General features: G+C 38.3%; 1 protein-coding gene, 2 long non-coding RNA genes and 1 pseudogene across 4 annotated transcripts; 3 read left to right on the top strand and 1 right to left on the bottom strand.

Moving 5' to 3' along the window:
• Positions 1-19356: 19356 nt before the first annotated feature.
• Positions 19357-21717, top strand: LOC127434373 (uncharacterized). Of its 2 annotated transcripts, XR_007896027.1 has the most exons (4): positions 19357-19399; positions 19647-19726; positions 20539-20598; positions 20686-21717. It is a non-coding gene; the product is annotated as an uncharacterized LOC127434373 (long non-coding RNA). The 2 variants fall into 2 exon arrangements; XR_007896026.1 differs by having other exon boundaries at positions 19362-19726.
• Positions 21718-24285: 2568 nt separating this feature from the next.
• Positions 24286-37580, top strand: LOC127434372 (uncharacterized). Its single transcript, XR_007896025.1, has 4 exons — positions 24286-24704; positions 25012-25288; positions 25455-25583; positions 36508-37580. It is a non-coding gene; the product is annotated as an uncharacterized LOC127434372 (long non-coding RNA).
• On the bottom strand, positions 33885-41296 carry LOC127434369 (SH2 domain-containing protein 1B-like). Its single transcript, XM_051687058.1, has 4 exons — positions 40932-41296; positions 38103-38166; positions 37593-37773; positions 33885-35526 (listed from the first exon to the last, which is right to left on the bottom strand). The coding sequence occupies exons 1-4, from the start codon at positions 41072-41074 to the stop codon at positions 35483-35485; spliced, it is 432 nt and encodes a 143-aa protein (XP_051543018.1). The 5' UTR covers positions 41075-41296; the 3' UTR covers positions 33885-35482.
• A 9304-nt stretch (positions 41297-50600) lies between these two features.
• Positions 50601-60320, top strand: LOC127434523 (PI-PLC X domain-containing protein 2-like; annotated as a pseudogene).
• Positions 60321-63023: the final 2703 nt, after the last annotated feature.

Raw genomic sequence — 63023 nt, 5'->3', positions numbered from 1 at the left:
CCATGCTTAATTAATTGAGCTACAGACACATTACAACAGCTTAGGCATTAGAAAAAGTTTAGTAAATTACAGTATACCACATTAGAAATCTGAGAATAAATGTCATGCCAAGGGATTAACTCTACACTGGACATTTTTTTTTTTATCATTTTGTTATAACTACTTCCAACTTCCAGTTAAATCACAATACTATTATTTTTTTAGATCTGAACCTTTTTTCATGTCTAATCAAATGCAAAGTGGTCGAAAAAGTGTAATGAATATTTGATTTCACTTAAATTGAGGAAGCAAACTTAAGTTTTCGATTTTAGTGGACTGAATTTTTTATTGTATTTATTTATTTTTACAGTGTAGTTGGATCCTGTCGTGCAATTGAAGATTAAAAAAAAGAATAATAATAATCCTGGCTAAAAAAATTGCATCCTTGTTGGTCACAGATTGAAAGAACATTTTTAGGTGTCCTGTTGTCCTGTTCCATTTTCAGGCATATACCATCATTAGTTATTATTATAAAAAAGCTCAAAAGGCAATCAAATCACATTAACACAATCAATTACATTACAGAAGGGTCGAGTGAGTTGACTGGGAGGATGGCATCACATGATGGAAAGATATGTAGAAAAATCATATTTTTTTTTTTTTTTTTTTCAGACAAACATTTATAAGCATTCTCAACAGTTGTCTCTCTATTATTAGTGGGGGTATTTGAAGTCAAAAAGTGTGTTTTTCTAAATGGAAAAGTTCTAAAACTCCACCCATTCCAAAGGTGTGGGATGCGTGTAACAGGAACGTTGTCTGGACAATGCTAACACTATGGGAGTGTGTATTCCAAAATAAACTTGTTTCAGTAGTTCGTATATTAATGTAATCTTGTGTTGAAGCAGTAAACGTATTTGGCTTGCTGTCCGTATAATGGAGGGCTCGGAGCTCGAGACTCGACTCGAGTCCTGATTACCCCCAAAAAGGCATTAAGATGAAAGAACAGTACCATGACTATGGCAGGAAGTATTTAGGACAGCAAGCCAGCAAAAATTCTATTTGGTAAATTGGCTTGGCGGATGCTTCTGAATTGTTTTCCCCCAAAAAATTTGTACAGAGGGAGTGCTTTAAGCATTTGTTTGAAGGTGCGTTCTTGTACGATTGCTGGTCGAGAGGGCTACGCTGCGATTCGAACGAGAGACCACCACTCGTCGTAGAAGTGGGTGGGCTCACGGTATGTGAACAGGGAAGGTGAAAATGAGAGTTGGTTCATGCTGTGTTCGAAAGAGAGGGCTTACACTGCGATTAAAATGGAAGACTGCTCTAAGAGAGAGAAGTTTAGCTCACAGCGTTTGAATGGGTAAGCCCAGCAAGCAGTCGAACGGGGAAGGTGAGAATGAGAGTTGGCTCGCACTGTGTTTGAAAGGGAGGGCTCATACTGCGATTTGAATGGGAGACTGCTCTATAGAGAGAGAGCGCTCACAGCATTCGAACGGGTAAGCCCAGAAAGCAGTCGAACAGGGAAAGTGAACACTAGTTGGTCGTGCTGCATTTGAAAGGGAGGGCTCACACTGCGATTCGAACAGGAGACTGCTCCATAGAGAGAGAGCGCTCACGGCATTTGAACAGGTAAGCCCAGCAAGCAGTCGAACGGGGAGAATGAGAATGAGAGTTGGTTTGTGCTGCGTTCGAAAGGGAGGGCTCACACTGTGATTCGAACGGGAGATTGCTCCATAGAGAGAGAGCGCTCACGGCATTCGAACGGGTAAGCCCAACAAGCAATCGAACGGGGAAAATGGGAACGAGAGGAACGGGGCTTGTTTGCGGGTGTAGCCTCACTCAATAGACTACCCACAGATAGGGAAATATGGTGCTTTGAGAAGAGGAGGTGGTGACTGCTATCTCCTGTAATGCTAGCTGCAGCTGCTGAGAAGTGAAGAAAAAGGCTTCTGCGGAAGCATGGTAAAAAAGCTGCTGCGGCAGTAGAGTAAAGTGGGCCTTCTGTGGGAGCGGAGTGTAAAGCACTGCGGCGGCAGTGGATTGAGTATTTGGGGGTATAGTGAAGGAGCTCCTGTGGGAGTGCTTGCTGTGTTTCCATTGCTGTAGATACACTTCTATAAAAGTATGGAACTTAGACACTGAAAGCGCCTGTGGAGAAAATATTAACAACTGTGTACACACAATTGGTATGGGTGGGGCACTGTTGCTGTGGTATCGAGTAGGGCACAAAAGACTTCATTAGATTTATTAACACCTGTAAGGGAAGCAAAAGGTTAGTTATGGAAAATGTGTCAATTACTTTCATATGCAGCTTGGAGGAAAGCAAAAATTTAGTTAAGAATACAACTGGGGAAAATGGGCGGGACAGAATGCCGGAAAGACTCTCATGTCAGGAGAGTTGTCACAGGAAGCAGGTAAGCAGCGGCTTATATACTCCTGCTTGTGGGCTGTGATTTGTCAGATTACAATTAACATGCTCCTCCCGAACCTCTGTTAATTAACTCCATTAGTCTAGTCACCATTCACAGTCAGAGAAAAGAGGCTACCCTCCACAATCAAAACACACACACACACACACACACACACACACACACACACACATGTGAGTCTGTCTTTTGTATAATATCAACCACAACAAAAAAATGAAATGAGAGGTTTTTAAAAGACTTAGGAATGAAGTCAGCATAATGACATCACATTATTATGCTAACCTAAAATCTATGGTAGAGGGACCACTATGACTGAGCCATTTAAGTTTTATTATTGTCTGCTTTATGCTTTTGTTGAAATTGGAATTGAGAATCTTTGAATCTGAGGTGTGTGGAGTGGATCATTTTACTTTTTTTATCGTATGCACAGGTTTTTACTAATTGGTCCTCTTTTCTCCATAGCTCATGCAATTGTGTTAAATGTCTTATAAAGACAAAGTTGGCAGGAGCACATTCTTGGACGTGCTTGTTATTGATGTGGATTCTGGTTGACACAAATGGGAAAACTCCAGGTAAGACTGATCTCCATTATTCTTTTCAAATAGACCTCTGGTGCAAAGATTCTTCACTTTTGTTGGAAACAATGTTGCACAATATTGCACAGCCACTCTAACAACATGTTTTCAATGACCTCCTGGTCTAAGTGTAAAATTTAGAAAAGAGTCTAAGACAAGCTATTAGGTCATTTCACATGCAGGAAAATGAGACCACTGGACTCAAAGTAATGGGTAACAGAAATAGAGGAGTTTGCTGAATTAAAAACAACTAAAAGGAACGCAAAGGGTCAATAACTAGGCATTAGAATCATCACCTTGGATTAGAATCCAAAGATTCATTGGAAGTGAGTTTCACTATCTTTGTATTGGGTTGAAAAAGCAAACTGCTGGACTTATGGAACAGTGCTATTCATCGGTATGACTTTAATAGTCATACTTAAACTTTAAAAACAGCATTTAAGTGGGTGCATTTCCTAAAGCAAGGGCTGGAGTCCTAGTTTGGCATTGGTCTTTATTCCATTGCATTGACTGGTGCAGAGCTCAAACCAGGCAAACTTAAAGACAAGTTCTTTAAAATTGTTTTGTGAATATGTCTGATACCCAGCATTTCAGCCCTATTGTTAAAAATGTTTGACCTATGACCCAAATATTTTCATGTCAACTTTGAGATCTCTAGATGTTCTCAGAGAATGACTCAACACCAAAGAACCGGTCGTGCACTTGTATGGACATGACACTTAAGTATCTGTAAAAACAGATTTAGATATTACTTAACCCTGAAATAAGGGTGATTGAAGAATAGGCAAGATGAGTAGTATTTGACACCTTGAGTTCCTTATGAGATCAGAAAATTCATAGTTCACCTGTGCTGTAAGACAAATCACTGCCCTCAAAGATTTCAGAAAAATGCACCTCCTATTTCGAACAAAACCTTAGAGTTTCCTCCTTACCGCACTTTTAGATGTCTAAGTAACCTGCATGTTCTCAGAAGACTGTGTCCTTCCCTGCCTCTTTGAACCAGTTGGAGATGAGATCATATACTGGTTCAGGCAGAATGTTCTGATAAAAGTCTGGACACTGAATTACATTGAATTGCATCATCATTATTACATGACATCACATGAAACATCATTTACGCCATTCATGTTTCACAAACCGAACAATTACATGCAGGCAGCAGTGTTGGAGAAACTACTTTAAAACTATAGCTCTCCAAGCTACCCGGTACTCATGAAGTAGTAAACTACAGTTAAACTATGCTTTTGCTAATGTAGTTATCTTATAACTATAAACTATCAGATTATATAATTTACCATTTAATGAGAACAGCATTTCTCTGTTTTAAGATTATTTTAAAATAAGAGAATCCTGATTAGGGTGACAGCTTTAGGCCAACATTTAACAGGCAAAATCTAAATACAACTAAAACAACAGAGTGCAACTGAGCCAAAAAAAAAAATTGTGAAGAGGAGATGCGTTTAACTTAATATTTTGCTTTTAAAAAGACGCTACATGTTGTGCAGACTTAAATCGATTACTTGTTTCTTTTTGAACCTGTTCATTTTTAATAAATTAACCGAACAGACCAATTTGTATTTACTAAAATTATTTGGACTTTTCAAAGCTACGTATGAGGAAAAGGACAGATGCTACTGAAAATGTAGTTAAAGGAATAGTTCACCCAAAAATTACAATTATCTCATCATTTAGAACAATATTTAAGTCCTTTTTTACTCTAAATCTCCACTTTAACTTGATAGATAAAGTGGAGATTTAGAGTAAAAAAGGACTTAAATATTGATCTGTTTCTCACCCACACTTATTATATCACATTTGAAGATATGGATTAAAACACTGGAGTTTTATGGATTACTTTTATGTTTCCTTGATGTGATTTTTGGAGGTTCAAAGGTCTGATAACCATTCACTTGCATTGTATGGACCTACAGAGCTGAAATATTCTTCTAAAAATCTTTTGTTTGTGTTCAGCAGAAGAAATAAAGTCATACACAACTGGGATGAAATGAGAGTGAGTAAATGATAAGAGAATTTTCATTTTGGGTGAACTATCCCTTTAAAGTTATAGTGTCGCTACTTTTTGTTAGTCACTCCCCAACACTGGCAGGCAATTCAATTGTTTCAATCACCTTCTTGACTTTAAATTAGCAACCAGCTTGAACAATTCTCAACTTTAAACTTAAACAGAAATATATAATGTGGAGGGTCAGGATCTTATCATCCCTTACGTGGCCCCATGGAACTTGCAGAACTTCACAGTTCACACTGACTTGGTCCTTCATCAAAGAGCACAAGTCCTCAACCATCTTCAACTATGACAGTTTCACACAGCTGATCTTCAGTGTGTTGGGGGTAAAGCTGCAACTAGCGTACCCCAGTGGGCAAGATGGAAACGGTTCACTGCAGCTACGCAGTCCACTGAGACCGGAACACACTGGCATCACGTGCATCCTGACCAAACTTGAGGCCCGTGCAAAACTAAACATTATTCCAATGACTGGTGAGAGCACTTTATATCCTGAAAACACCATCATGAACTCCATATATATATATATATATATATATATATATATATATATATATATATATATATTTAAAAAAATATTCATATAATTGAAATGCATTACATTATTGTGGCAGAGGAGTTAAAGGAATGTTCCAGGTTCATTACAAGTTAAGCTCAATCGACAGCATTTGTGGCATGTTGATATCCACAAAAATTATTTTCGACTTGTTCCTCTCTTTATAAAAAGCAAAAATTGAGGTTACAGTGAGGCTATAATGGAAGTGAATGTGGTAAATTTTTGGAGGGTTTAAACACAGAAATGTGATGTTTATAATTTTATTAAAGCAATTACATTAATTCTTCTGTTAAAACTTGTGTATTATTTGAGCTGTAAAGTTGTTTAAATTGTAATTTTTACAGTCGTTTTAGGGTTTGTTGACATTTCATCGTCATGGTAACGAAGTTGTAAAATTGGCTTTAACTTAACACAGAAAAGGTTAGTAAGTGATTTTATCAAACTAAAATCATGTTTACATGCATATTGTTTATATCTTGTGGCTATACTTTTGAAAAAGTGAGTATTTTAACCTTCAAAAATTGGTCCCCATTCACTTCCATTTTAAGTGCCTAATTGTTACTTCGATTTTTGCTTTTTTTTAAAGGAGGAATGACTCGAAAAATTTTTTTGTAGTAATCAACATTATGCCACAAATGCTGTCGATTGAGCTGAACTTGTACTGAGCCAGGAATATTCCTTTAAGCATTGATGAGAAAATAGAAAAAGCGGCTTTAGAAACCAATGTATTGTATATTTGCATATTATTGAACACAAACCAATCATTGGAATACATTTCACAACAATCCATTTTGCAAATGAATTTGTCAATCAATCAGATATTTATTATGAGGGCTTGTCTAAGGACCCATCAATGTACACCTGCGTCAGACGAATGCTTTTGGAGCATCTCACTTTGGTTGCGTTGAATTAAACACAAATTTTAGGTCGCTGTGTCAAGTTAAACGCAGTTTAATATTTAGAAGAACACGTCTTGAGATCCCTTAGTTCAGATTTGCACTCCACCTAGCTGTATTTTGAACGCATGTTCATGTTGTTCTGTCTGCTGAAGTGTTGTTTTGTTCTGTATAAGCTGCTCGTTGCCTATACAGCCGAAGTTTCGCTTACTGCCCCCTGGAGAAAACAGGTGGTACTTCAAGCTTGAATTTCTCATGAATCTTATTATTGTCCGGGGACATGATTAATTGCGTTAATTTAATTTTTCTTAACGCGTTAAATTTTTTTTTAAAGCGTTATTTCTTATAAAAAATAATCACAAAGAATTAAGGCGTTAAATCGACAGCCCCAATTATTAATATATATTATTAATATAGAAAGGCTAAATAGATACTAGTAGGGTTGCACTATACCAGTGCTACGGTAGTATGGCGATACTAAAGATTCAAAATACTGGTAGTGCCACTATATTTTTTAAAAGTTAGTACCGTCAATATGGTAGTACCATAAGTTATTTTGTATGTGCGTTAGTAAATATTATTTTCGCTAAAACCTTCATTTGAATCAGACCTGTGTCTACAATAACATTAAAATATAGTCTTTTCGAGTTGCATCCCCTTTACGCAGTGCCCTTTAAGAGCGCAAAATTATGTTTAGAATTTACCCCTTATACGCAGGGGTTAAATTTGGCCGGTGTTGTCCGGAACGTCGTTCTGGCACCTTCCATTCCAAAAAGAAAAAAATTCTTGTTTGTCAATCCATCCCATGTATTGTATTCTCCGATGCGGTTTTTGTCTGATCCCTTGACACATTCCGTCTCTATTTAGGGAGTGTACTTGTTCAAAAATATTTCAAGCTCATTATCACTCTAGTCAGTTGCGGACACTGTTATTTGTATATTTATGTGTACTCTATTTTTGTTGATTCAGCATAAATTTTTCTTTTGTGTTTTTTTCTTTTGAATTTTTTTTCTAGCAAATATACAGCGGGATTCACTATAGTGAAAATGCTTTTTCACCAGGCAGTGAATAATTTTAAACTCTTATAATTTAATGTAAATGTTTTCATTACCAATTATATTATCAGAATAACAATTTAAGTAAAAGATGGTCGTGCAGAAGGTGTTTGTTTCCCCGTTAAGAACAATGTGCATTTACTTTTAAATTGTAACATTCTATATAAATTTAGCCGGTTTTATAAGATGACTCCCAATGGGCAAAAAGGTCCCAGCTGTCATCTGATTTTTATGAAATGTATAAAATACATGTCATGTCATTCTTAATTTATTTATTTTTATAAATTAATAAATTAAATGTTCCATTTAATTACGTAGGGATGTGCCCGAAGCCGAATACCTTATTCGGAAGGGCACGAATAATGACTTCAAAAGGAATAACGGATTCATCCGAATAATATAAAAAATATTTTTATTACTGATTATCCGAAAAGAACAAGGATAAAGCGACATTGTAAATAAACATATCCAAAATTACAAAGAATTTATGAATCTGTGCAGTCAATATTTCTAAATCGTAAACCTTATGAATGAAAATGCGCACATTGCAGATCGGACGTGCGCGGACTCGATTCCATTTGCGGTCTTTGTTAATTGTGCAGGTCTGGAGCTTATCAAGTGTAACATTAAGATACGACCTCATATACACTTTCCACTTCTTGAAATGTCTATGTTAATTGATCACACCATTCACACGTGATTCTCATGTATTTATTTATAGCCTAAATCTGAATGCGATGTTAAATTCCTGAACTGAAGTGATGATTTCACGTTGGAGCTTGTCTTTCCATCTCTTAAAGTTGACCACATTTATAGTCTCATCAGTGATTAAGGTAATTAACTGGATAAGACTTTATTCCGAAAAAAACGTAAAATGCTCCATAAAGTTTTAAATGCTTCATAGAGTATTCATCAAATATTCCTGCTTATGTAACACGAAGAAACTGAAAATCCGTCTTTTTTTCTTCTTCTTTAAGCTAAATTTGAAAATGTTGTGTTCTTGAACTCTAGTAAAGCGCTATATAAATGTATTATTATTATTATTATTATTATTATTATTGATATGATTATTAGGCTATTTACCTAAATAATGGAGTCCTTTATCATAAAAATCCCTGATAGATTTATGGGACTTTCACCTGTTGTATTGATTTTATTTTAATTTATTTTAATGTTTGAATATGTATTTATTATTCACTGCAAAATGTGTGCTTGACATTTCACATTTTGCTTGAGACCTCCTGCCTCCAGAATAATGTTGTTATACATGCACAGACAAACGAAATTCTGTTTCATGCAGATATTAATATCTGAAATACCAGGAGAAACCACAACATATTCCACAGCTAATGTAGCCTACAAATTCAGCTTCATCTGGTAAGAAAAAAAAATAAAGAATAAAATAATATTAAAAAAATGATAATAATTGTATAATAATATTTATTATTATTAGGCTATTATTATGAAAAGGCATATACAAGGCATATTTTATCAATAGAAACTATAAATGTAAGAGTAACACTTAAAATGGGCATTTCATTTAGTTTTGATGCACTTCCGGTTTAAGGCCCGCCCACACCTGAATACAGAGACATTGTCACAGTCCGTCTCCCTCATGTTTGTCAAGGACTCTTATTTTGAAGTTTTCCCCCTGACTACATTTCCCAGAATTCACAGCCCTCATCACTTCCATCTGTTCCCTATCATCCTCACCTGTCCTCTATTCCATCATCTGCCCTTGTTTGTATAAATACCCTCCTGTTTTGTTCATCCGTTGTCAGTCCTTGAAGTGTTACGTTTTATGTTAGCATGTTTAGCTTTATTGTTTGTTCCACTCTAGCATTTGTTCCACTCCAGTGATTTTTAAAGGATTTCAAGTATTTATCTCCTCTCTTCCACTCTAGTACCCAACGTTACAAACATATACAGAATTTTGTCATATGAACAGATACAAATACAGATAATGGCATCGCTGCACACCCTTATAATTATGTATTTTTACAATTAAGCTGAATAATGACACATACCGTTGTACTCAAATGTTTGCATTCCCTTGGAGAATTGGTAATATATCTACCATTTTTAAAGAAAACATGAGTGAGCAGGCAAAACATATTTCTTTTATTTCTTATGGGATTCATATTCAACTGTAGGTTATAACAGAATGGCACAATCATAAAACAAAACATGGCAAAAAATAAAAAATAAAAAATATATATGACCCCTGTTCAAAGGTCTTTATACCTTTAGTTCTTAATACTGTGTATTGCCCACTTTAGCATCAATGACAGCGTGCAGTCTTTTGTAATAGTAGTCTATGAGGCCCCAAATTCTTGCAGGTGGTATAGCAAATGCCTCCAGGTCATGCAAAGTCTTTGGTCGTCTTGCATGAACCACACATTTGAGATCACCCCAGAGTGGCTCGATGATATTGTGGTCAGGAGACTGTGATGGCCACTCCAGAACCTTCACCTTTTTCTGCTGTAACCACTGGAGGGTCAACTTGGCCTTGTGCTTAGGGTCATTGTCATGCTGGAAAGTCCAAGAGCGTCCCATGCGCAGCTTTTGTGCAGAAGAATGCAAATTGTCTGCCAGTATTTTCTGATAACATGCTGCATTCATCTTGCCATCAATTTTCACAAGATTCCCCGTGCCTTTAGAGGTCACACACTCCCAAAACATCAGTGAGCCACCACCATGCTTCACAGTGGGGATGGTGTTCTTTTCACTATAGGCCTTGTTGACCCCTCTCCAAACATAGCACTTATGGTTGTGACCATAAAGCTCTATTTTGGTCTCGTCACTGCTGTGAGGCGTGTCAAGGTGTTGTTGGGCATATTTTAACCAGGCTTTTTTGTGGCATTGGCGCAGTAAAGTCTTCTTTCTGGCAACTCGACCATGCAATTCATTTTTGTTCAAGTATCGTCGTATTGTGCTCCTTGAAACAACGACACCGTCTTTTTCCAGAGCAGCCTGTATTTCTCCTGAGATTAAATGCATCCCGAACAATTCTTCTGGAGTTGTGGCTGAAATCTGATGATAAATGGCTTTATATGATCGCTATACTTAAAAGAAAGTTTTTTTGCATGATCAGTCATATTTTCAAAATCAATGCCAAAATTTCACAATTTCTGCCAGGGTATGCAAACTTTTGAGCACAACTGTATATAATGATAGACAAATCATTAAAACAGAATCCCAGTCAAATCGATTCATCTGAAAGAAAAAACTTCTATGAATTACATACTAAACAGGCCTATTAATAAATCAATATTTAGACACCCATGTATTTTATTAAAACATTATTATTAATTTGGGGGTGTTGAGACATAACCAGATTTTCCCCCACCTCCGAAATCCCAACTTAACCCCTGCTTATATGGTATTGTTTATTTTTCAGTGAGTGGTTCCCTTACGACTCGGTACACTTGACATTGCGTAGCTACGCATATGAGGAGTGCCTTCGTACATGACCTAGGTGAAACCTCACTACAATAACACCAATATTTAATATTGGCTATGGTGTTTGAGCCCTGCCTGTTTTGACACGTCCTTACAAGGGCGGTCGAAGAGCTTCACCTTGAGTGGTCTCCCCCAGATGAACCTGAACAGTCTCGCCTCGATAAATGGTTCCAGCAGTCTGGATGCCGTCAAACGGCAGCGTCCCGCAAATATGCCCCATTCTTCCTTGAAGTTCATAAAGAACTATCCAAGTTCTGATGCGTGCACTTCTACGGCGCGCTCGCGCAGTGACGCCATCCTCTTTAATGTGGATCACGGGGAAGAAAACGGTTATACCTAATTACCTGTTGTGGAGGAAGCGGTAGTGGCACACCTCTGCCCAGCAAGTAACAGGCCGTGGAAATCACACCACATACATCCTTCCAAACCGTGTCGACAAATGTCCGCACTGGCGGGAAAAGATTACTCAGTGGCAGGACAAGCTGGAACAGCACACCACACAATGGCAGTGCTCCAGGTATTTCAAGCCAAGCATCCTCAGGCAAATGGACCAGCACTGCTTCGATCCAGAGACATTCAAAGAGCTCCACAAACCAAATTGCTCTTTGTCCCATTACGCAGATGCGTGGCGTGCCCCAACGGGTATTTCAGAATGGGTGCAAAAAACGATCGAACATGGTTATACGATCCAATTTGCACGCCGGCCACCTCGTTTCAACGGCGTTCTGTCTTCCACAGTTTCATCCGAAGACGCACCCGTGTTACGAGCCGAAATACACAGTCTCATCGTGAAAAACGCAATAGAGATTGTGCCAAATTGTGAAGCACAAAAAGGTTTTTACAGCCGTTATTTTCTTGTTCCAAAGAAAGACGGTGGATTTCGGAAAATCCTGGATCTGAGACATTTAAATTGCGCACTCATAAAGCACCCATTCAAAATGATTACTCAGAAACGGATCTTATTGCATGTACGCCCACACAATTGGTTTGCGTCGATAGATCTGAAGGATGTGTCCTTTCATATCAAAATTGTATGAAATCACAGGATGTTTTTGAGATTCGTGTTCGAAGGAACAGCATATCAATTCAAAGTGCTGCCCTTCGGACTGTCTCTGGCTCCTCGCACATTCACAAAGTGCATCGATGCGGTTCTCACCCCTCTGAGACTGAGCGGCGTACGCATTTTGAACTACCTTGACGATTGGCTGTTACTGACGCAATCAGAGGCTTTGTTATTCCAGCACAGAGACTTACTGCTTCAGCCATTCTACAGTTTCTGTCTCAGTTCAAACTGGGGAGAACACTTCCACTGAAACTGTTTCAGAAAGCATTGGGATTTATGGTGCTGGCATTCGGTTGGCTGAAGCGCCGTGTGCCACGACGTGCTTGGCGCCAAGGGTGCATGCGCATCACTATATCCTGCCGCTGTATAGCTGCTTTAGCACCATGGACAGCTCCTGCATTTTACCAGCGAGGTGTCGCGCTGGGGCAAGTTGTCACACAGCGCCTAAAGCTATCGGCTGTATCTCTAGAATTAGCAAAATGTCATGTCCTTGTTCGCTCAGACAACATGACAGTTGTGGCATATATAAACCGCCAAAGCGGAATTCAGGAGACTTCACCCTCAAACTGTATTGAGGATTTGGGAAATATTTGGCAAAGCAGAAATCGATCTATTTGCCTCAGTGGAGAATACCCACTGTCCCCTCTGGTACTCAAAGTCCCAAGTTGTCAGGCAGAAAGTGGTGACCACGGATGCTTCCAACACAGGTTGGGGGGCGGTGTGCGATGGACGCCCGACTTTTGGCACCTTGACAGGTGCGAGGAGGGCGTGGCACATCAACCGCCTAGAGCTATCGGCTGTAATTCTAGCCGTAAAGTCTTTTCAGTCAGAAATAGCGAGCTGTCATGTCCTGGTTCGCTCAGACAACATGACAGTTGTGGCATATATAAACAGCCAAGGCAGAATTAATTCACTGCCACCATTAAGACTGACGCGTTGCCTCCTCCTATGGAGCGAGCATCATCTTCTCTCCCTGAGAATGACATATGTCACAGGTTGTCTGAATTACGGCGCGGGCCTACTGTCACGGCAAGTGGTGATACCGGGCGAATGGAGACTTCATCCTCAAACTGTACTGAGGATTTGGGAAATATTTGGCAAAGCAGAAATCAATCTATTTGCCTCAGTGGAGAATGCCCACTGTCCCCTCTGGTATTCGAAGCCCAAGCCCCGCTGGGAACAGATGCAATGGCACACAAATGGCCAGCCAAACACAAATATGTATTTCCCCTGGTATGCCTTATTCACTCTGTCATATGCAAAGTCCGAAAAGACAAGGAAATTGGTTCTATTAGTTGCACCGAAATGGCCCAACCATGGTTTCTGGAAATGATGGAGATGCTGTACAGCACACCATGGGAAATACCATTGAGGAGGGATCTCCTCTCTCAGGTGCGAGGCACAATCTGGCATCCACAGCCCCAGCTGTGGAATCTGCACGTGTGGCCCCTGACTGGGCGCAATACACGCACCAGAACTGATGCGTTCAGTCATGAACACCATTTTACAGGCCAAAGCACCATCCATGAGATGCCTCTACACACTAAAATGGAAGGTGTTCACTGATTGGTGTCTCTTACATGGCAAGGGCCCAGTAAACTGCCTCATACTTGAAATTCGAATATTTCATCATGAGAGATTAGACACAGGACTCACCTCATCAATGCTCAAATTGTATGTGGCAACTATATCTGCGTATCACGCACATGAATCCAGCGCCTCTATAGGCAAGTATGATTTAATCATAAAGGTCCCCCTTCGAGCCTTTGGACTCGTTGAACTGCGCATGCTCTCCGTTAAGACCGCACTACTGCTGGCTCTGGCCTCAGTCAATTGGGTCTGTGACCTGCATTCACTATCAGTGGACAATTCATGTTGGAGTTTGGCCCCAGGCTTTTAAGAGCCACTGTCAAACCCAGGAAAGGCTATGTATCCAAGGTCCTAACCACGCCCGTCAAAGCGCAGGTGGTTCACTTTCAGGCCTTCTTCCCTCCTCTATTTAATGTGGATGAGGAACAGTCATTGCATTTGTTATGCCCTGTGCGGGCACTACATGCATACGTTCAGCGTACTTGCCAGTTCAGACTGTCTGATCAGCTCTTTATATGCTATGGAGGATGCACAAAAGGAATGTCCATCTCCAAGCAAAGGCTCTCTCACTGGATTGTCAATGCAGTTACCCTGGCTTGGTAAGACTTGCCCAATTGGTGTTAAAGCACACTCAACTAGAGGCATGGCCTCCTCATGGGCTTGGATGAATGGTGTGTCCTTACAAGACATATGTTTTGCAGCAGGATGGTCCTCTCAAAACACATTCGCAAGGTTTTACAACCTAGACGTAACGTCTCTTTCTTCACAAGCCCTCTCTGTTTAGAGTACTTGCTATTCATTGGCCAAATATATATACTTATGCCCTTCCCTTTAAGTACGGGCTCCCCATTATTTGCACAACCACCTGCATTCAGGTCGTTATAATTTACCATAAAGTCGCAAGCACTTTCATTATAAATAAACTCCCTTCCTGACTGGGTTCATAAGGAGTTAATTCATACTATATGACTATAGTTCATATTCGTTATGAGTGCTCTTCTCCTGGCCAACACGAGGATCACTCACTGCGGTATACTCATGTCGGTCGCCGTCCCACAAGACTGCGGCGCCATGTTTCCACTATGGGAAGTTATTTCGTGTAGTGTGGCGTGATGGGATTTTGTTCCCCATATGCGTAGCTACACAATGTCAAGTGTCCTGAGTCATGAGGGAATGTCTCGGTTACGTACGTAACCTCGGTTCCCTGAGACGAAGAGAATGAGACATTGCGAACACTAGCCGCACTACAAGACTCAAGAGTTCTTGAGACACGAGTGATGCACTCCTTGTTCTCAGTCAGAAATTCTGAGGAAATGGTGTTTGTGCACCTGTTTATATAGCGGACAGTTTCACGCCAAAACAGGTGGGGCTCAAACACCATAGCCAATATTAGAATATTGGCGTTATTGTAGAGAGGTTTCAACTAGGTCGTGTAAGAAGGCACTCCCCATATGCGTAGCTACGCAATGTCTCGTTCCCTTCATCTCAAGGAACTGAGGTTATGTACGTTACCGAGACGTTTTCCCATGCTTCAAGTTCAAACACATACGTCTGAATCCTAGTGTGTTAATTTGGCGGTCATGTCTCAATGGATAATATGGATTTAAGTAAAACTTTAGAGAGTGAGATGCTTTTTACACAACACAATTCACGTTTTCACAATTCAGATTTGGAATTATTTTGGGTTTTGCCTGATGAGACCGGGAAAACCCATCTGCTGTGAATGCCGACAGATTTCAAACCAAAGGGAGAAACACCAGCAACCTCATTAATCACCTTTGGACACATCCCACTGCCTCTTCAGAATATACATGGTTTAGTGCCACTGAATTTAAGCTAAATGCTTTATCTTAACATTTACAGATTTACCGTTTCTCTGAAATATCGAACGTTGCACTCCTTTAATTTTTTTCCAAGGTCAAATGCATCATGGCAGTAACTTCGCAAAATCCGCACTTTTATGATTAGATCACGTCCCTGAGGCGTGCGATCAAACCTGTGTGTTTGTGTGTGGGCGGGTTTGGGTGGTTTACGAGGAAATGTTTTAGGAAACAAACTGGTAATTACAAGGGTATTATGCTATAAATGTGGTTTATGTGGACATTAAGGTCCCCATAATTCAAATCGCTTAAACATACTAAACGATTTTAAAAAAATAAATAAAAATGCAGAACGTTTTTTGTGAGGGTTAGGTTGAGGGTAAGGTTAGGGGATAGAATCAAATAGTTCGTACAGTTTAAAAATCATTATGTCTATGGAGAGTCCTCATAAGGATAGCCGTACCAATGTGTGTGTGTGTGTGTGTGTGTAGTCTGCACTCGCACTGCTGTTTAACCAGGAGAGAGGTTAAAGCGGTTATAATAATTAAACAGCTGCTCAAAACAGTCTTTGCAATGTTACAGTATTTTTATGGTACCAACAATAAAATAATCACAGAAATATTGGAATACAAGTTTAAAGCCGTTGCCTTTTGAACTGGCTGTTTTGATGCGGCGATGGTTTTATTTTATTTATGTCAAACTAAAAATATCAAAACAAGCAAGTACATAATTTTCTGGCTCCTGACTTTAAAGTTAGCAAATTCTGAGTACATCTGTATATATTACTACTTGTTTTCAGGGTTGTATATCTAAATATTTGGTACTTACTGCATCTGGATGGACCAACTCAACACAGTTTCCAAGACACAGCCGCAATCACGTGCCTCAAACTCTCTTCTTGCATGTGCACACAAAGGCCACATGAGAGCTGGAAAGCAGCTGCCGACAAGACAGCATGTGGGTACTGAATTGAATCTGTATTTGGTGTTATCAGTACCATAGAGAGACAGGAATCGTTAATTTATATATATTACCCAAACTTTAAATTTAATGTTAAAATAATAAAATGTAATATGTTTTCAAATCATGACATCTATATATATATATATATATATATATATATATATATATATATATATATATATATATACATACATGGGTGGCTCCAGGGCTGGGCTACCGGGGCTTAAGCCATGAATGTTTTGTTGATAGCCCAGCCCTGGAGCCGCCCATGTATATATACTACTTGAATCTGTAATTACAGTTATTTTAGCAGGGTACTGTGATAAATTACAAGTTCACCACATCTATAGATGCTTAATGTTGCTCTGGCCGTGTTATAGCTAGATGGGATGGTATAATTTAATCTTTCCTGGTTACAAAATAATCAACACTTGTTTCAGATTTATTTCCCACCAATACATTTATTTTCCTCTGATTTCACTGAGCAAATGTTTCTGACCTCAAGCTAAAAGACTGCCCATGAGCTCCCCCCAGTGGTGGATTCTTGCTGCTGTAGTTTCAGGTCTTGCAGTCACTGCAGTTGCAGCAATTTTGGGAATTGTAAATGTAAAGGTATATGTGACGAGTTTGATAATGCTCTGGCGGGAACGTTAGATTCAGATTGGCGAGCCGCCTTTAGTAAGGTACATGAGGCAGCGCTGACTGGGCCGACCTCTACAGTTCAGGTAGCTGGAAAATGCAAAACGCGTGTGCCTGCAGCCTCTGTTGCCACGGTTCGGGTTCGAATACACAAGGAGCTACCTGAGGCTAAGGGTGTGGTGATACTCGAACCGGGGGCGACACCACTGCCGGGGGGATTGGCCCTAGTCCCCACTGTGGTATCGTTCATTAAACGTGTATTCCCAGTACAGGTGCTGAATCTAGCGCATGTAGATGTCTGGCTGCCTCCTAAAGTAAGGCTGGGGGTACTGACCCAAGGTCACCAGGAAGACGGTAATAGCCTACACGAGTCGGAGGTTGAGGGGTGCCAAATGTAATGACCGAAACTACAGCAGTATGAAACTGGAGCTCCTGGCATTAAAGTGGGCCGTAGTAGAGAAGTTTAGGGGTTATCTGCTGGGGTCTTGGTTCACTGTCTTCACCGACAACAGCCCGCTCTGTCATCTAAACACTGCCAATTTGGGAGCAGTGGAGCAACGGTGGGCGGCGCAGCTGGCTGTGTTCGATTTCGAGGTCCGCTATCGGCCGGGGCATTGTAGTACAGTGGCTGATGCTCTCTCCCGGAGGCCAGGGCTGGAGGAGGTGGAGGTAGTGACTGAGGATGCCGAGTATGATGGCTGTGTGGCTATTTGCAATGAGCTGCGTGCGGGAACGGCCATAGAACCAGACCTTGCAGTGTTTGGACTTGCTCCGGTGGAGCTACTAGAGGGGTAAGCTAGCCCAGAGTCTGCCCTTGGAAACACTCCGACGTTGCCTGGGTATAGTCAGGCGTTCCCTACACGAAACCAGAAAGCGGAGACCACCGCTAACATCTTGTTGAAAGAGTGGTTTCTCAGGTATGGGGTGCTGCAAAGACTGCACTCTGACCAGAGGAGGAACTTCAAGAGCGCGGTCATGGTCAAACTTTGTAGGTTGTACAGGGTGTGGAAATCGAGGACCACTCCTTATCACCCGCAAGGGAACCCCGAGTGTGAGCGATTTAACCACACGCTGCATGACCTGCTGCGTTCGTTACCACCCGACAAGAAACGTAAGTGGCCTGAACACCTGCCAGAATTGGTGTATGCCTACAATGTGACCCCACACTCCTCCACGGGGTATTCCCTGTATTATATGCTGTTTGGGACACAACCGCACCTTCCGGTTGATGCGTTATTGGGGCGGAAGCCTGAGGGGGGCCCGGAGTCCAACTCGTTGTCTGTTCACAAGGAGCGACTCCAAGACGCCCATGCTAGAGCATGAGAATATGTTGAGAAGAAGGCAGCAGAACAAGTTGCCAGGCTTGAGAGTGAGGTGTATTGTCCTGAGGTAGCCGTTGGTCAGCAGGTGTATTTAAGGCACCGTCCTGCAGGGAGAAATAAGATTCAAGATGCCTGGGCGCCAGTGGTTTATGTGGTAAGAGATGTTCAAGGGGCTATATATGTGGTGGAACCGGTAGGAGGAGGTGTGCTGAAAAGAATACATCGGTCAGATATTTGAACCTGTCCTCGACCGATCCCTGTGCCAGCACCACGAAGCAAGGTACGACCTGTGAGGGAAGTTGTTAATCAGGTGGATGAGAGACCGTCAATGTCCTCAGATGTGGAGTGCGTAGTGGTGGAGGAGACATGGCCAATTGAGGAAGGGCGTTCGTTGCCTCCTGTGTTGGTTTCAGTGGAAGGTTGAGGAATGTGAGGGTGCTGGTGAGACACTTACTGTGATTTGAGGGAAAGGTAGATGAAGGAAATGGTGGCGTGGAAGTGGTAAAAATGGATTTGTTTCCAGATATTGTTGTGAAGCATCCAGTTCCGGCTCCGAGGAGTAGTTTGGCTGTGCCAGATGAGCCAAAAGTACCTACACCTGTGCCATGTTGGTCTCAAAGGCAGACGGCGGGTAAACACAGTAACCCAAATAATTTGCCCAAGTCCGTTTGTAATGCGGTGTCATTCAGCCCAGACATTTTGTCTCAAGTTTTGGCAGGCATGGTGATTTATACATCTGAAAAACTAAAGGGAGCTGTGGACAGCTAAGAGGGAAGTCTACGCGGACATTGATTTATAGCAGGAGAGAGTGTGACCAGGCCAATAATAGCCTGCAATTGGACTACATACCCCTAGAGGTCACCTTTGTGAATATGTGTGGTGAAGTAGCCAAAAGAGGGGGTGATGTAGTGTATGGGGGTTGTCTGCTGTTAGAGATCCCTGTGCGCATGTGTCAGCTGATGTGTGTGTGTGTTGGAGTGGGGAGAAGTGCCATTTTTGAAGAATGGGGGAGAGCTCACTCGGGGTGAGATTTGTTTGAGTGTGTTCGTTGGGCAATCGAACGATTCAACTGTTGCACAGATCTTATGTTTCTCCATGTGCAAGAGATCTCCACGGGGCGAGATTGAAGAAGCCGCCGTGACAGAGATTGAGCATGAGTGTTCATTTAATGTGTTTGTTAAGAGATATTTGTGCTATCTGTTATATTTAATGTTGTGATTTCTGAGGGGGAAGTAAGCGATTCTTCTTTTTCCTTTGATAAATGATATTAGAGGGGAGAAGCGAGACACGCGAGTGTGCACGTGAGTTATTAGTCACGTGAGTGTTCCAGTGCGGTGCAGCGCTTCACAGAGTGAGTGTCATTTATTCTGTTTTCTATGATAAATGCTTTTATTCACTTAAGGGAAAATCTGATGAGTTGTGAAGTGTTTATAATGTTAATGTTCATCTGAGCTCATTAATCATTTGTCTTAAGAGAAGGAAATGTAATGCGGGAAAGTGTTAAATGTACTGATTCAGTCTGATTCATGAGTATGAGTGGCTTATGTGTATGTATCATTATTAATTTTTCTATGTTTTATATTTCTAGAAAACAGTAAAAGCCACTACCGTTGTTTATTAGGGGTTCAGTTACTTCCATAAATGGTTTTGTGTATTTTGTTTCACTTTGGGATTTCTGTAACTCTTTTTGGGAAGTTGTAAAGGGACACTGATGTGAATCTATACCCTACTGAGTCTTCTAAAATGTGGAATAACCATAAGGGAAAAAGATACATAGTTTGACTATTATTCTTTATTTTTGTTTATTTTCTTCGTTATTTTGGAACATTGTAATTTCAGCTTTACAAGTGTAGAGGATATTGTAATCCTGTTATAACCTTGTTATTTTTTTGTTCTTTTGCTGCTGTTGTGAGTTGTGGTGTATAAAAGCCTACACACAAACAGAAACTACAGATATTAATGCCGCGTCTTTCTCGAGCGCAGTCGGGAATAAAGAATCCCTATTAGATGTCTTGCTGTGTCTGTGTCTCTTTAATAGTGGGCACATTTGCACAGCCACATATAGATTATCAGAATCACCAAAAACATTTATTTTCGAAATAATCATTATTTTCTTATGTATTTACTTAACTTTGTCCAACAATTCTACTTTCTTCTAACCAGCTGGGTGGTCACAGTCAAGTAAAACCCACACGGATGCTATAGAGATGCAACCAATAAAAGGTTTGTGCCCATAAATCTATGATTGACAGTAAATGACATCTTACATGACCTCACTGTCAATTTAACAGATGTTTCTGCCCTTTACAGTGACTATTACAAACAGTGGAGCTGATAAAAGCTGCTTCACAGAAGAGACAGCCAACAGACATACATGAGAAAACATAACAGAGGAAAACAACAGCAAAATCTAAGTGACGCTCACAGTGTATTTATAATAATAATAATAATAATAATAACAACAATCTTGAATCAAGATGTGGGACAATACCTCAACATAAAAACAGTCCTGTGTTGTCTGTATTAACGTGCAAAAGCTTGCAAAAAATAAATGTAAAAAAAAAAAAAAACAATTCTATTCCAAGCACATAACTGTCAGAATTATGTGCTTGCCATCTGTTGACCATGTCAGTCTCACATAGAGACTAAAACACTTTTGTAAGTCATTCTGAATAAGATAATCTTACCAAATGCCTTAAATGTTAAAGTCAGACAACAGTCAGCAATTTGGTCTGTATACTTTTCATTTTGGTTTTCAGTCTTTTAAACTGTGTTGTACTGCGAAATATTATTTTTGCTAATACAGTTCACTTATCTGAGTTATGTAGGTTATGTGATAAGTATTGTGAGGTTGTGCAGTGATTTGCTTGTCTAAACACAGAAATATGTAAAAACTGTAAATGATCATTATTTTAATTATTTTAGTAATAGGTGTGTGTTATGCAATGGCGTATCGAAAGGGGTTCAGTTGCCCACCCTAAAAAGAACTCTGGCAAACCCCCTTCACCATGATCATAATAATACTTTATATTTCACATAAGGTAATTTTTTATCAGACATTAAATATTTAACCAAAATAGAACAACAGCAACCAGTATTTGTTTATTTAGAACTTCTCTTTGAAACTCCACCGCTTTTCTCGCGGATGCGTGTTGTAGCATGCCAACTGAATCATCCATCAGCAGTACAGGTAGGCTACTTCACTTCAAAACCAGCACCTTAGACAAAACAATTAAGTAAGCATTTTTAAAACACATTTCGCCAAATGTTTTATTTCCACATTAAATCTTCATTTATGTAACTTTTTAAAAAATAACAATGTTATTAATGAGAGTGTGCAACAAAAACCCATCTTCCAAACCCCCAAATACACTTTGATAAACCTATAATAATGATATTATATTATAAATATTTTAGAGCTGTCGGGATGGATTTCACGGGAAATTGCATACATAGGTCATTCGCCCATGCGTGTTCACGTCATAACCATACACAGAGAAAATAAGCTCCAGCTACTGTAGCACGTGTGTGGGAGTAGCTGAAGCTGAAAGTTTGTTGTCACAATGAATGAGAAAAATTGACCATGGATCATTCAAAATGGCAAACCTCCAGGGAATCACTTTGTAAAAACAAAGAAACCCCGAACAGAACAGAGTCTACAAGCAAAAAGGGAAAGCGACAGAGTCCGTAATAAAACCCAAATCAACATCGGCTTAGCTTTTCAGAGGTGGTGACAACTCCAAAATCTGAAAGGATTTAAAAGTGACCCAGAAATGGCTTTTTTCTTACTCAACAGGTAAGATATTTTATTGATATGGTTTATGTATAATTGTGTAATCACACACACGTCTGTGTGTGTGTAGTGAAATACAATAATTATACTGTAATCGGTGCAGAAGTTTTCACTTGCTAGCACACGTGTGTATTTTTCTTTATAGCAGCAATAATTTATATAAATAAATCCTTTAGTCCTAGGCCAAGGACATGTGAGTCTTGAAATGATGTTGACCACTGGCTGGTAACAATGACAATCTATAAATTAGTTACTACCGTGGTCTATTTGGCCAGAATATCCTGCAGTTATAAAAACTTTACAACGTTTGACCTTATCAGACTATCAATCGTTAAATCTAATGTTAACGAACGTTGCCTAACTTGTAACGTTGTAACGTTATTTATTTCAAAACATCAGTGTTTCCAATAAGTCAAAACAACAGCATAAGATATGGCAATTGCCTGCTCAGATGACATATTTTCAGATATCCATCTTTTCCTTTCTTTTGTTATTTATTTGTCCATTCACTCTGATAAGATGTCCTGTATTCATGTGTGCACCAGTGCCTTGAACCACATTCATCTGCGCAGAGGAGCAGAGCCGAAGCACAACCAAAACAATGTTCTTCCGCAAGATGCATGCAATTTTATTTTTTAACCGCTAGAGGGCCAAAAGTTACATAGTGTAGCTTTAAGCTTCATTTAACGAACCAAATAGCTTTCAAGTGTGTTTGATGTGATTTTCTAGTACCAAATTAGCAAGTTAGCATGATTACTCAAGGATAAGGTGTTGGAGTGATGGCTGCTGGAAATGGGGCCTGTCTAGATTTGATCAAAAATTACTTTTTTCAAATAGTGATGATGCTGTTTTTTATATCAGTAATGTCCTATACTTTGTAATCAGTTGAATGCCACTTGGTGAATTAAAGTACCAATTTCCTTCCGAAATAGCAAAACTTGTACATTATTCCAAACTTTTGGCCGCCAGTGTATATAATCTAAAGAAAATAATTTTTAAGAGCAACATGAGCTAATTTTCTGATCCCTCACCAAAAACAGCATGTGTAACTCAAAATAATATTTGTCTATTTTAAAGAATGACATATTTCAATTTCATTACAAATTCTCATCAAATTGAATTGAGTAATCTTAAAAAAAATTTTCTTTTTAAAAACTTGAATATATTTAAGTTTTATTATTTTAATTTGTTAAAGATCATTCAATCTGATTCAGTTTTGTTACGAAATTGAAATGCATAAATCTTAAATATAGGCTAAAATATTTTTGAAGTTTACTGGAAAATAATATGTCAGTCATTTATTAGATCCACCATTAGCTGAAAGGAAACTTGTATCAGTATGGCCATGCACCATGGATTGCCCTTTGATACCAAAGTAAATGACTGTAGAAGTTTTATGCAGTTTAGTCACAGACTTCGTCACATGTTTAAATTTGAGCATTTTGTGAGGCAAAAGGTTTTCTCAATGCCTTCAAAGAGGTTATTTCTTTTAAAACAGGCAATCACACTGTAATTTTGATTTCAGACACCCCTGTCACCTGCCTTTACTCTGGAGAGTGTGTATTACCCTGCACATCCAACCTCTTTAATATCATTCACTGTTATAATGGCAAAGAAGCAGTGCACACATTCTACCAAAATAAAGACCAGCTGGACTTTCAGTTCGAGGCCTACAAGGGACAAACGTCACTGTTCACAGAAACTGATATCAAAATTTATCCAAATGAATCCAAAATGAAGGGATATACAGGTGCTACACTGCAAGTAACCAAACAAATGAGGGATAGTTTACCCAACAAAGAAAATTCTGTCATTTACTCATCTCCTTGATGTTCCAAACCTGTATGATTTACTTTCTTCTGTGGGACACAAAAGAAGTTTTGAAGAATGCCACGCTGCTCTTTTCCATACAATGAATGTGGGTGGCGAACAGGGGTTTGTTAAGCTCCAAGTGTCCCATACAATGATATGCTCTATTCTCTGTTTGAGGAACAATTAATTGTTCACTGAGAATCTTGCTTGACAGCCATGGTCAACATTCACTTTCATTGTATGGAAAAGAGCAGCTGCATTTAGTTATAAATATCACATTACGTTCCAAAAGAAGACTAAATCAATACAGGCTTCAAAAGACATTAGGGTTAGTAAATGTTGACAGAATTAAATTACATATTTGTGCAAAATTTTCCTTTAAACTCTAAAAGTTTCACATGATCATTTACACAACTTTCACTTTCTAAGATGATATAAAATAATGACATTTTGAATGACAACATTCCCATTGAGACAGACTGGATTGTAACAATATTGATGTTTTCATATTGTTTTAGCTCCAGTTAAATCAGTGGGTATTACATGAAGAGGTGAGTCATCTGCAACACCAGCAGAGTTTATCCAGAACCAGATGTATTGTGGTTCTCGGATCCCCCAACAAACAAACAATCAAACAACTACAACAAAACAGATGAAAACCTGTTCACGGTGACAAGTGAACTTAAAAACATACTATACAGCTACAGTAGTTTGAAACAGCAAGGTAAGCTGGTAACTGCAAATTTCACACTGATTTTTGTATGACAATGTTACAGAATGAATAGAATTTGCTGGGTGATGAATAATAAATGGTGAGCTATTCAGTATGATATATCTTTTCTGATGATGTAAGGGTTGTTCCTAATCTCTCTCCAAAGTTGGTTTCTTTTTCCACTATGAATTTCAGTGAAAGAAATATTTAGCAGAGGCAGAGATAAGACTCTCAATGTGAGAATAAAGATTAGGTATGGAGCATTTTGTCCAACAAAGCACATTTCACTAATATCAGAATTTAAAACATTTTGTTGCAGAAATCTCAGTGCAAGATGAGGTAACACTCCCATGTCCATTCACTGAGGACTTCAACTACATTGTCACTGTGAATTCTTCCATCACTGTTCTGAAACATGACAGCCAAACCTCTATAAAAAAAATCTCTGACCAGATTAAAGGCAAGGTTAACTTTTTTGCCAGATGGGACAGCCAAACTCCATCACCTGAGTAAAGAAGACCATTCAGGAACCTACACCTGTGAGAGCAGTATTGCAGAATCTAGATACATTATGCACACCATAGTCACACTAACAGGTATACAACCATTATTACAAATCTTTTATGCTTTAAATTCTGTTAATCTGCTAAATCCATCTAAAGACAAACAGATGAAATACATGGAAAACAGATAAAAAGGTGTTGAACGTGGTCATAACACTTCTTTCAAATAAATTCAATAATAATTTTTATTCCCATACAGATGTGGGAGATCATCCAACCTTGGCAATTGTCCTTCCTGATTTGGCAGTCATAATCACAATTATAATTGCCATTACTTGTGTTGTGAAAAGAAAAAAAGAAAAGAAAAGGCGTAGCAAGGAGTACAAAGGTGAGTACACATTCTGTCCATTTTCTATTATCATCTCATGATATGATGAATAACTTTGAAACTCCAGAGTTAACATATTCACTGTGGACATATCACCATCACCGAACACTAAACTAAAAGGATTATTCCAGGTTCAATACAAGTTAAGCTCAATCTTCAGCATTTGTGCCATACTGACTACCACAAAAATTAATTTTGACTTGCCCCTTCTTTTCTTATAAAAAAGCAAAAATCTGAGTTAGAGTGGGGCACTTACAATAGAAGTGAATGGGAGCCAATTTTTGAACGTTAAAATATTCACTTTTTCAAAAGTATTGCTACAAGACATAAAAAAATTACAATTTAAACAACTTTACAACTCAAATAATACACGAGTTTTAACAAAAGGATTAATGTAAGTGCTTTAATAAAATTATAAGCTTCACATTACTGCCTTTAAACCCTCCAAAAATGTACCACATTCACTTTCACTGTAAGTGCCTCACTGTAACCTCGATTTTTGCTTTTTTTAAAGAAAAGGAGGCAGAAGTCGAAATAAATTTTTGTGGTAATCAACATAATGATGTCAACTGAGCTTAACTTGTATTGAACATGGAATATTAATTTAAGACATTCTGATTTCACTGTCATACACTAACATGTCTATTAGCACTCCCCTTACAGATGTTCCAAAGATTTTGTAAACCATAAAGACCAATGATAAAACAAATGTAAACTGATGTATGGCATTTCATAAAGTCTTGAAGTGCTATCAAGAAACTGAGTCAGGTACAGCAGGAACATGATTAAATGCCATAAACTAAATCATACCTTGGACTTGAAACCATTAGACACACCTCCAGCAATAAAACAACATAAACAAAGTTCACAACACAATCTTAAGACTGTTTCCAAATAATATCAGAAAATGATTTTAGAAAATAATTATTCCCTATTAAAATAATGACCATGGATCATTCAAAATGGCAAACTTCCAGGGAATCACTTTGTAAAAACAAAGAAACGCCAAGCAGAACAGAGTCTATAAGCAAAAAGGGAAAGCGACAGAGTCCGTAATAAAACCCAAATCAACATCGGCTAAATTTGTGGTAATTTGTTTTTAAACTGATGAAATTTCACTGAAAAAAAAACAGTGAAATTATTTAGCAGCAAATGATTAAATGAAGCTAATTGAGCACTGGAGTGCAAGAGTTGCAGCAAATATTCAGAACAAGTGCAACCTGTCTAGCATGTTTTAAGGAAAAAGAGAGAAAATTCAAACAGACATCACCTAATCTATGTTTTGTAAGTATAAATCTAGTGATTGTTTTCTCAAAATATACAGGTGCATCTCAATAAATTAGAATGTCATGGAAAAGTTCATTTATTTCAGTAATTCAACTCAAATTGTGAAACTTGTGCATTAAAGAAATTCAATGCACACAGACTGAAGTAGTTTAAGTCTTTGGTTCTTTTAATTGTGATGATTTTGGCTCACATTTAACAAAAACCCACCAATTCACTATCTCAAAAAATTAGAATATGGTGACATGCCAATCAGCTAATCAACTCAAAACACCTGCAAAGGTTTCCTGAGCCTTCAAAATGGTCTCTCAGTTTGGTTCACTAGGCTACACAATCATGGGGAAGACTGCTGATCTGACAGTTGTCCAGAAGACAATCATTGACACCCTTCACAAGGAGGGTAAGCCACAAACATTCATTGCCAAAGAAGCTGGCTGTTCACAGAGTGCTGTATCCAAGCATGTTAACAGAAAGTTGAGTGGAAGGAAAAAGTGTGGAAGAAAAAGATGCACAACCAACCGAGAGAACCGCAGCCTTATGAGGATTGTCAAGCAAAATCGATTCAAGAATTTGGGTGAACTTCACAAGGAATGGACTGAGGCTGGGGTTAAGGCATCAAGAGCCACCACACACAGACATGTCAAGGAATTTGGCTACAGTTGTCGTATTCCTCTTGTTAAGCCACTCCTGAACCACAGACAACGTCAAAGGCATCTTACCTGGGCTAAGGAGAAGAAGAACTGGACTGTTGCCCAGTGGTCCAAAGTCCTCTTTTCAGATGAGAGCAAGTTTTGTATTTCATTTGGAAACCAAGGTCCTAGAGTCTGGAGGAAGGGTGGAGAAGCTCATAGCCCAAGTTGCTTGAAGTCCAGTGTTAAGTTTCCACAGTCTGTGATGATTTGGGGTGCAATGTCATCGGCTGGTGAAGGTCCATTGTGTTTTTTGAAAACCAAAGTCACTGCACCCGTTTACCAAGACATTTTGGAGCACTTCATTCTTCCTTCTGCTGACCAGCTTTTTAAAGATGCTGATTTCATTTTCCAGCAGGATTTGGCACCTGCCCACACTGCCAAAAGCACCAAAAGTTGGTTAAATGACCATGGTGTTGGTGTGCTTGACTGGCCAGCAAACTCACCAGACCTGAACCCCATAGAGAATCTATGGGGTATTGTCAAGAGGAAAATGAGAAACAAGAGACCAAAAAATGCAGATGAGCTGAAGGCCACTGTCAAAGAAACCTGGGCTTCCATACCACCTCAGCAGTGCCACAAACTGATCACCTCCATGCCACGCTGAATTGAGGCAGTAATTAAAGCAAAAGGAGCCCCTACCAAGTATTGAGTACATATACAGTAAATGAACATACTTTCCAGAAGGCCAACAATTCACTAAAAATGTTTTTTTTATTGGTCTTATGATGTATTCTAATTTTTTGAGATAGTGAATTGGTGGGTTTTTGTTAAATGTGAGCCAAAATCATCACAATTAAAAGAACCAAAGACTTAAACTACTTCAGTCTGTGTGCATTGAATTTCTTTAATACACGAGTTTCACAATTTGAGTTGAATTACTGAAATAAATGAACTTTTCCACGACATTCTAATTTATTGAGATGCACCTGTAGCTTCAACATATTTTAGATATAGAATTAAACTAAATCAGTTTTCACAGTCTATTATATATGTGGTTACTCTGTGTATCACAAAGCGCTGCCCCTGGAATTGGGTCATTTTGACAGACTGTGAGAATCAGTACCGATGTTCAAACACAGTTGGTTAATGGCAGGAAAAATGTAAAAATAAACAGGTGCCTCTTAAAAAAATTCTGTGCATACATTTAGATGAATGAAAATCGAAGAGCAAATGTATGCCAATGTGTTTTCTCATCAAGTCTACAAAAAGTATTATTCAAAACTACGAAAAGTATTAAAAGTATGTAACAGATAACATTTTTCTGACAAACATCAATTGAAAGCTATGCTCTCAGCCCCATTCCAACCCTGAAAATAATATCATGGGTGAAATGTCAACTTGATATGTTACTCAAAAACAGAGCACCGATTATAGTTTGTATTATGCTGTGCCTATTGCATTAGCATCCTTTGTACACTTATTACACTGGTGAATGTGCACATCATCTTGCTTTCTACAAAACTGCCTTGACAGCTTCTTTAATCGTTGTTCCATCTAGTTTGAGTAAAACACTGATTACAAATGAGTCATCTGTGTATTAAAAAAGCTTAAAAAACTGATTACCATACAATAGTGCACTCATGCAGGATTAATTTTGTCTAGAGAGCTAAAGGTAAAATCTTTGATCTTACTAACAAGGATGTCACACCTTCAACATGAATGGTTAAAAAACAAACAAAAAAAAAAAAAACATAATCTTCATATAAGTGAAAGGTGTAATGCTGCTTAAGATGTCTCACTATTCATCGCACCTGCATGAATTGTGCCTGACCGGCTGATCAGCGTTACAGGTTCTGTAAGGTTAGGATTAGGGATGGGGTTGGGGTTATGACCTTGTTAGCCTGTCAAGCACAAATTGGGGCCCCTTCCTGCATGGTCCCAGTCGTCCATGTGGCTCCATGAGTTAAACAAATAAGTTGAGAAATGCCCTTAAGCAACAGACATTTGTACAGTCAAATATTTCAAAACAATTATTTTTTTCATCTTAAGATATATAATTAATTTTAGGGCATGGACAACTACTCTTTGTTTATTGAAAAAGTCTATTTATGAAAAAGAGAATCTATAATGTCAATCACAATCTTTACATAGGATGTATAGAGCCCTCTGCTGGCCAAAAGGTGAACAAGCTTAACATTTAAAACTCTACACAAATTACATCAAGAATTGAATTGAAGAATAAGAATCTTAAAGCATTTAAGAAAATTAATGTCATTTAAATTAAAAATATGCCTTAATATCCTGTGTTATAGAGACATTTATTCACTGATTATCTCATCAGATCATGAGAGTAAAAAAACAAAGTACACAGACTAAAGAGGCTATTCACGTTAGCGCCATCTTTGATTTTTAATATGAATGACAACGAGACTGTGAGTGATAGACTTACCATCTCTTCAATGGCACGAACGGTATAAAGCTGTGTAAAGCTCCTAAATCACATCTGATTTTCCACAACTAGAGTTGTCTAGAGTTCTTTGTATACTGAACGTTCTTGGACAGATATTTTAACAATGTTTTGTCCGCAAAAACATCCAAAAACACTTTAAACTGTAGTACAGCCCACTGAAGAGACTGCAAGTCAACCCCTTAAAGCCTCGTCATTCCCATTAAAAATCAAACATGGCGCTAGCGTGAATAAGGTCTATAATGTTACATGATTGGCAGATTAAGTGTTAGATTACTAAATAAATAGATTAAAAATACTTCTGATTGGATTTAGAGTATACCAAACTGTAAATAAATGTTCATTTAAAAGAATATTCTGGGTTCAATACAAGTTAAGTTACTAATTTTAACCACTAATAATTCTAAACATAAATAACTAATATTGGCATTATATTTATACGTTTTCTGTTACAGCATAATTTCATGTACAGCTGCTTTGAAACAACATTGTGAAAAGTGCTATACAAATAAATTTGACTTGACTTAAGCTCAATCGACAGCATTTGAGGCATGATACTGATTATCACAAAATATAATTTTGACTCGTCCCTCCTTTTCTTTAAAAAAAATAAATAAATAAATCTGGCCCTGTGTCTCAGTCAGTTCCCTAGCCCCCTATGTCATGAATCAGTATATTGTGAACACAAATTCAGGCAATGGTAAAGGTACTGATCCACTGAACATTGGGACACTTATGACTCAATCACCTGCAACATGTTAAGGAGCTCACGCATAGAAGTGCAGCTGTTCCTTTACGATTCAGTACACTTGACATTGCGTCACTAAGCTGACGCTATGGGGAGTGTCCTTCTACACGGCCTAGTTGAAACCTTTCTACAATAACACCAGGATTGGCTATGGTGTTTAAGCTCCGCCCTTTTTAGGCACAAAGCTGTCTGGTATAAAAGCCGGCACGCAAACACCATTCCTCAGAATTGTCTTCCTACAAGACAGTAATTCATCTCTCGTCTAGAAGCATTCTATTACTTCGCCGTCTGCATACATGACTCAGCGGGCGGGAAATTCACGGCAACGAGAAGACTCTCCGCTCTCCTGCAGTGTTCCGACAAACATTTACTCCGCCTCGCCACTTGATGCTTCACTGGTGAACGGGCCACTTCAGCATCCTGATTCCCCAGAATAATGGGGGTGGCAGCATCATGTTGTGGGGGTGCTTTGCTGCAGGAGGGACTGGTGCAATTCACAAAATAGATGGCATCATAAGGAAGGAAAATTATATGGATATATTGAAGCAACATCTCACGACATCAGCCAGGAAGTTAAAGCTCGGTCGCAAATGGGTCTTCCAAATGGACAATGACCCCAAGCATACCTCCAAAGTTGTGGCAAAATGGCTTAAGGACAACAAAGTAAAGGTATTGGAGCGGCCATCACAAAGACCTGACCTCAATCCATTAGAAAATTTGTGGGCAGAACTGAAAAAGCGTGTGCGATCAAGGAGGCCTACAAACCTGACTCAGTTACACCAGTTCTGTCTGGAGGAATGGGCCAAAATTCCAGCAACTTATTGTGAGAAGCTTGTGGAAGGCTACCCAAAACATTTGACCCAAGTAAAACAATTTAAAGGCAATGCTACCAAATACTAACAAAGTGTACGTAAACTTCTGACCCACTGGGAATGTGATGAAATAAATAAAAGCTGAAATAAATCATTGTCTCTACTATTATTCTGACATTTCACATTAATTTATTAAAATAAAGTAGTGATTCTAACTGACCTAAGACAGGTAATGTTTTCTATGATATATATATATATACGTATGTACAAATACAAATCTGTTATATACAGATAATGCAAGGGAATGTAATGGCAGAAGAGGTAGGATATGTTGGATAAACATAAATAGACTAATGTGTATTGCACATAATTATTGCTCAATGGGGCAGTTTTAACTGTTCATGAGATGGATAGCCTGAGGGAAAAAACTGTTCTTGTGCCTGACAGTTCTGGTGCTCAGGGCTCTGTAGCGCCGGCCAGAAGGCAACAGTTCAAAAAGTTAATGGGCTGGGTGAATGGGGTCCAGAGTGATTTTTCCAGCCCTTTTCCTCACTCTGGAAGTGTACAGTTCTTGAAGGGTGGGCACCAGACAGCCAGCTGTTCAACCCCCCCTTCTGTACGTAGACTCATCGTCATACTGGATGAGGCCAATGACAGTAGTGTCGTCAGCAAACTTCAGGAGATTGACAGAGGGGTCCTTGGCAGTGCAGTCGTTTGTGTACAGGGAGAAGAGTAGTGGGGAGAGCACACATCCCTGGGGGACACCAGTGCTGATTGTACAGGTGCTGGAAGTGAATTTCCCCAGTCTTACTAACTGCTGCCTAATAATAATAATAAGAAGAAGAAGAACAAGGACAATAGGCCCATTACTGCTGGCTTTGGCCTCAGTAAAACGGGTTGGTGATTTGCAAGCACTGTCAGTTGACAATTCATGTCTGGAGTTTGGTCTGGGTCTTTCAAAAACCACTCTCAAACCCAGGAAAGGCTATGTACCTAAGGTTCTAACTACAATTTTCAGAGCGCAGGTGGTTCACCTTCATGCCTTTTTCTCTCCTCCATTTAATTAGGCTGAGGAACAGTCCTTGCATTTGTTATGCCCTTTGCAAGCGCTACACACATACGTTGATCGCACCCGTTAATTCAGACTGTCTGACCTGCTTTTTGTGTGCTATGGAGGATGCACGAAAGGAATGTCCGTCTCCAAGCAAAGACTTTCTCACTTGATCATTGATGTGCTCACCCTGGCTTACGAGATGCAGTGTGCGAATTGCCCAGTTGGTGTTAAAGTACACTCAACTAGAGGCGTGGCCTCTTCATGGGCATGGACGAACAGTGTGTTCTTACAAGACATATGTTTTGCAGCAGTATGGTCTTCTTAAAACACATTTGCAAGGTTTTTCAACCTAGACGTAACATCTCTCTCATTGCAAGTCCTTGCTGTCTAGAGAGCTTGCAATTTCATTGGCCAAACATATACTTATGCCCCTCTTTTTAAGAACATTTAGACCGTTGTATTTCCCAAAAGTCACAGGCACTTTAATTACAAATAAACTTCCTTCCTGACTGGCATTAGGAAATAAGTGAGGATATCTAGAAGAAGGTCAACAACACGCCCTGCACGTAGACTGTGCTTCTTTAGCAGCTGCTCTCCTTCAGTGGAGTCTGGAGGCTGCAGCAAAACCAACACCTCCTGCAACAGGAGCTCCACGAATGACTGAGCAGAGCTGGATAGAGAGGAATCAGTCGCCTCCTGACCAAAACTTTTTACATTTATTTTGCTTTTCCACTCATGGAAATCACAATTGTACAATTCATATTTCCATGACGGTGGGAATACTGGATTGTTTCGCTAACATTTTTCATATCAATCCTTTTTTTATTGTTCATAAGGAAGCTTAAAACCCTCCTCCACGAAGAATGGTTTGCAACCATTCTAAAAATATTATATGTTCTTCATTTTAGTGATTTATGAAACAATTTTATCATCTGAAATGGCAATAAAAGTATTTAATACAGTATATTTAATAAAGTAACTAAATTTATACTGTGACGATGAGTCAGTTGTATTTCAGATCCTTGTCCAAACTTGCCCATTGTTACTAGAATAGCTACACTGTCAGTTAGAAAAATCTCATTGCCCTTTCAGTTCCTCTACCTCAATCAAATTTCTTCATTAATAACAGAAATAATATTTTAATATTCTGCTTATGCTTTCAAATTAGTCAGAAAAAAACAAGTCATGTTAGATCAGTCTCACCCACACATGAATGTTGTCCATGACGTCATGCACCAGACAACAGGTCACTAAACATGTTATCTGCTATTCTTAGAAAATTAAATTCCTAAAAGAATTAAAAATCTTTAGAAAGTCTTCTATGGGATTTAAAGAAGCAGGTTTTTATTATTAATAATATTATTATTATAATACACATCTGACAATCCTGGAAAATGGTACTGATACTTCATACATATTTATACGATCTGTTTGTAGCATATTTATTTTAAAGTCCATTTATTAAAAAGACTATTCAAATTAAAAATTCCTTCCAAAACTATACTGTAACATCAGTTGTCAAGATTGTCTGTATTTGATTGAACAAGATTGTATGTCTTTGACCACTTGGAACACCACATTGGAAACTGTCCAAATTGCATGTACAGGTTATAATATGTAATTTATACATAAAATACAGCTCATAACTCATACAAATATCTATCTATAACAAACAATAAACAAGACAAATATATGCACATTTAAAAATCTCTTGTGCTTGAATTGTTAGCTGTTAAGCAAAAAAAGCTACAAAATATTTCACTACCACCCAGATTAGTATAACTATACAGCAAATCAACTACAAAGTCTTTATCGGTTGACTTTTCAAGGAAAAACAGAACCGCAGGAACAACTATGGTTTAACAATTAACATGCAGTACCAGTTAAACGTTTGAACATACCTACCGATTCTTTAGAATTACTTAAAGATGCACTCAGTTATTTTTTTCCCATTAAAAATGTTTCACTCCTAAATAAATGAATTGTAATTTTAAAACATATGTATAAAATCATGAGGACTCTAGTCATATCAGTAACCTTATAAAAGCTGTTTTATTCTACATGGGGCAGGGGCACCCTCATGGGGGCTGCCATTTTAGAATCACATGACCAGCTGAATACTACTCACTTCCTCTTGTTATTGGACACTTTCACTCATTGATTAAATTAATCAAGCTTGATTGTGAATAGTGAATTTCTACAATGGCATCTGTAACTAAAAATTATTGATTGTGAATTATGCTGCCTCCACACCACTAGGTGTCACTGTAAGTCTAAGATGACATGAGCAAAAAGTTACTGAGTGCACCTTTAAACTAAGTATGGGAATTATGCTGTAGGCAAAAAATGTCTCATCATATATTTGAGATTCTTCAAAGTAGCCACCCTTTGTGCCTTGATTACAGTTTTGTACACTCTCAGCATTCTCTCAACCAACTTCATAAGACTGACTTAAAATTGTTTGTTAAACAGCTTGAAGGATTTAAGCCACATGCTGGGAACTTGTTGGCTGCTATTCCTTTACTCTTAAATTAGAGTTTTAGTTTTGTAAATTAATTAATGCATGGTTACTATTTATTTTTATTTAGAAGTCTAATTTGAACCATTTAAGCATAAGCCTTTAGATCAGTTGGTTTTAAGATCACCATGAGCAACATAAATTCAGTCAAGTGTATCATTTCTCAATGGTAAATGGTAAAGAATGTCATGTCAGATTCATGTCATGTGACTCCACATTCAATTCTCATATTTAGGTGAAAATACAAGTCTGAAAATGTACTGAAATGTCAAAATGATGGGGATGAAAACAGAACATCTAAGAGTTCCTTCCAAGACCTTCCAGAATCTCTGTATCCTTATTGGTTGATTCTGTTTCCTCTCAGAATTTCACATTGTGGATACATCAGTCTGGCAGAAAAACAACATATTCCCCTGATCTGTTGACGTCTAAAAGAGAGAGTAAAACAGAGATAGAGAGTACAATTAATTCAGGCACAGTTTTGGTTCTTCTAAAATGACAGCTGTAAAAATTGTATTCATGTTCATCGTAAAAATCGTATTCATGTTCATCGTTTTATCCTTTGCTATTTTACCATGTGCTTTGGTTGTTTCCGCTTTTCTACTGTTTCAACTGTACGCACCCGTTTCTCTCATTTTTTGTTTTTTTTTCCCGCTTGTCTACATCTCGCGTCTCAACTGCGTGCATTCATTTTCTCCACTGTGTTTTACACGGAGTATTGCATCAATCTCAAACATTCTCCAAATCAGCAGAGTGTATCAATGAAATCAAAGATTGGATGGCCAGAAATGTCCTTCTACTCAATTCCGACAAAACAGAGGTACTATTTATTGGACCAAAAACCTCTAAAAATAAGCCGCTAAAATATAAATTGACTCTTGATGTATGTACTGTTACGTCGTATTCTACAGCAAAGAACTTAGGTGTTATATTTGATACCAATCTGTCCATTGAAAATCAAATTTCCATTGTTTGTAGAACAGCATTCTTCCACCAAAAGCTTTGAATGGTCTAGCTCCACAGTAATTAAGTGACACTCTGACACGCTATATTCTGTCTCGTTCATTACGATCACAAAATTCTGGCTTGTCAATAATTCCAAGAATGTCAAAATCCACAAAAGTAGGTAGATCCTTTTCAAACTTGGCTCCTAAACTATGGAATAGTCTCCCTAACCCTGTTCAGAATGCAGACACACTCACTCAGTTTAAGTCTAGTCTAAAGACTCATCTATTTAGCCAGGCATGCACCTAATTTATCCATCAACTCACAATTAGGCTGCTTTAGTTAAGTCTGCCGGAACCAGAAACATTGATCGTGATCTATAACTCTGCATAAAATTGAATGGCATCTATGCTTATATTATTCTATTTGTTTCCATGTCTCAACCTCGGAATTCATATCCCGAGTTTACCAAAGCCAGCCAGATCCAGCTCTGTTCCTGCTTGGTGTCGGACTCCACTGCTACGTGTCGCTGAGTGATGACGACAAACTACAGCCGGTGCCAGCCAGTCATCACTTCAGTCTTTTGACTTCAGAGGATGAACTGATGCCAACTCCAACTGTAAAACATAGAATACTTCATATGCCACTGCCTGAACACTGGGCTTAGGATGGTCCCCACAAAACCTCACCAAAATGTCCTGCCAGTTGAACTGTGATGCACCTCATTAATCTCTGCCTGCATCACCTTTGTCTATTAATGGACTACACTCTTGAAATGGAATACATAGGCTATCATTTAATTACCAACAAAAGCCTTCATCAGCCAACTAACAAAGGACAATGTATCTCTGTGAACTTCTGCAGTTAATCCAGGATGGACTTCAAAAAGGCATTAGTCATTCATCTTAAAGTTAATAAAAAATATATTATTATTATTATTTTTTTTTTTAAACACTGGACCTTAATGCTTACATAATTTACAAATTTTAAACCATGACTTGTACTATACATAAGTAAGTAATATTGGCATTATATTCATGTTGTTTAGCCAGAGGGGAACTGGCCCCCACAGTGAGCCTGGTTTCTCCCAAGTTTATTTTTCTCCATTAACCAACATCTTATTGAGTTTTGTGCTTCTTGTCACAGTTGCCTCCAGCTTGCTCACTGGGGTTCTAAATACAATTATTATTTAATTATTTAATTTTTATACATAATTTACAATCATATTTAATCAAACTACACAATAATCACTCAAGACTTTATAGATATTGGTTTCTTTTCTTTTTTTTCTCTTTTTTTTTTTTTTTTTTTTTTTGTTAATGCATGATTTCCTGTAAAGCTACTTTGAAATGATACGTGTTGTGAAAAGCGCTATACAAATAAAAATGACGACTTAATTTGTTGATTCGTGCAAAATTATTTTAATTTAATGTGTTTGCTGATGCGGAAAAGTATATCTGACACTTTAAATTACTGTCAATCCACTGTCATTGGTATTCTGCAGCAATACTCAAGATGGAATGTCCAAAGTTTAAGAGTTTATACTCACTTTCATAGTCATTTTCCTCATCAGGCACAATTGGCTCTGGACATAGTTGAGGCTGTTCTTGCAGCATTTTTCTTTTCAGTGAATGACGAAGGTGAGTTGCGAGTCCTTGATTCCTCTGCTTATAATTATGAATTAGGTCCTTCAAAGACTTGAAAAACTTCTCCTCTACACCTGAACTAGTCTGGTGAAACAACATTTGTTGTGACAATTTAATGACTTTCAAATTCTGTTAAGCAGTGGTCACATTCATTCATTTATTTATTTATTAATTCAGATATGTATTTATTTATTTATTATTCACTGGTTGTTTTCAGAAATCAATTAGATTTTTGCAGTAAAATAGAAATAAACCAATTTTATTTAATGAATTTTGTAGACATATTTTGTCCAAAGGTTCCAGCTCAGTGTTTAAGTTGGTATTGTTAAAAGTATTATGTAAAGTTATCCTTCTAGTTATAGTGTTCTATTTTCACAGTCAGTCTCCATAGTATCTTTCAAAGTGTATCCTACCTGTACTGTGAAGTGTCCGGTGTGGGTTTGGAGAATTCTGTATGTATAGACCACTTTTTGCTTGCTGTAAGAATATATAATTAAATAAAAAACAAAAAAAACAAAAAAATAAAATAAAGTTGAGCCGTGTGGACAAACAGCACAAAGACACATATCAAAAAGAAGTAAATAGTTAATGAAATGCCCATTTTGAACATTAAATAAAACCAACTAAACTAAATCAAAATTGTTACTGATTTAAGTTTTTGAATGTGTAATCATACAATTCTAGTGGATTCTATGACATTATGCTACAATAATCGTAATTTCGCAAATCTTTCTTATTGAAGTAACTTACAAAATACCTCTACCAATTATTCTTTGTTCTGAAGGACCTGTGCATGTAAAGTGTTAAATTAATATTTTATTTGTTTTTGAGGTAGACTTCTAAAGACTTAAAGACTTTTAAAGCTGAAGTATGTCATTTCTGCGACACTAGCGCCACTGAACGGAAATGTACAAATATATTTTGTTTTCCAAACAGATTTTTGAATACGCCCCCCGTCTGCTGCTGGTCAAACAAAGAGATAGCTCCGCTAAGTGGTTCGTTCAAAACAAACACAGAAATGTATATAGTGCAACAGAGACAAGGGGCTCTATTTTCATGAGTGTGCAAAGCACAGCACTAAGCGCTACAACTGTGTGCAACATCTTATAAAATTTTTGTGAAAGCACCAATTCTAATCGCAATTTTTGTGCCAGCGCAAAGCGCAAGTGGGTATGGGTGGGAGTGTTTACATTATTGTGGGTATATGTGCGCAAACTGTGGGTGTATTGAATGTTAATGAAGTGGCCCAAAGCGCAATTTGATATTTTCCTAAGAAATAGGTCATTGAGATAAGAAGTTTGAAAACCACGCCTTAACTCAGCACCAAGTTTAAACTCAGTTTCTGCATTTGCAGTTTGGGGATTCCACCAGCAGGCAGTGATAAATAAATAAAGTTTATATCCAAACTCTGAAAATATAGTGGAACATGAAATTATGTCCTTGACGATCAGAGTTGTAGCTGTCTTATTTGAAACAATAATTTATGAGATTAGTGTTAAACTAATTTATCTAGGTCATGGTTTATTTTATTATTATTGTTTTAATTTACAATTGTATTTATCTAATTTATATTGGTATTTTTTCCACCTGTTGTCGTAGAGTGACTTTTAAATCACTGCAAAAGGTGCCGGTGAAAGAAGTTGGAGGGAATAAAATGTTTGGAATTGGTATGATTTTTTGACCATTTCGCTATTATGATTATATTTTCACTTAGTTTGAAGTGTAATTTCAATTTAGAAATATTTTTGGTTTAATTTTTTCATGTTTCAATAAATTAATGTAATTTTTTTTTAATCAAAATCGACTGGTAGAACTCAAGTTTTTATTCTTTTACTTTGTTATTTATTTATTTTTTGTGTCTAAGGCAATTATTTTTTGAGCTAAATTCAGTCTGGATTACTACCACATCTGTAACGATTAACAAATTTGCACTGTCTCCGTACTGTCAGTACTTGTCTCTCCTGACACACTAGCAAACTACTCATTTGCACCTGCTTATTTGTACAGTATATTTGACATGCCCACCACCACTACCTCAATAGCTGCAATTTCGTCTTTTTGTAAGTGTCCAAGTTTTGCACGCCTCGCCTTTAGGGATACTATATACACTGTTATAAGTGTTCAATACTAATAATGTGAACCTGAACATGATCATCATATTGAATTAAATTAAATTTAATCACCACCATTTATTGTAATAAGCAAAGTTTTGAAGTTCATGAACAGGGTTGGGAGGGTTACTTTTGAAATGAATTCCACTACAGATTACAGAATACATGTGGTAAAATGTAATTTGTAACGTTTTCCGTTAGATTACTCAAGATCAGTAACATATTCTAAATACTTTGGATTACTTCTTCAGCACTGGTAGATTTTTTCACTTGTTTTGACTATAAAAACTCTGCCAGTACAGTAAGACAAAATACACGTTAAAAATACTTTCTCTGAAAAACCTAAATATCTTATGCAGTGTTGTTTCTAAAACAAGATAAATAAAATTGATCTTGTTTTAAGGATTTTTAGATATTTTTACAGGAAAACAATATCAAATAATATCAAAGGTCTTACTAGAAAAAAAGAAATTATGATTCAACGTGAATTTTCTTGATAACAAAATATGATCGTGCCTGGTTACGTGCATATAAAATGGCTAGAAATAGCATTTTAGCTTAGCGTAAAGCTGACAATTTATACAAGGTTTATTTCTATTTCTTGTGCTCCAAACTTACTTCAAACTTACTTCTCTATCTGCTCGTATGAATGTAACACATCATAAGAAAGTGTTTCACCGCTGTTCAAATGCACTTTGGATCGCATCATTTATATGTATAAATGTTTTCCATCTGAAAGGACTAAATATTAAATGAAACAAATGACAACAAAATGCAAAGTAATCTCTTCAGTAATCAAAATACTTTTTGAATGTAACTTTATTCTAAATACCAATGATTTAAATTGTAACTGTAGTGGAATACAGTTACTTATATTTTGTATTTTAAATACGTATTCCCATTACATGTATTTCGTTACTCCCCAACCCTGTTCATGAACTCAGGCAGAAAGGATAAGAAAAATATGCCCAAATATAGTGTTGTTTTTACAGTAAAAGAAGTTCTCATAAAGGTTTCATCACACGGCTCACTTCCTCATAATTTATTAAAATACAGACAGGACAAAATTGGCTGAAAATTAAGATGACATACCCCCTTTTCTCAAAATATATATAAATTATATATACTTACTACACACAGAGGCAGAGAGCTCCCTGGAGGGTTTCACTGTCTCGAATGAGGTATGTTCCATCCTTTCTTTCCTTGCTAAGCAGCTCCTCACACCTCTGTTTGCTTATGGGTCCATGATATGCTGGATGGTCCATGTTGCACATTGTATGTGTGAGGACTGTGTTGTCTCTGCAAGTCACTGCTGTCAACTCCTGTTCTGCAAGTCCACAACTAACATTTTATAGTGTGTGGTTCAGTGGAGGGAATTTTCCTAGAAGCACACACTCAGAAATTGAGATACACCACGATTAAGTCTGGTATTTTTCCATCTCAGGGCACGCAAGTAGACTACAGCAGATGTGACGTGTGTCTACTAATTTCTCACAGGAAGTCATGTATGTATGTATGTATGTGTGTGTGTGTGTGTGTGTGTACACATGTTGATACTACATTGTGGGGAACAAATGCCCAGCCAGCGGTCCCCACGAGGGAAATGGCTTATTAAACATACTAAACAATGTTTTTTTGAAAATGTAAAAATGCAAAAAGGTTTCTGTGAGGGTTAGGTTTAGGGGATAGAAATGATCATTAGATCTGTATAAAATCCATAAAATGCATGGAAGTCTATGGAGAGACCCTACAATGATATAAAAACAAGTCTCTGTATGCATGTACATTTTAAAAGTTTACTTTAACCCTTATGTTGTGTTCGGGTCATTTTGACCAGGACAACTTTTTTTTTAAACTTAATTCAATTGAAATAAAATTCCTTGACTTCGTTCACATATAACATCTGAGAAAAAAATAAATAAAATGGGCCATTTTATTTAAAAATTTTTGGTTTTATGTCACTTTATTAAACTTGTTGTGTTCCTGGTCAAAAATGAACAGCTAATAGAGAAATATTAAGTTTTCAGGAGCATCCCAATCCTTTAGATGAGCACATATGTGGATGTGTGTTTGCACACACAAAGTCCTCGGACATGTGCACACACACACACACACACACACACAAACACAAATACTCAATTAGTGTTAAGCACCTCTTGTGCATCGTCTTTCCATGTACACTCTTTGAGGAATATTTCAAGATCTATTTATCATATTATGTTGTGTTTGGGCTCATTTGAATCAGGATAGTCTGCTTTAAATTACAATATGTCATTGTCTATGTTATGTGTATGTTTCAGGTAGTAATAAGGAAAAACGTGACAAAAAGTCACTCCTGCATATTATATTTATGTATGGCTGGGTAGTAAAGGATTACATGTAATCTGGATTATGTCATCAGATTATAAAAATTTCGTACTTTTAATTGAATTAAATTAAAAATTGTAATACTCGTAATCAGACTAGTTACTTTTATAGATTACATGATTACTTATTAACAAGACAACATCAGTAAATTGTTAATAATTTATTGATCATCCTAATCATTCTCTTTTTTAAAAAATCTTTAACATTTTTCATTCTAAATCAGCACACCACTGATAAACGTTCATTAAGTCTTCGAGTGTTTTCAGAAGAAAGGGGGAGGGTTGTGCAGCTCACACATTGAACTTAGTTGCTTCAAAGCAACTAGTGGATGCCATCTCTAAGGGTCCTGCCCGCAGGGTACACAATAGATCAATTGCAAAATGTGCAGCAATATGGAACAAAACCCATCACTCTACTGTTGCTGCTGATGCAGTGGAGCGCACTGCATGAAACTTGACATAAAAATTGACACAATTGCTCCTTGTGTGACTCAGTGGAACTCTGCTTGTTTTAAAATATTTTGCTCTTTTAGAAAACTCTTGCTGTTCAAAAGATAATATCTTGCACCTCAGCTTTGGAATAGGTGATGGAATAGAAAGCAGTAAGGGTTAAAAATGTTTCAGTGTTTTTAGATGAATGTTCTTAATGTTGCTATTGTATTATGCACTTAAAATGAACTTGATGTCTCAGTGATTTTAATTATAAACTTTGGCCATGCACTGTCATTGCTGTTAGATTTAATGTTTATTTCATTCATGTAATGTTTAATGCACTTTTTAAAAATGTCATAAGGAGCTCTTTTTGAGTGGCTCTTATTGTTAGTAATAAAAATGGAATACATTTTCTCTTTGTACTTTTATGTTAAAATGATTGTCCTACTCAAATGCATATGACATAAAATAAAATAGAATTAGGTTAAAAGTAATCCAAAAGTAATCGGATTAGATTACCCCAAAAAATGTCATCTACGAGATTACGTTACTGATTCCATTTTTTATAATGTATTTTGTAATCAGTACCTGATTACAATACACAAGTAATCCGCCAAGTACTGAATTTCATACACTAATACTCACTGCAGTTTGACCACTGAGTGAAACAAATTTGCTCATTGCATTCTACTATGAGACCTTCCAAGGATATATATAACACATGGCTGTATCTTCTTTTTTATGGTTATACTCTGAATTTAATTATTGTTATAACAAATTTTCAAATTATGAGATCGAAACAGTTCTTATTTGTCAGCAAATTAAAAAGCATTATTTAAGAATTAGTAGGATCAGCTATACAGTTTGCATTGTAAAGATTCTAAGCTTTAAAATGACACCTACCTTTCTGCAGGGAGTGCCTCTGGCCCAGTATACAGTTGTGCTCAAAAGTTTGCATACCCTGGCAGAAATTGTGAAATTTTGGCATTGATTTTGAAAATATGACTGATCATGCAAAAAACAAAACAAAACAAAAAAAAAAACTGTCTTTTATTTAAGGATAGTGATCATATGAAGCCATTTAGTATCACAAGTTGTTTGGCTCCTTTTTAAATCATAATGATAACAGAAATCACCCAAATGGCCCTGATCAAAAGTTTACATACCCTTGAATGTTTGGCCTTGTTACAGACACACAAGGTGACACACACAGGTTTAAATGGCAATTAAAGATTAATTTCCCACACCTGTGTTTTTTTTTTAAAATTGCAATTAGTGTCTGTGTATAAATAGTCAATGAGTTTGTTAGCTCTCACGTGGATGCACTGAGCAGGCTAGATACTGAGCCATGGGGAGCAGAGAAGAACTGTCAAAAGACCTGCGTAACAAGGTAATGGAACTTTATAAAGATGGAAAAGGATATAAAAAGATATCCAAAGCCTTGAAAATGCCAGTCAGTACTGTTCAATCACTTATTAAGAAGTGGAAAATTCGGGGATCTCTTGATACCAAGCCAAGGTCAGGTAGACCAAGAAAGATTTCAGCCACAACTGCCAGAAGAATTGTTCAGGATACAAATTAAAACCCACAGGTAACCTCAGGAGAAATACAGGCTGCTCTGGAAAAAGACGGTGTGGTTGTTTCAAGGACCATAATACGATGATACTTGAACAAAAATGAGCTACATGGTCATGTTGCCAGAAAGAAGCCTTTACTGCACCAATGCCACAAAAAAGCCCAGTTACAATACGCCCGACAACACCTTGACACACCTCACAGCTTCTGGCACACTGTAATTTGGAGTGATGAGACCAAAATAGAGCTTTATTGTCACAACCATAAGCGCTATGTTTGGAGAAGGGTCAACAAGGCCTATAGTGAAATTTCTTGCATCATTTACACACCCTCATGTAATTCCAGATGTGTATGACTTTCTTTCTTCTGCTGAACACAAATGAAGATTTTTAGAAGAATATTTCAGCTCTGTTGGTCCATACAATGCAAGTGAATGCCAATATTATGAAGCTCCAAAAGCAAATAAAGGCAGCATAAAAGTAATCTATACAACTCCAGTAGTAAAATCTATATCTTCAGAATCAGGGGTGTCACTAAGGCAAAACATTCAGTGCTAAAGGGTGTCAACCTTGGATATTTAGCACAGAGTGGATTACTTACACAAGTGAAACCGGACTTCCCTCGATATCAGGGCGCAGATGACAACATTTACGTGAACAATTTGAATTCTACTGAGAATTTTCTAGTTTTAAGTGCTGCATGGAGGAAGTCAAACCTCTTGAAAAATCTAGGCAGCCCCAACATTATAAACAGCACTGTTACGATTTTACTTTAGTAACAGTAACTGTGTGTCACAGCTCCGGTGAGTTTGTCAGTTTGTTCTGTGTGTTTTGTTATTTTCTCTCCCTCATGTCTCACAGGTGCTGCCGGCATGCATGATCAGTGTTTCCATGGGAACATTGATTGTTCCTAGGAGAACGCTGATCATGCCACTAATTTGCTTCCCAGCAGCACCTGGTTCTCCACTGATTCACTCCCTACTTAAGCCCTTCATGTGCGAGTATCTTTGCTAGAATGTTGTTTGATGTGAAGTAACTTACCTCAATTTCTCTGCCTAGTTGGTCCTGTCTCGTGTATCTGTTTGGTTGCCCATCTCTGTCCGCGTGTCGGGAATGTGTTTGCCTTCCAGTTTGCTGTACGCTTGTTCTCTGTGCTCACGAGTCTTCAATGGAGGACTCCTCATCTCTGCCTGCGTGTCAGGAGAGTGATTGCCTTCCAGTCTGCTGGGCGTTGTTCTCTGCACCTCACTACGCTTAAATGTAGGATTCCTACTAATCTGCTCCTGACTTCCACAATGCACATGATCACCTACGAACACATTATTCATGGATTTGCCCATTGCGTGGCCACGGTGCGCAAGCATCCTCAAACTCCTCCCCGCAACTGCAGCTGATTTCATCTTGCAAAGGTGTCCTGAGCCAATCAGAATTGACTTTTCAGAGTTACAAGGTTGACTGGTCTGTCCTTTTCAAAGTTGATTTACAATCCTTTGTGTGCAGAATCCTTACATTCTTCCCACTCAAAATAGTGAATGTTTAATTATGAACTTTTATATCTTGAAAACAGTGCAAGAGACATGACATTTGTTGTCATCAACATTCTCTACGTAAACAAGCAAGCATTTACATACTAAATGTGACATGCTTTCATGAATATTACACGTGTAAGTAACAAAACATGAAAATCCCTGGTTACAAATCATAGTGGTTAATTCATTGGTTTTACAACATGGATAATACATTACACATTATGAGAAACCTGACTGTCGGGGTATATTATCAGGTTAATGCCTTGAATAGTTACCATTCTTAGTAGAATGAGATTAATCATACAAGATAAAGTGTGTTCATCGAATTGTCAGTTATAAGTGATTACAAATCACTTCACATATTTTAAAAGGTACATCAGGATATAATCGTTAATTTCTCAGTAATAAAAATAATGACAGGTCAAAGTAATTTTCAGAATTATCTAGCAAGGCTAGGTATTGTGTACGTTGTAGGTTTAAATGCATTCTGTACATTTTAGAGGGTTAACTCAGCGAAGTACAATGTTCATAGATTCCTTTTAGCTGCTGTTTGCAGAATAATGAGGATTTTATGACTAATTGTCATACAGAATAAAGAGTCAAAATTGGCGTTGTTTTGTGAAATTGTAATTCAGGAGGATCTCACAAGGGAACCTTTCAAAGAAAACCTGCTTTTGCTCTGTGTGGAAGTTCAGAAGGTCATGCTGAGCTAAGAGAGAATGTCTTTGGAATGTGCAGATGGGGAGAGGAGGTGTCCCGGGGAGAAACACATCACTATGTTAGGTCTATGTTGATTTCGGGCCTTGGGACTGTCTTCACGAGTCTCCGTTTCCTGATATGGCCGCGGATTTATGCATTAAGGTGTTACTTGCCATTTGATCTTACAGAGGGTTTAAGTTTGTGGAAGGTGTCTTGCAATGGGGCTGCTTGTGAGAGGGGTGAGAAATCAGGCAGCTGTGTGTCAATTTGTGTAGCAATTATCATAGGTAAGGTGGGCTCTGTGACACTCAATTGACCGCTTTCATGAGCAGGAGTAGTTGCCAGTATACCTGACCCAACCTGCGAGTAAGGTATGACAGAAACTGCAAGCTTTGCTAGTTCTTGTTGCAAAAGTTCCTCCAAGGGTTTGCCTGTTAACTTTGCAACTTTCTGCAGCCCTTCAATGTAACTCTTAGTGGTGCTGCTGCTTACTGTGGCTGTATACACACTAGCTAGTGACTGAATGTTGTATATGACATTAGACAAGCTAGGACTCTCAAAGTCACAGGGCAGCAAGGGCTTCAGCATCTGCATTGCTGTGTCATGTCTGAACTCAACAATGAGCTGTTTGTGGAACTCAGATTAGGGGTCATCAATACGAACAAACTTTTCAATTGAGCCATACCCGGCCAGATATTTCATCACTTCTCCATCTCATTCAGTGTGAGTGAGACCACTGATTATCACAGCATTGTGGATTTGAACATTTTCACCACCTCCATTTTGATGTCACTTTAATCACTATCTCTAGTTAAAATAAAGGTACACAATAGGAGCCTGGCTGGCTCACCAATTTTTACCTGTAGCACTTATAAGTAAACACATGGGAGTGTGCGTGCAACCAGGGCTGTTAAATTACATGTTAAATTACATGGACCAGTATAGGTTCATCTACTGAGCCTGAGGATGTGCAAATAAAGAATCAGGAGAGGTGAGTTCGATATTTATGCCAGCTTATATTGAATATAAAATTTAGGAAGGCCTATTCAACTTTTTTTTTTATAGGAAAAGTAGAAAACAAAACAAATAAAAAAATATTCAATTGTACAGGTAATACAAATGATCAAACCATGGATGCACCCTGAAATATTAGATCAAATAATCAATTAACAAGTATTTGCATACCCATCAATCACATCAGCATGTCCAATCACACAATAACAATGGGGAAGGGGTACAGTGTATTTTTTATTGTATACAGTCTTATTTTGTGTATACTGTATATTATTTTGATTGTATACAGTCTTCTTATTTTGTGTATACTGTATATTATTAGGTGTATATTGTGTAACAAGATGTGTAAATTGTGTTGTGTAAATCAGATGTTTATTGTAATTGTCATACTGCTATGTTGCTTGGAACTGCACCCAAGACTTTCACCCACTATTGCAATTGTGTATATGGTTGAGTGACAATAAAGGGATTTTATTTTATTTTTAAATTGTGAGAACAGAATAAGACTTTTGTCTCTTCAACAATCAATATGAATCAGTTCTTGGATTTTTTTTTTCTTAATTTTGTGTTCAAATAAATTTTTCTCTTAAACTCTCAAAGTCTTAAAAAAAAAAAACAGGTTTACAAATTTTATTTTTTTCCAAACCCTGGTTAAACATTGAACTGGTGTTCCAATGATTCTCTTCATCCATACTAAAAAACCTGACCAAATCTGTGTTATGATGTTATTTTTCCAACTTTGGTCCAACCAGCTATTACACACTTTTTTAAAACGGCATTAACTCGCTTCAGCTTCTCTCAAAATGGCGGATTCAACTCTCTCAGTGAGAATAAGGCTTAAAAGGGGCAGTACCTTAATTATTGCATACTTAAACACAATTGGCAATTTACACCACACACACACGAAATGTGCACATAAACCTTTTTTTTTTTTTTTTACATCACTTTTCTTCAATATATATTCAGAATAAATGAATTCAATGAAAAAAATTAAATAAAATTAGATTGACCAAATAAAATAGGCCTCTCTTTTTTCAACCTTGTTATATCTCTGGAAGTAATATTAGTTAAATTCAGCATAAATAATTGTCAACCATTTATTCATCTGTGCTACACTGATCGTGCCACTAATTAGCATGCTAGCAGCACCTGGTCTCCACTGATTCACTCCCTATTTAAGACCTTCGTGTTCTCAGTATCTTTGCTAGATTCTTGTTTTATGTGAAGTAACTTACCTCACTCTCTCTGCCTAAATGGTCCTGTCTTGTGTATCCGTTTGGTTGCTTGTCTCTGCCTTTGTGTCGGGAGTGTGGTTGCCTTCCAGTTTGCTGTACACTTGTTCTCTGCGCTCACGAGTCTTCAGCAGAGGACTTCTCATCTCTGTCTGCATGTCAGGAGAGTGATTGCCTTCCAGTCTGCTGGCCATTGTTCTCTGCACCTCACTATGCTTCAGAGGATTCCAACGAATCCGCTTCTGACTTCCACAACGCACATGCTCACCTATGAACACACTACGGATTTTCCCATTGCACGACCACGGCGCGCACGCATCAAATTCCTCCCTGCAACTGCAGCCGGTGCCGGGATCCTCAGTCTTCACCAGCACAGTGGAAGTTAATATTTATTGTTAATAAATCCTTTGAACTGTTCCTCTGCTCTTGGGTCTCTTTGTGTTGCTCTCACTCTCTAGACGCTGTATTTTGATATAAAAATGGATAAATATGCAGCAGAACAGAACGCAAGTGTCTAAGCATTTTTAAAAGTTTAATTATTTTTTTACCTCGACACTGCATCTAAAAAGGTGCTCCTGCACGAGACTCAATGGTCAAAGATGTCAGTCTAGCACGTTTATATAGAAAAATAATAGGCTACAAAATAAGTGCATACGGATGCAAAAACGGGTTGGTGTGAATGTCCTCTTAGGTCTGACTGCATGTGACATCATGTTGTGGTCAGTTCCTGTTTGCTTTTAGCTAATGAACCTTGTCAACATTAACTTAAAGATTCTACTTAATTTATACATAATTAAAATATTAATTATTCGGTCATTAAACTATCAATCACTAATATATTAGCTAATAGTCCTAACGTTCTACTCTTAGGCCACATTCACACAGCAGCATAATACGGTTGTCAGTCCTGTATTTGAGTGCTTAATACGGTTTCGTTCACACACAGGTCGGTTATTTACGAAAGTGACAACAGCATTGTATAACCGAACTAACGCCTGCAAATTTTCAGGACTCACAACCGCATTTTTGGTGTTGTGTGAACTGAACCATACTGGACAACTAGTTGTCTGTCATGTCATATAATGTGAGAGCCACACTGCACTGTACATGCACGTGTCTCCTTAAATGAGCTGCATCAGCTGAAGATCCTGCCACTGTTTTCAATCAGAGCTGCTCACGGGCGTGAGTCGCACAACACAAATGCTGTGCTCTGCACTCAGTTAAAAACCATTCAAAGGCGCTGTCTGTTAATTATGATCTGATGGATGAACTCGCACCTCAATTGGACTTGTTTATTTAAAAACGCAGAGTCAGTTGTGTTAGGATGTAGCAGGGATTTCTCACTACAATGTAGGGGTAAACACTTTATCAAATATCTTGGATGGCTAAAACTGTGACAGGAGCTAGGCCCCCACCTTCTAGCGCAATTAATTCCAGTACTTAATAAGTATGTTTTTGTCTGTCTTGTATAATTGTGTTCTCTTACTTTTGAACAAACTGATGAAAAGGAGGCTCCAGGATTCAGTTTGGGCATGATAGCTTCCCCAGAGTGTGATGTCTAAGTGTGTGTGTACTTAGCTTACCCCCTGTTCTTTTCCCCAGCCTGCAAGACAGAAGGAATGCCCCTACTCCAAGATAATAACAGGTTAGATTTGAAATGTTACTTTGCTTAGAAACTTATTTATTTCTTAAGAAAACTTCAATAAACAAAATAAAAAGGAAATAAATAGTAATAATTAAAGTTTCAGCAATAAACCCAAAATATTTAGTTCACTTGTAAATATATATATAAAAAAAAAAATAAAATAAAAAAAATAACACACAAACAAATCAATAAGGTTTCACTTTGTTTTCAATCAGCAATGTTCAATGAATGTCACAAACCCATCAGACACATGTTCTGGCATTTCTGACACACACAAACCAATGAGTTTTAACTTTACCCCACTGAAGAATGGGGCTGGTAATGGAGCATCCTGGTATGGCAAGGTAATCTGCCTCATTAAACAGTGACCTGTTTAAGTTTAGGAAGTCTCTCTCTTCAAAAACACAAGAAAAACAGTTTGTAGATACAAAAGGCCTCTCCGAAGTAAGTCAACTCTCCAGCTTTATCCTCAAGCTCTCCGTCCAGCAACCAATCAGACCAAGGCAGCAATCAAAGGTAACCATTGTTAGCTGGTGTCCATTCACCTTTGCAATAAAGAGAGTGAGAGAGAAGGAAAGAGAAAGAGAGTGAGAACAAAACACCACAAAACACTGCCACAATACAGACAACACATACACAGTAATTAGTACAATTATCACTGCCCATGTATTATCCAAATAAAAATAATAATTACGCCCTGGGACGTAACACCCCCATCACCAAGTTTACAACCAATGGCTTGTAAATAATCATTTCATTCACTTAACTGAAACCCATCTCACTCATCAGCACCACAGGCTCGGGAGAGAGCATCTGCTACCACATTCTCGGAGCCTTTCTTGTGACGAATATCCAAGTTATACTCTTGGAGACACAGGGACCAACGCATCAAACGCTGATTCATGTTGCACATACGAGAGAGAAAAACGAGAGGGTTATGGTTAGTATATACAACAAGTGGAATAAAGCAACTTCCCATGTAAACTTCAAAGTGTTTTAGAGCCATCACTAGCACCAGAGCCTCCTTCTCGATGGTACTATAGTTCAGTTGACTTTTAGAGAACTTCTTCGAGAAGTTACAGACTGGGTGTTCAATTCCAGCTGTGTCCTCCTGCAGCAGGACAGCACCAGCTCCCACAGCACTTGCATCTACTTGCAATTTAAATGGGAGAGAAAAGTTAGGAGCTGATAAGATCGGAGCATTGCAAAGAAGATCCTTGGTGGCAACAAAAGCATTCTCACACTGAGGACTCCAAACAAATTTCTTCATAGTGCTAAGCATGTCAGTAAGGGGAGATACTATCATTGAAAAGTTTTTACAGAAGCCACGATAGTAACCGGCCATTCCCAAAAACCGTGCGTAACTGACACTTAGTACTAGGGGCAGGAAATTCCACAACAGCATCAACTTTAGCTGTAACAGGTTTCATGCAAACTTGACCCACTTTCTTACCAAGGTACGTTACCACAGCTTTAGCAAACTCACACTTGGCCAGATTAAAGGTTAGGCGAGCATCATTCAATCTGTCAAACAGCCTTTCTAAGTTATGGATGTGGTCTTCCCATTCACTAGAATAAACCACAATGTCATCCAAGTAAGCTTCACAGTTAGGTAAACCTGACAAAAACCTTCTGCATGAGTCTCTGGAATGTTGCTGGGGCATTTCGCATCCCAAACGCCATGCAATTGTACTGCAGGGGTTACAAAGCCAGAGATTTCACATGCACATGAAGTTAACAGGACTTGCCAATAACCTTTTAGTAAGTCTAATTTACTGACAAACTTGGAAGCGCCGACTCTATCCACGCAATCTTCCATACGCGGTAAGGGAAAAGATTCAGGCTTTGTAATGCTGTTTACCTTCCGATAGTCTGTACAAAAACGAAAGCAAGCATCCGATTTTGGGACCAGCAAGCAAGGAGAACTCCAGGGACATTGACTGGGTACAGCCAGCCCATTTTGAAGCAGATAATCTACCTCAGCCTTCATAATCTCCCGCTTTGTAGGGTTTACTCTATACAGGTGCTGTTTGATAGGAGCAGAGTTACCAACATCAATGTCATGAGACAACACTGTCGTTCTTCCAGGAACATCAGAAAACAGGGTGGGATTTTTTTGTAACAACTTTACAACATATTCACGCTGATTCTTAGGCAAATATGACAAATGTGTGTCAATATTACCAACTATAGTTGAATTGTTCAACCGCACACCAGGGGATTGAGGTTCAGTCAGCATCATCACAACCTCAGGTTGTAAGCAGGAACGACTGTAACACAAGGTTTACACAATGATACAGAAGGCAGAGTGTTATTGGATTCCTCACATGTTACATATGGCTTTAACATATTAACGTGGCAAACTCTCTTCTTACGTCTGCGATCAGGCGTATCCACAACATAATCTGTGTCACTTAGTTTACGTTCAATAACGTACGGCCCAGAAAACTTTGCCTGAAGAGCTGAGCCAAGAAAAGGAAGTAGCACTCGCCTGGCTGAAAACTGCGCTGTACTGCTCTTTTATCAAAGTGGGTTTTCACCCTGGACTGTGTCCTGAATAGATGAGTTCTCGCCACGTAACAAAAGCGATTAAGCTCAAAAGGTACAGTCACTCAGCTTCACTCAAAGAGAGGCAAAAACTTCAGAAAAACTCACAGCAGTTGCATATACTTGGAACCCAACGGCGCTTTTCATCATCCTCAGCAAAACACGCTTGCTCTGAATCATCGAGGCACTTTTCAGCATCTTCCGTGACACACATTAGTTAACTTTCCACTCTCACCGCATACTTCAACCATGTTTTTTTCTTCTCTCCCTTCTCGTCTCTCCCTCTTCCGGTCTCCTTCTCTTCCGTTCTTTTTTGCGCCACAGTTCCACAAAGTGCAATTTCAGAATAAAAATCCTTAAATATTAACATAGTCCTCCACAAAGATATGCCGATGTAATGGACGTCGCCATCTTTGATATTTACATTAACTTTAGTCACTATCACTTTGGCTACAGCTGAATACGGCTTGTCTTTGGTTGTTTGTTCATAGTGTTCAAGCCAGGGGTGTCATGCACCTATTTTCCTAGGTCGAGAAGGGTATAGCTGCAGACGTTGCTCCAAAAAGGGCCTGTCGCTCCATATCGCCATTGAAGATATAGAGAGCCCCTTACCTAACCCTTTCCCTAACCTTAACAGTGAGTGGAAGTGACACCCCCTTTTTGAGTTGGCACAACTCCCATTTGGAGTAACCCCACCCTCTTTTGGAGATTCTGCCCCATTTGGAGGTCTCCGGACTAGAGCTATACCTACTTGCCAAGGTCAGTTACCGCAAGTTTGGAATATATCATGTGACACTGTATCAACTTTTTAACATAAAAAGTACAACTGATTGTCAATAAATGTGTATCAGTAATGCTTGCATTTGGTTACATTTTATGAGGTGGAGTACGTGTCTGACATCTTCAGGTGATTTTACATCTCTTTACACGATCTTACCACCTCTTTTGTACAGGAATTTTGCATACACTACAGAAGAGGTGGTTCAAAAGGTGCCAGCACAAACACAACAATGCCCGCAACTGCTTCAGCTCAACAGAGTGAGTGTATTCTGTGTTTAGTGTAAATGATAGTACAACCCCAATTCCGAAAAAGTTGGGACAGTATGAAAAATGCTAATAAAAACAAAAAGGAGTGATTTGTAAATTATATTCACCCTTTGCTACATTAAAAGCACTACAACTAAACATTATATGATGTTTTACCTTCAGTATATATATATTTTATCTCACAAATTTGACTTAGTATCTCACAAATATAACTTATCAAGGCACTTTTATTTCATTATAGCGGCAATACTATAGGAGTGTTGCTGAATGAATCATGAATGGCTTCACTGACTCTGACCACATGCTTCTCAGCCTTTTGACTTTCTCTGCGTAAATTTTAACAAAAGAGTGAAGCTAATATTAAAAATTGTTTTTTTTTCTCTAATATTAACTTCTAAGAGTAATTCAATTTATATCACTCCATGATTATGAGAATCTTTCACTAATCATCTCTTTTAGATGCTCTTAACAAAAACACAAACTTCAGACTGTCATCGCTACTTTCATACAGTATAAGAGCTATTTGTATCCATTAACATGTGTGTAATGGCACCAGATATACAGTAGCAGAAGAAATTTGAATTAAATTATCTTAAAATGTATGCTCAAGTCAGCTGTTACACTGTTCTCTAAAATCTTATTGATTTAATAATATAACCTGAAAACGCAAATTGCACAACTACTTTGATTTTAAAAACTGTCTCTTTATGCTGGGCTCAGCATTTATAATTTATCCAAAGACAACATATTCAAATCTTTTGTGGACAGTAGGTCTTGATTTGCTTTGAAGATGCATTAGATATTATACTGTAGTAACCAACTAGATGATGCATCTGTGTTTAAGGGTCTCATGATTCCTTCAGCTTCTGGGTGGATAAGCAAGCTCCAGTCAATCCAGACCAGAAAGTATGTCAAGCACCTGGCTGCAGTGTTTCAATTCCTGGCCAAGAAGGTGATGAAGAAATGGTCCATGACCCAGAACCTCACCTTCAGGGAACAGCTGGAGGCGGGATTTGCTATTTTGACTTGCGTGTGTCCTTCAAACTAGGCGAACCGTGCCATGAGGTATACTATATGTGCTGTTTGGACACAAAGTACACGATGGCCTTAATGACATTAATCATTTTCTAAACGCACACAAGAAAGAGGTTGTTCTTGACTTTAATCACCACTATGCTTTGCCTATGAGTGAGGAACATCACTACCTAATCAAAATGCTGAAGGACGTGTTCGACCACAAGCTCTGCAAGATTGACGTGGTGGAGGATATCACTCTCAACTACCTCTGGAAGAACAGGTACCAGGTAAGCTTAGGATGTCATGCTGTATGACATCAGGCCTCATCTAAATGGACTCATGATGATACAATACAATGCAATACAAATGTTTTATATACATACTGTATTTTCTATATTTACTACATAAAGGTATTGGAAGAATAATTAAGCAAAAACTAAGAAGCATAAATACTAACACAAATCATACATTCAGTTAGACTTACTCATCAACACTAAGGTCATAGCTCGACTTCAAAAGCTAAACTAAAAAGATAGGTCAAAGTACATAAATTGTAAAATCTTTATATGTGATTTGACAAGAAGAAAATTCAGGATCCGATCATATATTTATCAGACTTTTCAAAGTAATTTGATCTGCTATTGTCTTTCACTGCCTACACAACCATATTATTCATTTATTTAAAGATAAAAGCACATCTCTGAGCAGCAGTTTATCTAATAAATATGACACACTCCAACCCTATGCTTTAACCGGAAGATACCTAGATGGTAATCAGAAATAAAAATAAACTATATAAATTCTTCTGTGAGAAATTGTGGTCACAGTTGGTTCCCTTTAGAGATCCTTTAGATGGAGGTAAAAATAGTGATACGAAAAGTGCACGGTTGACTGTTTGACACTATGAAACTGATTCAGGACTGCATCATAGCAATTAGGACAGTCATACTGAAACTGACCTAGACTGAAATCTTTAAAAACAGCTGTCAAAAATGGGGGGAAAATTAACTTTTCCTGTCACTGGTACAAAACAAACACTGGCCGTTTTACTCACTGCATCAATTACAAAAGTTCACACACATGCAAAGTTATTTCTGGCTGTAGTTGAAAGAGCTTTCCAGCATGAAAAAAGTCTATGCAACGACGTTTAGGAGATTACTCTGAATCAGTATAGGAAGTCGGGAGTGTACAACTCTGAATGCTCAGAGTTTAATAAAGTATCTGTATAACAACACATATTCAGTATAAATATTATTTTTGTGTGTTTGTTTTTATACCAAACTAGGAGTTTAGTCTCAGAGTGTTTTGTTACTTTCAAATTTGTCCCTACATTAGGTCTGATGGCTGCTCTATGGTGTGTTAAACTAGAGGTCAGCTATTCCTGCAGTCTACTGACCCTAATCAATGGGATTAATGTCTCACTTCTACTCTGATGGAGTTGGACAGGTGTACAAATGACCAAAACTGGACACCAGCAAGTTTTAGCTCCAATGTACTCTGCTTTTATGCATTCATCAAATTAGTCTTTGTGGATATAATTGATTAAGATGTCAACTCAACATGATGTTCTGCTTAGTAGTATAAATGGTTGGGAACACCCAGATATTACATTTAACTTGTGTATGATGAAGTAGATTTTTAGTGATGCTTAAGCAAATGTATTTTTGGTGGTTGTGATGGTTTACTGGACCACGTCAAAAGACACCACACCCAGTTCTTTATATTCCTCTTTATGCCTGTAGTTTTTTTTTTTTTTTTTACTTTATCATCAACCAAGTGAAAATCATAAGTCTGATCACTTAAAGAAATGGACCCTATTCACGTTTCCATGTTTGGAATGCTGGAGTAAAACAGCAGTTAAACTTCTAAACTTTAAACTTTAGCTTAAACTTCTAAATGGTAGACCATAGCAAATATTATTTTTTATTCCCATTTGCTCCAGTAGTAAAAGGAAAAACCACTTATGTTCCCACATCTCCAAGCCCCTACTAATACCATTAAAATTTAAGGCAGTAGCTCTTAAAATTTAAGTTTGGCTTTAGAATCGGGTCTCATTCTCTTCCATCCCTGGCTGGACTGCCTTCCTCTTCTGTCTGTTTTGGTTTATTTGTGTGTCTGTAGTCTGTCTTAGCAGATGGTTGGGTCTTTGTGTGTGTTTGCCATGTGCTCTTATAACTGGTCCTCCTCAACCCACTCTGAGTGGGATTTGAACCCCGGTCTCAGGCATGGGAGGCAGGCGCGCTAACGAGGAGGCTAATGCCTCTAGCATCAGTCACTAGAGCGCCTCTTGAGGCCAGGGGAGTGAGGTTTACACATTGCACAGCTATCTACTAGCTGGCTACTGTTAGACTCACCCCACTAAACCTCACTCCCATCCAGGTCACGACATCACTGTAACCGGTCATGTTCAACCCACTCCGAACGGGACTTGAACCAGCATCTCCGGCATGAGAGGCAGGCATGCTAACGAGCAGTCTAAAGCCTCTAGCATCAACTGTAACACTCTCCCTATTTCGCATCCTTGTTTGCCTTTACCATGTTTGTGTCATGATCCTGCCTCTTCGGTCTTGTTTTATTCTTGTGATGGCAGGATTGTAACAGTTTCCTCTGCAGATTTCTCAGGTTGTCCCATGTGCTGTATGTTTCTCTCTCTCCCTCTTGTTTCTCACAGGTGCTGCTCAGCAGCGCAGTCAACATTGCCATGGCAGCACTTATTCACGCTGCTCGTGATTAGTGGCAGCACCTGTATCTTAACTCCCTTTCCTTAATTTATTCTCTCCTTTGTCTCATCTTCCCTGCCAGATCGTTGTTTTGTTTCCAGTTCAGTCGTGTTGTTCCTGTCATTTCCAGTTATCCCCAGTCGGTTTGTTTTCAGTTTTATTGTCTTGTTGTTCTTGTTTTCTCCCTTGTGAGTTTTTCAGGAAGCAGTGCCTTTACGCAACATCTCAGCACACAGTGTTGCGGAGGCACTCTTCAAAATTGTCTCCTGGGTGGGGATTCTGAAATAAATCCTCACCGACCAAAGCACAATGTTTATGTCACGAACACTACGCGAACTTTGTGAATTGCTGGGGATTAAACCGATTCGCACCAGGGTTTATCACCCGTGAACTGACGGCTGGTGGAACGATTTAATCGCACCCTAAAAAACATGATTCGTAAGTTCGTACACAAGGACGTTAGAAATTGGGACAAATGGCTGGACCCCCTATTATTTGCAGTCAGGGAGGTCCCGCAAGCCTCCACGGGGTTTTCCCCCTTCGAGCTCCTGTATGGACGCCGGCTCCGCGGGGTGCTTGACGTCATACGGGAGGTGTGGGAGGAAGGACCTTCCCAGAGCAAAAATGAAATTCAGTATGTCAGTACGGGGCCGGTGTCCATAGTGGATTATTATCCAGAGTGAGGAAACGTGCAGGTAGAATCACACTGGACCCCACACACCCTGCCCAATCCCTCTTTGAACTGTTGCCCTCTGGCCAGTGCTACAGAGCACTAAGCGCCAGGACATCCAGGCACAAGAACAGTTTTTACCCTCAGCCCATTTTCAACATGAGCAATTAAACTGCCTCTGGACTCCCCCATAGTGCAATAATGTAAATACATATCTCATGTACATATATAAATTCACATATTTAATTCAATTGTTCATACACCTACCTTGCACATACATTACCACTTGCACATGTACATACGGCATTCTGTTATGTCCTGTTATTTGTGTTAATTTATACTCTTTCCTTGTTTAATATTCTGTGTCTCACTGTTATATTCCTTGCGTATGTGAGAACACTTGGCAATAAAGCTCATACATACAGTGTGTGTGTGTGTGTGCGTGTGTGTGTATATATATTTATTTATTTATTTTTTTTATACAGTACTGTGCAAAAGTCTTAGGCACTTAAGATGTTTCACAAAAGCATTTGCCTTAAGATGGTTATTTATATCTTCAGCTTTAGTGTGTCAATTGGAAATATAAATGTTAGACTCCCAAACATTACTTTTGCAAATAGAAAAGATTAGAATAGAAGAACAGGGAGCCCTGCAACAGATGTCATGGCCCCCACAAAGCCCCCCACTGAACACTGTGTCAGTCTGAGATTACATAATGAGACAGAAGCAGTTGAGACAGCCTAAATATATAGAAGAACTGTGGCGAATTCTCCAAGAAGCTTGGAAAATCCTATCTGCCAACAACCAAAAAAAACTGTGTCCAGGTGTACCTAAGAGAATTGGTGCTGTTTTAAAGGCAAAAGTGGTAACACCGAATATTGATTTAGATTTTTTATGTTTACTGGACTTTGTATGACATTAAGTGATAAATGAAAACTATTTGTCATTATTTTTGAAGACATCCTCACGATGCAACATTTTTCACAAGTGCCTAAAACTTTTGCACAGTACTGTGTGTGTATGTGTGTGTATGTATGTATATATATATATATATATATATATATATATATATATATATATATATATATATATATATATATATGATAGCAATACGATGGGGTCATCGCAACCAGCTCACTTTACAGGTCTTCCTGTATTTTCTGTGAGCCAGTTTGCTCAATCGCTCCTTCCAATCGCACGGACAGAGCATAGCTGGTTTGACCTTTGTGGCTTCTCTGGGTTTTCAAATGGGCTCCCTCCTTCATTGGTGTTAAATCAATTTAAGCCCACGACACTTCGAAAGGGCTCAGCAGCAAAGACCAGTGTCCTGGATCTACCCCCTCCACCACGCCAGTCGATATACTGATATGCCCTGCTCTACCCGTGGCTGTCAGCTTGACTCTGCCAACGCTCTCCTCTCTTCAGCCAAAGCCACCTTGATGCCACCTCTGCCACTTACTAATATCAATGATCAGTCTCTTCCGCACTATACCTTTGAAACCAAGTAACCCTAAAGCACCCCAAAGTGATTTTCCTGGAAAGCCCTTGCAACCAACCTCTACTGGTAGGTTCCAGGCCTTCCATCACCTCTACTGGCTCTCCAGGATGAGAGACTGATATTTCTTCAGCTTTCTTTCATGTGTCTCTTCAATCCTCTCTTCTCAGGGTACTGTCAGCTCAATGAGTATTACTTTCTTTGTGCCACAGACCAGAAGACAATATCTGGCAGTTTAATCCCTGTACTATACAGGCTGATGGAACAAAAACTCTTGGGAACTGATAGCCACCTCCTGAGGAAGTTGTTAATTTTCCTCTCCAGTGCTTCTACTGTAGACAGAGGAACCTCATCAGCAGAGGCCAATTGAGTCTGGGAAGAACCCCATGCTGGTAACCCCAAACTTTAAACCTTCCAGGCAGCCCACTTTTCTCCAGAGCTTTCATCCAGACATCAGCTTGGTTGAGCATCTCCTTCACACTCTCCCTGTCATTGAGCTCAGCCCTGTACCACTTCCCCAGGCTTTTCACTAACGGTGGGGATGGTATCTTCACCAATCTTAAATATCGATCCTGTGTATGCCACGTCCGCTCTTCCCTAGGGCACCAAGTAAGCCCGAACTGCCACTGATCATATCACTTCTGAAGAAATGGATTAAAACCCTGGAGTTGTATGAATTACTTTTATGATGCCTTTATGTGCTTTTTGGTGTGTCAAAATGTTCTTCTAAAAATCATATTTTGTGTTCTGCAGAAGATAAAGTCATACACATTTGGTATGGCATGAGGGTGAGTAAATGATGAGAGAATTTTATTTTTGGGGTGAACTGTTCCTTTAAGCTTTTGTGACAGAATAACTTCAAAATCAACCACTAGGTGGCAGGATAATATGAGTTTAGGACAGCAGTTCTCATTCCTGGTCCCAGAGGCCCCTCAACACTGCACATTTGGAATAGAGGTCCAGAGATTAGGGACATTTGTTTAGAACACACATCTATCACAGTGGAATCTTGTGGAACTCATCACACTTTAAATGATGGTAGGGCTGTAGAGGAAAAGATACCACATTACTGTCTCTCTCTCTATCTCTCTTTGTCATATTCTGTGTGAATACTTTTCTCATTTCAATAAGTTCTATTCCATATGGTGTGGATTAGACACTATGGCTATGTTCAGAATGCAATACTAGCTTACTACATACTGAAAGCTGCACAGTATACACTGCCCACAATTTTTTTAGGTAGTGAAACAGTATACCTTATACCACATCACACAACAATTTCTTCTGCATTTTAAGTCATTGCTCTTTTTATTATTATCATAAAGCTTTTTGTTAATTTCTGGGTTTAGATGAAAAAATTCCAGACTGTCAGTGTGGTCTCAGGCTTTTGGGCCTCTCTGTATAGTACACTGGCAACTAAAAGTTTGGAATAATGTACAGATTTTGCTCTTATGGAAAGAAATTGGTACTTTTATTCACCAAAGTGGCATTCAACTGATCACAATGTATAGTCAGGACATTAATAACGTGAAAAATGACTATTACAATTTGAGAAAAAAAAAAAAACTACAAAGAGTTCTCATCAAAAAATCCTCCACGTGCAGCAATGACAGCTTTGCAGATCCTTGGCATTCTAGCTGTCAGTTTGTCCAGATACTCAGGTGACATTTCACCCCACGCTTCCTGTAGCACTTGCCATAGATGTGGCTGTCTTGTCGGGCACTTCTCATGTACCTTACAGTCTAGCTGATCCCACAAAAGCTCAATGGGGTTAAGATCCATAACACTCTTTTCTAATAATCTGTTGTCCAATGTCTGTGTTTCTTTACCCACTCTAACCTTTTCTCTCTCTCTTTTTTTTTTTTTTTTCTGTTTCAGAAGTGGCTTTTTCTTTGCAGTTCTTCCCATAAGGCCTGCACCCATTAGTCTTCTTTGTACTGTTGTAAATGAAACTGGTGTTGAGTGGGTAGAATTCAATGAAGCTGTCAGCTGAGGACATGTTTCTCAAACTAGAGACTCTGATGTACCTGTCCTCTTGTTTAGTTGTACATCTGGCCTTCCACATCTCTTTCTGTCCTTGTTAGAGCCAGTTGTCCTTTGTCTTTGAAGACTGTAGTGTACACCTTTTGTATGAAATCTTCAGCTGTTTGGCAGTTTCAAGCACTGTATAGCCTTCATTCCTCAAAACAATGATTGACTGATGAGTTTCTAGAGAAAGCTGTTCTTTTTTTGTTGTTGCCATTTTTGACCTAATATTGACCTTAAGACATGCCAGTCTATTGCATACTGTGGCAACTCAAAAACAAACAGAAAGACAATGTTAAGCTTCATTTAAAAAACCAAATAGCTTTCAACTGTGTTTGATATAATGTCAAGTGATTTTCTAGTACCAAATTAGCAATTTAGCATGAATATTCAAGGATAAGGTGTTGGAGTGATGGATGCTGGAAATGGGGCCTGTCTAGATTTGATCAAAAATGACTTTTTTCAAATAGTGATGATGCTGTGTTTTTACATCAGTAATGTCCTGACTATACATTGTGATCAGCTGAATGCCACTTTGGTGAATTAAAGTACCAATTTCCTTCCCAAACAGCAAAATCTGTACATTATTCCAAACTTTTGGCTGCAAGTGTATGTCTATTGATAGAAGAGTTCAGGATTTCTGAGACGTAATAGTACATGCAGTACACTGAGCATTTCAAACCAACAAAGAATTGTGGAACCTTGTGCGGTGTATTAACAGATATCCTAGTGAGACAGCCATCTCAGAGGAAGCGGTTTAATTTTGCTTAAGTGTGGAAGTGGGATTGTTTGTTATTCCAGGGCTAAACAGTCTTGAGTGTCCCATTTCCTGGTTTTGTCCGGGCCACTGCTATAGATGACTCTGGGGTTGGGGAAGTATATTTCTAGTCAGCGCTGACTCGAATGACCTCAAATAGAAAGTTCTAATACTTTAACAACTCTCCATGTACGTGAGGTTCTCATTTGAAGTCATTATGAATAAACGTGTGTGAATACAGGTATATGCACATGTATATTTACTGTACCTATACATTTACAGATTCTTTTTTGGGGGATTTTGCTTTTATTAGACACATATTGAAGAGATTGTGTGGGGTCGTGACACGTCCTAGGCCAGATTTGAACCTACATCACCAGTATGATCATGTGCTCTTCTATAACAACTTTGCCATGGGTCAAACATGCCTATACTTACTGTATACATTGTCAGT

The sequence above is a fragment of the Myxocyprinus asiaticus genome, chromosome 44 (genome assembly GCF_019703515.2).
Source record: "Myxocyprinus asiaticus isolate MX2 ecotype Aquarium Trade chromosome 44, UBuf_Myxa_2, whole genome shotgun sequence".
Taxonomy (NCBI): Eukaryota; Metazoa; Chordata; class Actinopteri; order Cypriniformes; family Catostomidae; genus Myxocyprinus; species Myxocyprinus asiaticus.
This window is presented reverse-complemented; position numbering and strand designations above follow the sequence as displayed.

What these genes read in the sequence shown, in the direction of transcription:
- LOC127434369 (XM_051687058.1), bottom strand. Translation starts at nt 41,074, where the DNA reads ATGTGCAACATGGACCATCCAGCATATCATGGACCCATAAGCAAACAG. An exon ending in GCTCTCTGCCTCTGTGTGTA is followed by an intron (nt 38,167 to 40,931) that starts GTAAGTATATAT and finishes ATATTCTTACAG; the next exon opens with CAAGCAAAAAGTGGTCTATA. An exon ending in TGAGGAAAATGACTATGAAA is followed by an intron (nt 35,527 to 37,592) that starts GTGAGTATAAAC and finishes TCTCTCTTTTAG; the next exon opens with ACGTCAACAGATCAGGGGAA.